Source organism: Lactuca sativa, chromosome 2 (assembly GCF_002870075.4).
Source record: "Lactuca sativa cultivar Salinas chromosome 2, Lsat_Salinas_v11, whole genome shotgun sequence".
NCBI classification, from domain to species: domain Eukaryota; kingdom Viridiplantae; phylum Streptophyta; class Magnoliopsida; order Asterales; family Asteraceae; genus Lactuca; species Lactuca sativa.
Window position 1 is genome coordinate 226,665,031 of NC_056624.2, and position 72,089 is coordinate 226,737,119.

Below are 72,089 nucleotides of genomic sequence, written 5' to 3' on the forward strand. Positions count from 1 at the left end.
AATTAAGTGATGTTTAACACTTTAAACTTCATTAGATTATCTAATTTATACTTACTATAATGTTAATATAAATTAGGATTCGGTTTTTATCGCGGGTTCTAACTTGTGGAATTAACGCGACTACACCTTATCTTCAACCGGAAACTCATAAAATGTGAGTTCATACCCCAGTGTTTTTACTATTTTTCACTGTTTTAGGGGGAATACAAGTCTAACACAAGAAGATTGTGTTTACAAGCAAATGATTTCTATATATTTTTATAACGACTTTAAATTAATGAAACTCTTTTAAATATTTTAAAAACTTTTTTAAACTTATATTTTGCCAAAATCATATATATATATATATATATATATATATATATATATATATATATATATATATATATTAAAATTGAAACGACATTCGGACAAATAATTTTACCATAAGCCCACATCCAAACAAGGAAAAAGAAATAAAGCGAATTATTAGTCATAAGCCCTTTAAATCTTATTTATATATATAAATAAGATTTAAAGGGTTTAGGACTAATAATTCGCTTTATTTCTTTTTTCTTGCTTGGATGTGGGCTTATGGTAGAATTATTTGTCCGAATGTCGTTTCAATTTTAATTGTTATTATTATTATTATTATTATTATTATTATTATTATTATTATTATTATTATTATTATTATATATATATATATATATATATATATATATATATAAGTTATTTCAATCAGATTCCTATTTCCTTTGTAACATGTCGAGCAAAGGGGATACTTTCATGAATATTACATATCAAACAAAACACAAATATAAATTATAATAGGTATCATTTATGGAACTCTCATACTATTTTCACTAATCAGTTATACAAAGTTTAACGGTATACTCTCGTACAAATACTTTACGTTCAAGTATACTAGAAAAAGGACATATTGTCAGTTCATTTATTTCAAAATGACTTTTCATCATTATTATATACGTAATCGTTAATATGGTTTTTGTGATACAATGTTCAGTTGATTATTCATTTAGGCAATACTATTAAAGTCATGATGTTATAACCAGAATCTTCCGACAGAGAGGGAGAAAAATGTGTATAGATCTATACGAGTTTGACAATCTCGCACTCAGATTGTTCGCTACAGTTGGGCTGGTATGCCTATGAGTGACAAATGTCATTACAGTTCTGGCACCTACAAAGCGTCGTATCAGGCCAACTAATCACAGCATGGTTATAATAACTCACAAAAAGATATGAACAAATACGATTAGTGTATAAATAATTAAAACAAAGAGTACGAATACAAAGTATTGGTTTTACAATAATACGATTTACAGTATTACATTATGATTTTCAATTACATAATTACAGCTGGTGGAGCCAGACATACTCACTTTTATAGGGTTTTCAGAGAGTACAATTACAGAACTTGGAAAATGTAAACATTACAGAAAACATTCTTTTTATAGTTTTATTGTGAATTAAAACTATGTTACACTACTTTATAATACAACAACACTTATACATAATGGTTTTATGTCATTAAAACTACCTTTAAGTTATATTAGAAAATATTGGATTTTCTGGAACAATAAACATGATTACTATTTCAAGAAATAAACAACAAACTTTTAAACATAAATACTTATGCACTTACCAACTTAAATGTTGATACTCTCTTTTTCAGAACACTTGTATTCTCAGGGAACCAGTAGACATATACATCCTTGAGATTTTGAGAAAACGGAGCAGTATAGAGTTATGTCTTCTATCTTTTGTTATATAACTTTTGATGTCATATATACAATGACTTGAATACATATGTATAACTTATACTTTATTAATGCAATGGTTGTTGTACTTTGATTACTATGATGCATGTGTTGTGATACTTAACATGAAGTCATCCACCCCCGGACGTTTTCGCCGCTCCGGTTTGGGGGTGTGACACAGTGGCCGAAATTGGGAGGTCATGGGACCTTTAAATACTTGTGGTTGCTAGGGTTTCTAGGTGGAAACCCTAATTCTTTACTTAGGCTCCAAGCAGTCCATGAACTCACTTTCTAGAAGGCCTTCGACGATTTCTATAGGGCCTCCAATAGATTTCGTCGAACCCTTTACAAAGGAGTCTAACAACCCAATACTGCAATTGTCAGTGATCTGCAATATCAGTCCTTGTACTTTTAATCAGTCTATTTTGATCACTAAATTAATTCCAAATTAATTTCTAATTAATACTAATTAAATAATATGATTTCTCAATTAATATATTATTCCTATAATATATTAATAAACCGTTTAAATAACCTCTTTCTCCAAAACTCATTATGTCCAGTTGCTATGGTGAAGACAACCCAAAAAGGACCATGCTACTATCGGGGTCAAGTACATACCAATTATAGTTGTGGGTTTAGACACCTAATCCAACAATATTTACATAAAAGCCCTCAGGTGACCGGCTACTTGTTCACAACCTGATAAAAAGTCCAAAATGACACAAAATTACCTAAATGCGAGACATTAATGAACACAAATTTGGACTTAGGATGTAATGCCTAGTTCCTGGTATTCACTTAAATCATTTATTTATTCATTTTGGAAGGGCTACTCGACGAGTTGGTGGCCCTAACTCATCGAGTAGAAGGCAGTATATGCGTGGGTTTTAAGTGAGCTACTCGACGAGTCGCAGCCCTGACTCGGCGAGTAGGACAGGCTAGATGAAACCCTAATCTTTAGGGTTTGCACCCTATTTAAGCATCATATATGGCCTCCATCCCAGCCTCTATCACCTCAAAACCCTAATCCACCTAGAGTGATCTTGAGCTATTTCTTGTCATTTTGAGTGTTATTTATGCCTTTTGAAGCTTCTAGGAGAAGAAGAAGTTAGAAGACTCAAGAGAGAAACAGTAGATCCAAAATTTTCATCCATTTAGCTGCATTTTCTGTTAAAAAAGCTTTAAACTTTATCATTCTCTTCTTAGATTTATTTATGACCTCTTTATATGGGTTTTGGTCCAAGATTTGCTAGCTTGTGGGTAAGGATCTACCCAAGAGTTACTCTTCCAGATCTAGTGCCTAGAGGGGATGTGAAGGCATAAAGGTGCAAACTATATGTCCTTAGAGCCCCCATGCAAGTGCTAAAGACGTATGTATGTCCTTTTGAGCTCAAAAAGGCCATTCATGGAAGCAAGCTTGAGAGTTTTCGTGGTTATCTCATAGTTAGGCCCTATATCTAGGTTTGCCTGCGTGGATTTGAGATTCTAAGGCTTTTTGGACAAGATTCGTGTCCTAAAGGAATTAGGGTTTTAGTTATCAACTGGTAAATTTGGATACTTTACCCTTAGAAAGGTCATTCCCAGTGAACAAGTGAAGTATGGACTATAGATCTAGAGAACAAGGGCTTAATCTGTTAAGATGGCCAATCAGACAGAAGGACTCGTCGAGTTGTGTTTTCCTGATTCCAGCTTATAGTAGAACTCGACGAGTCTGTAGAGGGACTCGACGAGTCTGTAGAGGGACTGGACGAGTGGATTAGCCAAGTCGCGACTGAGCAGCTCGATAGGACTCAGCGAGTTTAGTCGCGATTCCAGGATTTCTGAGTTATAGAACTCGGCGAGTGGAAGACTGGAAGGTTGACTCGGCGAGTTGGTCAACCCAAAATGTTGACTTTGACCAGAGTATGGACTTTGACCGAGGGTAAAATGGTCATTTTACCCTTAGATGGATTTTCAGTTTTCTAACTAAGTAATATTATATAGAGCTAGCTAGGGAGTCATGTGAGCAGCCAGCAGAGATTCCTCACGCACGAGTTCATCATCCAGTTTGATAGGTGAGTCCTCTTCCAGTAGGAACGGGTCTAAGGCCACAATGTCGACTCGTTTAGTTGTTAGTAGTTCTGGATTACGGTCCGATGTCGGGGCGGTCCCGAGAAGAGTATATGTATGTTTGACGTCTTTGTGATTCATGCATGTTATATGTTATGTGTTCTTGGGAAAGCCCGATGTATGTTAGTGTATCTGTTTGTTTTATGTGTTCCAGGGTAAGCCCGATGCATGTTAGCTTATATGTTAGTTGTTTTGTGTTCCGGGCTTCGGTCCGATGTCGGGGTAAGCTTGATGTATGTTATATGCTTATGTTATGTGTTTATGATATATTATATGTTGTGTATGTATCGGGGTAAGCCTGATGTCGGGGTGAGCCCGATGCCAGAAGTGGTCTGATGTCGGGGTGAACCCGATGTCGGGTTCGTCCCGATGCAGCTGGGCGGTGTCCCAACGTTTATGTTACATGTTATATGTTATGTGTATGGTATGTGGTAGTTTCAGGGAGCTCACTAAGCTTCGTTCTTACAGTTTCCAGGTTGGTTTCAGGTACTTCAGCTAGCAAAGGGAAAAGCTTGGGATGATCGCATGACACACACCACAGTTTTCTAGCATGGGAGACTTACTTTGATATTTGATATGAGATTTTGATATGTTGACAGATATTATTATATTTTTAGATACATGATTTATGATTTTATAATATGGCGATGATATTTATGGTTTTAATAATGATTTAAAAACGAAATTTTTGGAACGTGTTTTTGGGATGTTTCATAGGACATAACAATACATTTCATGTAAATATGATGACTTTTATGACAATAATCCTAAGAGATGCAATAGTTATAAAAACGCATATTAAAGACAATTAATATGATTTTTGTTGATTTATGGTAAGTAGTGCATTTGTAGGTCACATGTATCATGGAACTGTATTTATAATTGTATTTAGATGGTATCTTTATGATTGTAGTAATGATATTTATTTAAGAGAATCACAAAAAAAAATCCAAAAATGATATATAAATAATCATTATTGTGTTTTTGAATAAAAAAAATAAGTTTTTTTAGTGAAAGGAATATAGATGGTATCTTTATTTTATGTTTTTTAATGAATAAATATAAGTTTTTTGCAATTAACCTTAGTATATATAAGAAAGAAAATCTTCAGAAAAGTCCTGAAACTTTTGTTAACGAAAAAGTCGTATGGATTTGTTTTTTTTGTTTGTTTTGCATTTTAATCTTTAAAATCGACACTAACTGGTATCAGAATTCTTTTGCAAGTGTTTACCGATTTCAATGGTTAAATTACAAATAATAATAATAATAATAAATAAAATCGATGATGATATTTTATTTATAGAACCAAAATATATGGATTTTTTTTTGCAGATTTAAGTTTTGCTTTTAAAAAGTCAATAATGATTTTTTGTCAATAGAACCAAAATTATTTTTGAAGAGACAAGTGTGAAAAAAAAAAACTTATCTTCTTTATTTTTTAATAAAATGAACGGAAAAGAATAGAAATAAAGATTTTTTGTAATTTTTCTTCGGGAAAAATACTTATCAAGGTAATTATATTTTTCTTTTGTTTACATTTGGGTAACTTTGTTTTTTTTTATATACATCTAGATAACGAGCTTTTTGAAAATGTTCACATATGACTATTATGATCAGCTGTAGCAAGTTATAACCGAACATAATGGTCATATGTGAACACTTCCAACAACTTTGTTACTTAGATGAGTAAAAAAATTGAAGTTACTTATATGTGAACAAAACGAAAAAGTAATTATTCTGGTAAATCAGTTTCTCCTTTTATTAAGACAGTTGATCATAATACTTGGAATATTAATATATTCAATTAAATTTACTTAAAACAATATTTATGACCATTTATGAACATTTAAATTGACCACAACATGTTGGGAGCCATTTTTTGTAGCATAATTATCAAATACATACATATATATATATATATATATATATATATATATATATATATATATATATATATATATATATATATGACACAATAGCAATGTTATGGATATTGATAAAAGTTACTTATATTTTTGTATTTTAAATTTCTATAATATATGGTGCAAACTTCATTGAGAATTTGGTGTTCTATTTTATGTTACTTTTAGTCTCTAGTAACTGTAAGTTTTATATTTAATAGGGAGCCCATCCGTACACAATAATTTTTCTCTGTACACAACAATTGGTGCTTGAAAATGTTGTATTGTACAACTATATAATACATAAATTATTATGTATGGCAAAAAACTGTTGTATACAAATCACTTATCTATTTAATATCTTAAACAATAAGATTTTATAAAATAATGATACGTTTTTTCCTGTCAAATATGAAGGTTTTTTTTATCAAGATTGTGTATTTTAAAAAGATATTTACCAAAATGATGTGGTCTTAAAAACATTTACCATTTTAGGTTAAATTTAGAAGGTAAAAAAAAAAAATTAACTATCAAGATAATTATCTTTTTGTTTTGTTTACATTTAGGTAAATTCATTTTTTTATACACATAGGTAATATATTTGTTAGGAAATGTTCACTTCTAAATATAAGGCTCTAATTAATTACTGAATTTACCCTTCAATCTAATATAGAAAAAAGATCATATAGTCTTCATAATCTTTCACTGTCTTCGACGCCTCTAATGTGCCATTTTTCTTCAATCATTAGATAACTTCAAGTTTTACTATTTAAGTTGACTTTCATTTCTTTTCTTTAATTTTGGGAATACAATTACACGAACATACAATATATCTTTTCTTCCTTTCTTTTATCTTCTTATTTATATTTGTTTTATTTCAAAAAGATAAAATAACCATAATAGCCATTTTAAAATTTCATTATGTTATTTATTACAATGTTTTTTCATGGATATATTACACTTCAAGTTTGGATACCGGAAAATCATATTTTTTTAGGCTAGTTTGTGAAAAATATGAAAAAAAAAAAAAATCAACTTCAATCATTTATAAAATTTGCATACAAACTTCATTTAAGCTGGATTTTTTTCAATTGCGTTCCTTGTAAAAGGATTTTCCATAGATATATTTAGGGATGTTTGTTTAGATGGATCGGTTTGATCCGTTCCAATCAAGTAAATCGAAATTAATTTCGGTTTTCAAAACATGGATCCGAATAGTCTAAACTAAATTCATATCCGATCCGATCCGATCTAATTACAATTCGGTTGGATCAGTTTTTAGAATTCGGTTTTCAAAAACCGAATCATTTTAAAACGACATATAATTATAATATTAACCAACTTTACACAAGAAGCAAATACAAATTATTTAGTTGTGATTTGAAATTTATAAACAACAACTAAAAAAATATATTATAATTAAATATTTTACAGATAGAAATTTTTTGAGATAAAATGGATATTAATGTGTCTTTTATCGGGTGAAAGGTTTTGAACCTATTTGAAAAATAAATTACAAAATTAATAAATAATTATAAATATATTATACATAAATAAATAATAAATGTTTATTCGGTTATTTTGGACTATTCGGTTCTTATTTTATAAACCAAAACCAATCCGAAATCCAAAATATAATTCGGTTTTGTTGAAAACCAATCCAAAAATCCGAATATCCGAACCACCTAGTCCAATCCAAATTGTCTAATTGGATAATTCGGTTTTATCCAAATAGTGAACAACCCTAGATGTATTTACACTTTTAATTTGGATGTCAGGAAATTTGTTTTTTTAATTCCAATTAGGTTATTGGATGAAAACTATGAAATTTTTTTTATAGTTTTCGCATACAAACTTCATAACAATCATTATACCATTTGGATTCTTTCCACTATAAGGGTGTGCCACAAAAATCTTTAAAATAAATAAATAAACTATTTTGCTTCCGCATACAAACTTCATAACAATCATTATATCATTTGGGTTCTTAAAATCATAAAGGTGATTTACAAAAATTTGAATTAAAAAAAAACCTAAATGTTTGCGGGCGTACGAAGAAGAAATAAAAAAATAAATAAAAAAACATTTCCACAGTCAACTAGATTTTCGCAGATGTTTAACTGTGAAACTAGCTAGTGGCAACTTGGGTTATTCTTCACTAGGTGTGAAACTCGTGTATTATACGGGTTGAATTAAAAAAGATTAAACATTAAAGTTCAAACAAAAAATATTTTTTAATGTATAATTTTAAAATTAAAAAAAGAAACATATTTATTACAATTTAATATATATATATATATATATATATATATATATATATATATATATATATATATATATGATAGTTAATAGTACTTTACATATATAAGTATATGACTTTAATTTTAAAAATTAAAACAAATCAAAAATTGACTAATGGATAATATTAATTTTAAAAATAACATAAAATGACGTGTGTCAAAAAAATTTAATTTATTAAGGAGGATTTGTGTGGGGCTATTTGAAGAAAAAAGAATTAAAACATGTCTATTATGATCGTTTTCTATTAAAAACTAGAAAACACAAAGTAATTGTTGAATTTACTCCTTAAGCAATATACGAAGGAATGGTTGTTCCATCTTTATCATGGATCAGAAATATTCTGTATAATAAATTTTGCTGTATCATGGATATATAAAAATAGTATCCTATCAATATAATATATCTAATCGGTAATAAATCAATTATTGATGTAGGCAGTAGCGATCTAATTGGCTTTCTTATAACAAATATCATTTAATAATTCCACATAATATCAAACCTGGATTTGTTGAGGTGCTTTCCAACTGTAACATTTTGGTTTCTTTTCGCCTTCGATTATGAATATAATGTCCAATACAAAAACTATAATCAAAATAGATGAACTAAAAAAAAAGTAATCACCCTATGATTTGATCATTTCGCTTCATAATTAAGGTGAAATTTCGTTAAAAAATGAATCAATATTTAAAGGATATACACAAAAAATATTACGTTTCCATCTTTTCTAAACTAGTAAGTGTTGGAATTTTGCTCTATAAAATTACAATATGGGACTTATCCCACATTGGTGGAAGAGAAAACATTTTCCCACCTTATAAGGCTTGTCCCACTCATTTATTCAAATGGACCAAGTAATGGGTTAAGCAAATTGGGTTTGGGTTGTGGTGTTGGACTTAGTCTAATTGGGCTAGTAGTAGGCTTGAATTATTAAATATCCTACTTTGTCTTGAATCTTCTAAGTAAAACCTCAATCCCACTCAAAATCTAATTTTACCAGAAAATGACCATTCTACCCATGTCCCTAGATTAAGAAGAAGCAATAGAATTTCCATTCCACCATCTCATTTGAATGATTATGTTTGCACTCATTTAACATCAATAGAGTCTACATCTCTTTGCATGCATACTATCACCAATTTATGCATACAAGAGATTGTTCAACACAATCATATTGATAGTGAAGTATCTCAAGTTTCTTCCATGGAAACTATTCCTTTTGAACCTACTTTTTATTATTAAGACAAAGGAATACCACAATAAGAGATGGCTATCCAAAGTGAACTTAATGGCCATGCATACTATCACCAATTTATGCATACAAGAGATTGTTCAACACAATCATATTGATAGTGAAGTATCTCAAGTTTCTTCCATGGAAACTATTCCTTTTGAACCTACTTTTTATTATTAAGACAAAGGAATACCATAATAAGAGATGGCTATCCAAAGTGAACTTAATGGCCTTGCTGCTACAAAGTCATGGGACATTGTTAAACTTCCCAAAGACAAAATATCAATTGCTTACAGATGGGTCTATAAAGTCAAAATCAAATTAGATGGCTCAGTTGAACGTTTTAAAAGCAAGATTAGTAGCAAAAGATTTAATTCAAAAAGAAGGCATAAACTATCATGAGACATTTTCACAAGTTGTTAAACTTATAATTGTTAGAAGTCTCGTTGTTCTTGTAGTCAAAGAACATTGGGACATACATCAATTTGATGTAAACAATGATTTCTTACATAGGATTTGCATGAGGAGGTTTACATGAAGCTTCCTTTTGGTCATACTTTAACTTCCCCACCTCTGGTTATAAATTCAACAAGTCTTTATATTTAAAGTAAGCGTCTAGACAATGGTACTCAAAACTTTTTGTTGCTTTGAATGAACAAGGTTACTCACATTCACCTAATGATATTTCTCTATTCTTTAATAGAAAATTTCATTGTCATAGTAGCAATCTATATTGATGATGTTTTGGTGATTGGAAATAATACAACATAAATTATGAAACTAAAGAATTTTTTGCTTGAGAAATTTCATATTAAGATTTTGGGGCTTCTTAATTACTTTCTTGGTATTGAATTCAACAAAATTGAAGGTGGTATGGTTGTTCATCAAAGGAAATTCATTAAAGAATTATTACAAACTTATGATGTACAAGACACAAAATTTGCTCATCTACCTTCTCAAATCAAGTTATTACCAATCATGGACAATCCTTTACAAGATCCAACTATTTACAAACAATTGATTGGGAAACTTAACTTTCTTGTACATACTCGTCCATATTTGTCATTCTCAATTCAATATTTGAGTCAATTCAACAAATCACCTTCACAAGCTCATCACAAAGCAACCACTCATGTTCTTCATTACTTAAAAGGAACAATCAACCGATCATTATACTTCAATGATCAACAAAACTTCAAATTGGAAGCGTTCTGTGATTCTGATTGGGCTGCTTTTCCCATAACTAGACGATTAGTAAGTGGTTATTACATCACTTTTGGAGGAACACCAATTTCATAGAAGTCTAAGAAACAATAAATTGTTCCTTTTTCATCTACATAGGCAGAATACAAATCAATGCGTCGTGTTTGTGCAGAATTGGCTTCGTTAAGTAGAGTGTTTCAAGAATGTGAAGTACCAAATATTACACCAGTCTCTCTCAAATGTGACAATCAAGCCTCCATTTACATAACTTCTAATCCTATTTTTCATGAGCACACTAAACATATAAAACCCGATTCTCACTATGTTCGAGAACAAGTTCAAGTTGGATTAATTGATTTGTCCTATGTTTCTACTCATGAGCAACGAGCAAACATTTTGACCAAAAATCTCCAAGGATTAAAACATTCTGATGCAGTATCCAAGCTTGGTGTTTGTTCATGCCTAGCAACTTGAGGGGGGTGTTATCCACGTCACATTTCTCTGTATAAAGTTTGTTAGAGTTGGTTATGTGAAAGGGCATTTTAGTAATTTACCATATAGGGTAGTTAGTACAGTTAGTTCAATTATTTTCTTTGCTTCTGTAATCATGTATATATGTAGTTGATTTTGATTCATTTTCTGGTGATGAGAAATTGGTTGATTCATGTTCATTATTTTCTTTATCTCTTTGATTCATTCATCTTAACAATAAGATAAGGTGAAGTTTAATAAGTCATCCATAATCTCAGTTTTTATTGCTTCAGAGTCTTTAATATAATTTTGTCTTGAAAAAATATTTGTTAGGTCATCTAAAAAATTCGACAAAAATAAATGAGTTACAAACTTCTACAATACCAACAAAAGTGATTATCGTTGCACAGATGTAACGCCCGTAGATCAGGGCTAGTCAATTTAGAGACGATAAGCATCAAAAATGATTTTTTGATATAAGATTATTTAGAATGAATAATCTTAACTAAGTTGTAGTATATGTTACAAGGATTCCGTACATATAAAGAACGCCGAAATCCGAGTTATAATGAAAAAGTTATGACCTGTCGAAGTTTCGCGACGGAACCGGCACGACACAGCACGACGTAAAAAGTGAATTTACGTTAGAGCGATATTTAGCCTTAGCAATCTAAACGAAATTCGTAGAGTTCGTTAAACCATGAACGTACATAAAAAGAACGCCCAAATCTGACTTCGTATGAGGAAGTTATGATTTTTCGAAGTTTCGACTTAGCGGTATGCAGCCCGAATACTCGATTTGAGACCGAGTGGTTTTTAGCCGAAACAATCTAAATGAGAATCGAAGATCTCATTAATTCTAGTAAAACGATAAAAAGATAGGTGAAAACGGACATCGGGATGAAGAAGTTATGATTTTATAACGGAGTTTTCCTGTCCCGGCCTACTAAAAATAAATAATAAAAATAAAGTCAAAATTAGCCGAGTAGTCTAAACGAAAGTTGTAGAGCATAGTCTCACCTACGCGGGGATATAAAGAACGTCGAAAACGGAGTTCGTATGAGGAAGATATGAATTTTTGAAGTTTATTAAATATTTTCGATATTTAATTTAAATATAAATTTCGATATTATCCAGAGGGGGGAATCAGCGACCCTATCTTCATTACGCCCAGCGTAATTTAGAATTACGCCCAACGTAATTCGGGTTTCCAGCCCCCTATAAAAGGGTGTCGAGGGCAGCCGAGTTCTTTGCTTATTTCTTCCCTTTCTCTCGCGTTTTTGCATCGTTTTTCGTGCAAGAATTATCCCGAAGCCCCGGTATCATTCCCGAGCCCCGAAGCAAGTCCCAAGGTCCCGAAGATCCCGAGAAGTGCGATTCCCGAGCCAAATCTCTGCCCGCGAGAAGCCGATTTTTGTGAAGATCTTCCAGATCTACCGAAGAATACTACTTTTACAAGCCGTAGTGCTGTCCGATCATCTTCTGATCAAGTGAGTGTGTGGTTACTTTCTTCTAACGCATAAATACGAAGTATTTTATACGAAATACGTGTTATGTGTATATTTTGTTGTTATATGTGTGAATGTATATTCACTTTCTTCTACCGCATAGATATGAAGTATTTGCTATGAAGTACGTGCTAGGTGTTTATACAATGTTTATTTACTTGAGATAGGTGTTGAAATAATGTTTTATACATGTTTTAATAGATTTAAATTGTATATGTGTTTGCATCTACAAATATGTTGGGTAGAACATGGGTAGATGAAATAGTTGATGTGAGACGAAATAATAAGTATTTTTGAACTCAATGTGTTCATTAGGTATTTTTGAACTCTACGTGTTCACTTGGTGTTTGAACTCAATGTGTTCATTAGGTATTTTTGAACTCTATGTGTTCACTTGGTGTTTGAACTCAATGTGTTCATTAGGTATTTCCGAACTCTATGTGTTCACTTGGTATTTTTGGACTCAATGTGTTCGTTAAGTATTTTTGAACTAGATGTGTTCACTTGGTGTTGTTGAACTGAATGTGTTCACTAAGTGTTTTAGAACTAAGTATTCACCAGGTGTTTTGAATTAATTGTTCACTAGGAGTGTTAGAACTAGGTGTTTGTTAAGTGTGTTGAACTAAGTGTTTACCAATCGTAATTTGTGGACCTTGGCAGTGGTGGACTTTGTGTCAATTCCTTAGGAATAAATGGATAAAGGATAGTTGATTCTTAGGGTAAATCCTTAAGAAATAAAGAAGATAATGGGAATGGGTATTTGGGTTGATTGTTTAATAATTCAATATAATAAATGTATTATTGTGGGTTGAAAACCCTACATGCTCACCAGGCTCCCAAGCCTGACCTACTCAGTTTTCTTTGCATTATAGGTAATGGCACAAGAGTATAAATGGGTGGACTTGAGGAGAGATTTTGGATTATAGATCAGTAGTTATAAATAACTGTTGTAAGGTCTATTTTATACTGTTTATGCTTTTGGTCTGTATCAGAACATGACATCCCGAGGTTTTATTATTTAAGGAAAATACATTTTCTTTAATAGATGCTTTTGATAAATTCTTATTATATTTTATTTTGGGAACAAATTCCGCAACTCTTTTAATCAAAAGATTACTCTGATTTTATAAAACAAAGCATAAACAATTCGGTCTTTTCTGATCGTGATTTTGGGGATGTCACAAGAGACTATGAGGACTTTTATGGCGATGAAAAAACTCCACAAATGATGTCTATTATATAGTGGTTTCTATGAAAATCTATGAAAATATCAACAACGAGAAATGTAAAAGTACAATCTACAAAGAAACTATTGCATATAGATAAGATATCATAGAAGAAACAAAAAATGAAGAAAAGAATTACCAATATCAAAGAAGAAATTAATGTTGCGAAAAAATGGACACCCGATACCACTATCGACACTTCTCAAAGGGTTTCACGGTCTAGAAAAATAAATTCAAATTAGAAGTGGAAATTAAGCACTTGGGCGAGCTTAGTAATAATGTTAAAAATGATAAAAACAATGTTTAAAATCATATTTCATTTGTTTATAAATGGCTAATAAGCTTTGGACGAACATAGTAATAATGTAATGGGTTATTAGACAACCTCTGGATGATTGGGATCTTAATCATTTAGATGCACGAATGATTTAAAGGCTCTTAATGAATTTTACTATGAATAAAAGCATGTTGTTTGCTAATCTTGGTGAATTGTTGTGTTTAATGATAAAAATTTACCATTTTACTATTCTTTTAAATTACACAACAACATCAAACCCAATTTAAAAGGAGCAAATATGATACAAATTATAAATAATTAGAAAAATTAATTTTTTCCATTAGAATTGTATAACATCAAACCCAACTTCTTCAATAAACTTTCTACTAAACTAATACCATATAAGCACCAATGATTAAAAGAACTCAAACCAGTAAAATGATACCTAATAAATTCTTTCTTATATTTCGGGTATGCTTGGGTTAGCTTTTTTACGTAAAAAGTGATTTTTAAGAAAAGTGCTTATTAGCTTATTGCTTTTAGGAAAAGTTGGTTTTAAAAAGTGTTTGGATGTAAAAAACAGCTTTTTCATGAGTAAAATGGTTAAAAAGCTAAAAAGCTAGGATTTTCTAGCTTTTTGAAAGCTTTACTTTTTCCTATCTAAAAAGCTGTTTTAAAAAGCGCTTTTTAAATACACAAACACTTTTTTAGCTTATTAGTTTTTTGAAAAGCTGAAAAGCTAATAAACTTTTTTTAAAAGCTATCCCAAACAACCACTTCATTGGTTTCAAATGAAATACAACAATCCTCAATTACAAGGCATCTTAAACTACCATCTGACGAAGAATACATGAAACATGAAATTAATATTCAATTAACCATAAATACAAGAAACATTAAACTACAATCCTAAATTACAAGCCACGGTATAAATGAAGTTACACTTACTTTGGCCTTATCAACCATCTTCAAGTTCTAATATTTTTTGGTCTTTTTAAAAAAAAATGGATGTTGTGTGTGTGTGTATGAGAGAGAGAGAGAGATGTTGTTAGAACATGAAAAAATGATCCTTATGCAATTTGAGATGAAGTTGTCCGAGATCAAGATTGATTCCAAAGTGAAGACATGTCCGATATCTATCTTTGTTTAGAAGTATTTTGAGTATGTAATGCATTAATTGTATCAAGCACTATGTGTATTGTTCTTAATGTCTTTTAGTATAGTATAAGAGACAAGATCAATAGCAACGTCTGTGTCAGTCTGTTGATCTTCAGTCGTCTCTCAGTACATGCACAATTTATCTGATTTGTCTTTTAGTAACTCCTTGACTATTTAAGGAGTTGTCATCCTTTGTATCAAGAGAGAGAAGTGTTCACCTTTTTTCACTTCATAAAATCAAGAATCATTCAGTCGATTATTCTTACATTCTTCTTGTTCTTAATTTGCTTTACATTGTCGATACTTATTATTATTCCATATTGAGCACTTTGTTGAATATATCTATTCTAAGACAAGACTGGTTCACCAGACTTGACTAAATCTTCATTACAAGCAATCATTGGTCTTAAGTTAATTCAAGGTTTGAGTTCAGCGTATACGGCCCACTCCACCTGTTGCACCTGTTTCTCCAGTTCCGAACTACTTGTACGAAAAAAAAACTTTGATCCAGAAACCACTGATTCCGAACTTCGTTTCCAGCAAGAGTTTGCACTTTTGTCCATAAGTATAGACGACCTTGGAATCCTAATAAAAAACCTTCTCAAAATAGATTTCAAGTTCCTCACCAAAGCAATCCTCAACCTTAACCTAAACCAACCAAAAATTCACCAGCATATCGACCCAACATTCCTAATCGCTTCTCAGAACCTCGGGAAGTTCCAAACTCAGCCAAACCTAAGATTTTCTATCACAAACATGGTCTTGGAAACCAATTTGCAAAGGACTTTTTTGCTGATGTTCCTCAAAAACCTAAGGTGAAAGACTCTGCCTACTATGCTTGTCGAGCACAAGAACTTGCTGAAAGCGAAAAGGATTTTTTCACTACTGTTTCAAGGAATGTTGATGGGTATTGGTCATATGGTGATGAGGGTGAACAAATATCTAGAATAAACTTGTGGATTATGGATAGATAGTCAATTGAGTGTGATGAAGATTACCGGTCTTCCATTTTAGAAGTTGATGATAAAGATGTTGAGCCAAATTACTGTTACATGAGTTTTGCTCTTCCAACCAATGATTCAGACCAACTTGACTTACCAATCTCTCCTCATGGACACTTCTACATCAAATTCGCACCATTGCATCCATCCGATGATCCACAAACTATTATCCGAGCTGAGCATGAGATATTGAGAACCTTCTATTCCACAAATGCACGACCTCAAAAGGAAGTGTGGTCTCGGAAAAGAATTACCAAATTTATTGGTTATGGTAAAAAGGTTCAAATCAAGTTTGATCTCGATTGTGTTATTTACAGATACTTTGTATCTCAAAAGAGAAACACACAAATGAATCAAGAATTGGAGCATTCAACACATCCATCAGCTTCCTGAAGGATTACATGATGGGTTTTAGCCATAAGAACTTTCCTATGTGCGCATGCAAAACCCTAATGCTTGGATCTAGGCTTTCTAATCAAACATGCTTTGAATCCAAGACTTCTAATGACTATTTAGGTGTAATAACAATATTGAAACATATCTAGAATCATACCTTTGAATTCCTTGTTGATCTTGTTGTCTTGGAGCTTCTAGAGTCACAATTGTCACTCCTCTAATGGCTTACAAACACCAAATAGCAAGGAGGATGATTTGGGAGAGAGGAGAGGGGAGGAAATCGGCCAGGGTTTTCTTACTTTAGATAAAGTGTCGATTTCCTTATGCCATAGGGTCTATTTATACTTGTAGACTCCTTAAGGGTTACAACCTAAACCCTAATTGGATAATCTTCTCTTAAGGCTATCCAAATCCATTCCTTAGATAACTCTTTGGACAATTTGAAGCTATCCTTAGCTTCTAGAATCCGTCCAATGCATATCAATATGGATTTACAGTCTAAAGTTTAACTATCAAACAATTGACAGTTTATACCCTCTTATTTAATTAATCTCTTTAAGTCACCAAATTAATTCCAATTAATTTATGACTTATATTAATCAAATAACAATATATTATTCTTTATATTATTCTCATAATATACTAATAATATTTACTCTCTCTTAATAAATCATCCTATCAAGTTGCTATGGTGAAGGCAACCCAAAAGGACCATGCACAACCGGGTCAATTACTTGCCTAATATAGTTGTAGCCTTAAACACTATTCCAACAGTCTCCCACTTGGATAAGTCTAGTAACTATATGCACAAGTACAATTCGGTTTGCAATCGTAGCTCTCAAAGACGCTGTCAAACTCTGATCTAATCAATCTTGTCCTTTAGATAAGTGATCGTACAATCCTCTGTTAGATATCATGCTGACAATCCTATGGAATGGTTAGTCAAGCATTTAGTTCTCTCGATCTCTGATTTATTCGACATAGAACTTAATCGAACACATCAATTCAGTTCTGACCGGGCCCGACACATAAGTCAAATCAAATCATCAAGCGGCCGAGATATCGCTTTTACCTTCTTAGATAAAAGTTACAGATAAACTTCGACTTATATGCATTTACTTATTCAATAATCAACTATACACAACAATGCGTTTTATAACATTGAGTTACCAATGCGTTTTTGCATTATCAATGTACAATCAATTAACAAATAACAAACCATATATCTAGGTTTTAAGACTATATGATATTATCGTCTTGCGATCACCCTTTTATATCATATTCCATAAGGTGATTCCAGCAAGCGTGGGTTTGTTCCAATGCTCAAAACCAGTTCATAAGCACTCATGAATGTCGCAACAACCCTTTGCTATGTCTAATACCATTTAGACAATCTACGCACCGATTCATGACAATCTTCATTCATATATACTTCCAACATATGAACGATTGTGGACAATTTGAACTATTCGATTATTCCTAATAAACTCAATTATTCTGGAAGTCAAAACATGCAAAGTGAAACAATAGCTAAACAATTAACATAAGATAGTAACATTACTCATAAATAAAACTCCTTTATTTAATCATCAAATGTTAATTACATTTATCTATTACACGTTTCTAATACTATCTAATCTATGTTAATATCATCCTTCAGCCCAATACTCCTAGCATGCTGCAAGTGCTTAACCCTACTCAGTCCCATCGTAAGTAGATCTGCTGGGTTATCTTCTGATGATATCCTCTTTACTACGAGTTGTCCTTCTTCTACACGATGTCTAATGAAGTGATATTTTCTGTCGATATGTCGTGATCTACCATGATCCCTCGGTTCCTTGGTCAAGGCAACCGCTCCTTCGTTATCACAGAAAATCTCCATGGGCTCCTTTATGGCAGGTATAACTCCAAGATCACCGATGAAGTTCTTCAGCCATATTGCCTCCTTCGACGCTTCGCTCGCTGCAATGTACTCTGATTCGCACGTTGAATCAGCTACGGTTTCCTGCTTGGAACTTTTCCATGTCACTGCTCCACCATTTAGGGTAAAGACCCAGCCCGATTGCGAACGGCAGTTGTCCCTGTCGGTCTGAAAACTGGCGTCACTATACCCTCGCACCTTCAAGTCATCACTCCCTCCGAGGACTAAGAACCATTCCTTTGTCCTCCGAAGGTACTTAAGGATATTCTTCACCGCAATCCAATGTGCTCTGCCAGGATTCCCTTGATATCTGCTAACCATGCTCAAAGCGAAGGCTACATCAGGGCGAGTACAAGTCATAGCGTACATGATTGAGCCAACTGCAGAAGCGTATGGAACTCGTCTCATTTCTGCTATCTCAGCTTCGGTACTCGGACTTTGAGTCTTACTCAATTTGGCATTACTTTGTATCGGTAATTCTCCCTTCTTCGAGTTTTCCATACAAAAACGTTTTAGTACCTTCTCCAAGTAAGTGTTCTGACTAAGTCCAATTAGTCTCTTACTTCTTTCTCTTACTATCCTTATTCCTAAAATGTAAGAAGCCTCTCCGAGGTCCTTCATAGCGAAGCACTTCCCGAGCCAGGACTTAACCTCCTGCAGAGTCGGGATGTCGTTTCCTATGAGTAATATGTCATCGACATATAGAACGAGGAAGCTTACTATACTCCCACTGGCTTTGACATATACACAAGACTCATCTTCGCTTCGTACAAATCCAAACTCTTTGACTTTCTCATCGAAGCAAAGATTCCATCTGCGATACGCTTGCCTAAGTCCATAAATGGATTTCTCAAGCTTACACACTCTATTTGGATGCTTCGGATCCACAAACCCCTCTGGCCGAGCCATGTAAACATCCTCAGCCAACTTTTCGTTAAGGAAAGCGGTCTTGACATCCATTTGCCAAATCTCATAATCATGAAATGCGGCAATCGCTAGCATCACTCTAATAGATTTTATCTTCGCAACTGGTGAGAAGGTCTCATCATAGTCAACTCCGGGAGTTTGAGTAAAGCCCTTCACAACCAATTGCGCTTTATATGTGTGTACGTTTCCATCCACGTTGGTCTTCTTCTTGAAGATCCATTTGCACCCAACGGTCTTACGTCCGGGCACATAATCAACCAAATTCCAAACTTGGTTATCATACATGGATTGGATCTCGCTAACCATTGCCTCTTTCCATTTCGCAGACTCCGGGCCTGCCATGGATTCCTTATAGCTATTAGGTTCATCAAGATTTATTAGTGTACCATCACTAACATACGTGTCCCCTTCGGTAGTAATATGAAAACCATAAAACTGGGGCAGAACGCTAACTCTATCGGAACGTCTAAGAGGTAAGGATTCGTCAATCGGTTCAACCGGAGTTTCCTCCTCGGGTTGAGTGCCAGCGGTAGAGGTTCCTTCATCTATCGATTCTTGAATTTCTTCAAGCTCGATTTACCTCCCACTGTCTCCTTGGCCTATGAGTTCTCGCTCTCGGAAAACTCCTCTCCTCGCAACAAAGACAACATTGTCCTTCGGTCTATAGAAGAGATATCCAAAGGATGTCTGCGGGTAGCCGACGAAAATACATCGCTCACTTCGAGGTTCGAGCTTGTCGTGAGTATCTCGTCTTACGAAAGCCTCGCAACCCCAAACCTTGATATGTGCCAACGAGGGAGCTTTCCCTGTCCACATCTCGTGAGGTGTTTTGGCAACCTTCTTAGTAGGGACTCGGTTAAGGATATGGGCGGCAGTCTCTAAGGCATACCCCCAAAAAGAGATTGATAGTGAAGCATGACTCATCATAGAGCGAACCATATCCAATAAGGTTCGATTACGCCTTTCTGCCACACCATTCAACTGCGGTGTCCTAGGAGGCGTCAATTGCGAAACTATTCCACACTCCTTGAGATAATCGTGGAATTCAAGACTTAGGTACTCTCCTCCTCGATCGGATCGAAGCATCTTGATTTTCCTGCTCAATTGATTCTCCACTTCATTCTTGAACTCTTTGAACTTTTCAAAAGTTTCTGACTTTTGCTTGATTAAATAGATATACCCATATCTACTATAATCATCAGTAAAAGTCACGTAGAAGCGGTTCCCATCCTTCGTGGTTGATCTAAATGGTCCACATACATCAGTATGTATTAGGTCCAATAGGCCCTCACCCCTTTCACACGTACTTGTGAAGGGTGATTTAGTCATCTTTCCAGGTAAACAAGACTCGCACGTGTCATCTTCCCTAAGGTCGAATGACTCCAACACTCCACCCTTTTGGAGTTGGGCTATGCGTTTCTTGTTGACATGTCCAAGATGACAATGCCACAAGGATGCTTTATCCATACTAGTGGAAGAATCTATGTTCAAAACATCATTTCCTAAGTTATCAACAATCATAACAGTTTCATAAATTCCATTACATGGTATAGCTTCAAAGTAAAAGACACCATTTAGATAAGCCAAAATAGAACCATTCTCATTATTAAAAGAAAATCTAAAACCTTGTCTATATAAACCATGAAATGAAATGATGTTTCTAGCCATTTCTGGAGAATAGCAACAATTGTTCAAATCTAAACATAAATTATTCCTAAGCACTAAAGAATACACTCCAATCTTGGTCACAGGCGACGATCTTCTGTTCCCCATGATTAGATTGATTCTTCCTTGCTCCACATCCCTACTTCTTCTTAGTCCCTGCACATTAGAACAAATGTGGTAACCACAACCGGTATCAAGAACCCAAGAAATAGCATGATTAGAATCGTTAGATTTAATTGTATATATACCTGTGAAACATGGCTTGATCTTTCCTTCCTTGATGGCTTGCAGGTACTCTGGGCAGCTTCTCTTCCAATGTCCTATCTTGTGGCAGTGGTGGCACTCTGCCTCCTTCGGGTTAGGGCAGGGCTTATCGGGATCAACTTTGGTCCCACTAGAAGAGGCACCATCTCGGGCTTTAACCGTGCGATAGTTCTTAGACGAAGCCTTCCTCTTCTTTCCCTTTCCTTGACCAATAGCCAAGACAGGAGCAGCGGGTGGATTGGGAGTTGGTGCAACAGACTTGTCTTTGAAGTTGCTCTCAGCGACCCTCAAGAGACCTTGGAGTTTGCTTAGGGTGACCTCCTCTTTGTTCATGTGGTAGGTCATCCTAAATTGATTGTACATCGGAGGCAAAGAGTGAAGCACCATGTCGATCACCAAGTCTTCCCCAAAGTCAACATTTAACTTGCGAAGGCGGTCGACATACCTTTGCATCTTTTGCAGGTGCACGGTAAGAGACTCTCCATGACCCATCTTAGCGGAAATCATGTTAGTGAAAATCTCATAAAGCTCTTGTCTCGCGTTTTGGTGGTATCTCTCCAATAAGTCTTGATGCATCTCGTACGGGTACATGTCCTCGTAGGACTTTTGGAATTCGGAGTTCATGGTAATTTCAGCCGGAGTAGCAATTTTAAGGTTGATTGTCTCGAGCTTCTCATCGAGGACATATTCCTTATCCTCATAGCGAGCAATGGTGCGAATGTATCTTATCCATTCGCTAAAGTTCGTTCCATCGAAGGTGACCTTTTGGCAAAGGCTCATCAACGTGAAAGAACTAGCAGCAGCGTTGTTGGCGTTTGACATCTACAAATAGAAAGGACAAAGATAGATTAGAATATGAATCCCTAATTATCACCCAATAAGAAAAAATTAGGGCTAGGATCCAACAACAACATTTACATATTAGAAAAGGGTTGCCGTAATCTAACATGCAAATAAATTGAAGGTAAGTGAATGACGATTCACTAATTCTCCACCATAAAACCTAACTATTAGTCCTAAATGTATTGAGAATTCCTAGGATCGGATGAGATTCATTGAAACTATTCAATGGCATGTTTAAATCTCGATATGCCCCTCTAGTTTGTGACTGGGATACCGAGGATCACAAAGCGGGTGTGAATTACCATGCAAATTCACATGGTGCCTTCATTGTAACGATCACCTATTCGATGTACCGGTAAACCACACACGCTCCATCGAACTATGATAAACAATGAATCACCCTTTGCCACCTTTGCTTAGAACCAACTAGTGTGCCGGTAAACCACACACGCTCCACTAACTTCTTAGCAAGGGTGCAAAGTGTAATTTCATGGGATTGCATCAATTCACTTTTCCTAAAGTAACTAAGATTGGGAAATTTTAAAATATGTGTAGTTACTTTGTATTTCCTATTATACTTTTAATGAGAGGATGAGGTTGCCCTATCCTACCCGTTCGGCTAACGACCCTCCACCGATCAAGCAAGCGGTGGGTGTGAGTGTACACCCATTAAGCGCCATTTTATAGGCCGCAACCTTATACCCACCTTATAGATCGGCTTCGTGAATGAGGCCTACTAACGGTAAGACTAACATTTTAGTTATACATAAATATATATTAATCTTGTAATATTATATTAGTATAGGGTTGTATTTTAAACATTTTAAAATCTAGGGTTTGAAATTTAAATTGTCTAAATTAAAACTTTTAATCACAAAATATAAATTTCAAAACTTGAGGACAAGTTTTAAATATTTAAAACATGGAGGATCAAATAACAAATAATTTCAATTAGCAATTAATTTCCTAATTATCTATATTTGATTTATTCAAGATTTCTTTCAAGATAATTACCAAAATAATCAAAATAATTAATTAATTATCATATAAGGAAATTAAATATTTTATTAATTGATAAATATCTTTAATTAGATCAAGATAATAGTCATATATATCAAAAAATCGGATTAGGGTTGATCTAATATGATTAAGGTAAGTTTCCATAAGATAATCATGAAGAAATCCCAAATCTGGCCATTGCTGACGCTTGGACTCGCCGAGTGCACCAAGTGACTCGCCGAGTCAGGCCAACTCGCCGAGTCCACTATGGAACTCGCCGATTCCATGACTCAGAAACACAAAAATCGAATTTTGCAGTTTAGTTTCAGACAGTTAAGCAACAATTTAATGAAAACCAAGCTAGGCTCTGATACCACTGATGGGTTTTAGCCATAAGAACTTTCTTATGTGCGCATGCAAAACCCTAATGCTTGGATCTAGGCTTTCTAATCAAACATGCTTTGAATCCAAGACTTCTAATGACTATTTAGGTGTAATAACAATATTGAAACAGATCTAGAATCATACCTTTGAATTCCTTGTTGATCTTGTTATCTTGGAGCTTCTAGAGTCACAATTGTCACTCCTCTAATGGCTTACAAACACCAAATAGCAAGGTGGATGATTTGGGAGAGAGGAGAGGGGAGGAAATCGGCCAGGGTTTTCTTACTTTAGATAAAGTGCCGATTTCCTTATGCCATAGGGTCTATTTATACTTGTAGACTCCTTAAGGGTTACAACCTAAACCCTAATTGGATAATCTTCTCTTAAGGCTATCCAAATCCATTCCTTAGATAACTCTTTGGACAATTTGAAGCTATCCTTAGCTTCTAGAATCCGTCCAATGCATATCAATATGGATTTACAGTCTAAAGTTTAACTATCAAACAATTGACAGTTTATACCCTCTTATTTAATTAATCTCTTTAAGTCACCAAATTAATTCCAATTAATTTATGACTTATATTAATCAAATAACAATATATTATTCTTTATATTATTCTCATAATATACTAATAATATTTACTCTCTCTTAATAAATCATCCTATCAAGTTGCTATGGTGAAGGCAACCCAAAAGGACCATGCACAACCGGGTCAATTACTTGCCTAATATAGTTGCAACCTTAGACACAATTCCAACATTACATAGCTGAATTATGTCGATCCGATATGGAATTTGCTCATCTTTTCGAAAGAGAGAATTTGCTGGCAAAGATTAGCTTTGAGCTTCCTGAAGTACATCCTCTAGCCAAAGGCCCTATTGAAGAACCTGAACTTGGATTTGTCTATCTCAAGAAAAAGACAAATCGAAAAGAATTTTTTTGATTTCTTGACAAGCATCTTGTTCCAACCAAGATTCTTCAAAAGTTCATCTCTAATGCTGCTAAAAGTGATTCTCCTGAACACATCAAGAAGAAATTCATTGAGCATCTTTAGTGGTAGATCGAGGTCTGAAGCTAGCTTTAAAAGGCTTATTTGTTTGTCTTTGAAGAAGCTAAGTAAAAGGTGAAATATTGCTAGGGTCACTTAGAGGGGGATTGTTGGAACATGAAAAAGTGATCCTTATGCAGTTCGAGATGAAGCTGGTCGAGATCAAGATTGATTATGAAGTGAAGCAATTCTGAAGTGAAGACATGTTTGAGATCTATCTTTGTTTAGAAGTATTTTGAGTCTGTAATGCATTAATTGTATCAAGTACTATTTTGTATTATTCTTAATGTCTTTTAGTATAGTAAAAGAGACAAGATCAACAACAATGATTGTGTCAGTATGTTGATCTTCAGTCGTCTCTCAGTCTATGCGCACTTTATCTGATTTGTCTTTTAGTAACTCCTTGAATATTTAAGGAGTTGTCATCCTTTGTATCAAGATAGAGAAGTGTGCGCCTTTTTCACTCCATCAAATCAAGAATCATCCTATCAATCATTCTCTAACATTCTTCTTGTTCTTAACTTGCTTTACATTGCTCATACTTACTATTGTTCCATATTGAGCACTTTGTTGAATATATGTATTATGAGACAAGTTTGGTTCACCGGGCTTGACTGAATCTTCATTACAAGCAATCATTGATTTTAAGTTAATTCAAGGTATGAGTTCTCAAACCTTGTCCACGCGAATCCTTGCATTCATAGATGCTAATTGATGGAGTGTCTATTTTAGGGGAGTCGATGGTTCAGAGTGGTCGATTTTTGTAAGGCGGTGATGAGAGCTTGGGAGAGGATGTCAATCAACAATGGGCAAGACGTCGATGGAAAAACAAATGTTGTTTTCTTTTCTTGTTAGTTCAGACTCCTTTTTATACTGAATGGTTAAAAACTTCCAACCCCACCATCTTACTCTATCAGACATGATTGTTTTCCATATTAAACAATCTAAATGTCTTTCAATGAGACTTTATAGATTATAATTCTTTTTTATATCAAACAATTTAAATGGTTTAGAATCTGTTCACTTAACTGAACGGTTAAGAGGCTTACATTGAGTCCCAAACTTTTTTTTTAGAACGGATGGAAACATATCATATTGGCCTATTGGGTTGATCCATGAATAATTTTTATCTTATTTATTAAAATTTTATAAATAAATAATTAGTTAATTGTACAAGACTTATAAATAATAATTTAATTGATTTTTATCTGACCATTAATGAGACTGTACCAATTTGAATACATTTAGAACAACTTTTATACGTCTTTTTACAAACATTTTAGTTCTAATTTTAACACAGAAAGGGTTAAAAAAAACCACTACGACAAGGAAATTATGCCTAACGAAGTTGGTAAAGGACAAAAAAAGGCACCGCAGGAACAAGAAGAAGATATCATATCACTTGCAAATTTATTTAGCTTTTTCCTTTCTTTTATATTTTTCTTCCCTTTCCTTTCCCCCCAATTTTCTCTCTCTAATCTGCGTGTGTGTGCGCACCAGGCTCGGCCAAGATCGGATAATTTTTCGCCCAATACTTCACATCTTCGTCTTGGATCAAGACAGGTTCGGTATTTCTTTTTATTGACCTGATTTCCTCATCATTTCATATCGTGGTATCTAGATGCAATCAGCTTATCAATATACGCATACCTGTTTTCTGGTTACCTGTTTCTTCTTCTCTACTTGCAGGATTTTTGTATGTATGTAAGGACTTGGTTTTATGATTTTAATTTCTTCTTTTTGGTGGTTTTTGTTTGATATTTTATTATAACTAGAAGGAATTCTAGGGTTTCACGGTTACTGTTTGACTTTTCTAATCGGATCCACAATCACATTTCTACTAGATGTTATGTTGTTCGACTGCTTTCCAAACATTTTATTCTCAGTCCCCGATTAAATTTTGAATTCCATTCAATTAGTTCGACCACTTGGAAATTGATCCAAAGAGGGTAGCAAGTGCTGAACTTCGCTTCCATTTTTCTTTCTGATCGAAAAGGGGGAGGTGTTTCCTTGAATATCTGTCTATCAATTTACAAAGAAGAAAATGAATTGCTCAATTTATATTAATCACAAGTATCATCACTGAATCTCTCCACATTGGATTTGATTAGATTTGGTATAGCATCTAGTAATGTGATAAGAGCATCAGAAGATAAAATCGGTTAGAAAATCATATTGTCTGCTAAAACTTAAAACTTAAAAGTATGCTATGGTTCCTTCTTGATGTATGAGTTTCCTATTCTTTAATATTCTGATGCAGGTGACTTACATTGAGATCAGACCTTGGGGAGGTGTACAAACTAAGTTATAGTTTGTGGGCTTCTCCATAATCCTGCATAGTGAGCAGTTGAGTGGGCAAGGGAGATCATGTATATTTTTATCTCATGAAATCCTGGAACTTTTGTTGCCCTGATGAAATTTACATTGTATCCTATGGGTGTGGGGTATTTATCAATATCAGCAGTGTGTACAGTGTTGAGCTTTATAGGCCTCCAATATTGGACAGAAGTTTCTTATGTGAAACTAAAGTCAGATGGTTTGATGGGTGAAAACCTTCTCCACCCTGGTGTTGCCAACCGTGTATTGGAACTGTTGTTGAGTTCTTATACCACAGTTGCATTGGTGGTCAATTTTGTCCTCAACATTTTTATACTCATCATCCTCTCTCTTAAGGTATTCAACTTTTTTCTAAATCTTTACACTGTATTCTTGATACTTTTTTGATGATATATTTGTTCATGCAGACAATATTTTTTGATGAGCTGCATGCAACTGAATCTCGGAAAATGGTGGAGAGACTAGTTAATTATGTTATCTACAAGGGAACATTTCTTCCATTGGTGGTACCACCAACATTAGTTAGAGCAGGATTGTGGTCAACATGGTTGACTGTATTATGCTCTTTGAAGGTACTATTACTATTACCTCACATGGTTTTGGAGTAAAGATTTGGAGATTTTTTTTTTTTTTTAAACTTTTTCATTTTGTGCAGATGTTTCAAGCTCTAGCTCGGGATCGGCTTGAACGGTTGAATGCATCTCCTTCTGCCACTCCATGGACTTACTTTCGTGTATATTGTGTTTTATTGCTGGTTGTCATTGTTGATGCAGTCTGGTATTTGCTCTACAGTTCTACTATTTCATAAATCTCAAGGTCTTTTCCTTATTCATGCTTACTTCTCCCTCTCCCTCTCTCCTATATTATTTGCAGGATAAGGACATGTCTACTGATCTACCAAACAATACCATCATCTATGTTTTTGTTATTATTCTTTGAGCCTCTTAGTATTGCTTTCGAAACACTACAGGTACACACACACACATGCTGACCTATGTATTTATATACTTTTAGGTTTTGATAATGTTTTTGGTTTTAGGCGATTTTGGTTCATGGGTTTCAACTGGTTGATATATGGGTTCACCACTCGGCAGGCAACACCACAAATTCCAAAATATCAAAGCTTTTAGATATGTCCGCAGCAGGCAAGAGCAAGAGTCTCTGATGTTTATCATTCTGTTGTGCTGATTCACATTGACTTGTTAACTAAATCATGGGAATGGATGTTTGCAGGTTCACTGTGGGAGTGGAAGAGTGTTATATTAAGGAATGTAGGGTTTTCCCTAGATATTATGACTTTGTTAATGGCTCTGGGTCATTATGTACAAATATGGCGCCTTCATGGCATGACATTCCATCTTGTTGATGCAATGCTTTTCTTAAATATACGTGTAAGTTTTTTTTTTTTTATACAAATGAAAAAATAGCATGATGCTACTTTTCCTTACAAGAATCTATTTTCAATTATCATATATGCACTATGCAGGCATTGGTAAGTGCAGTTGCAAAGCGTACAAGAGGTTTTATTAAGTTAAGAATCGCTTTGGGAACCCTTCATGGGGCTCTCCCTGATGCAACATCTGAAGAGATACAAGCTTATGATGATGAATGTGCCATTTGCCGGGTAATTAAATTTTTTTTTTTTTTTTTTTTTTTTAAAAATATATATATTTTGTAAGTTTTCGTATGTATAAAATTATATATTCTCAGGAACCAATGGCCAAGGCTAAGAAGCTCTCCTGTAACCATCTTTTCCATCTTTCCTGCCTTAGATCTTGGTACAATTCCATATCATATTTTTTATTTTTATTTCCGTTAAAGTCTATATATGATTGGTGATGTGGCATGTGTGACGGACGACAGGTTGGACCAAGGGCTAAGCGACAACTATTCATGCCCCACGTGTCGAAAACCCCTGTTTGTTGGGCGTGGCACATCTGAAGGAGGAAACAATAACAGTAACAGTAACAGTAACAACAGTGTAGGTGTAGGGAATAATTCTGTGGATGTTTCAGGAGATGAACAGCTTGCACGTCAGTTAAGCCGTCAGCAAAGTGTTCCTGGTCCCACACTAGTTCCAAATCAAATTCAGACCCCTTTAGATCATCATGATGATTGGAGGTGGGTGCTTTGTCTCTCTTTTTCTTTTTCATCTACAGTTTTGGAAGAATAACCTTTTTGCTTTTTTTTTTTTTTTTTGGTGGGGAATAGGAGGTTAGAGGCGGATTCAGGTTGGTTGGGGTTTGATGGGGGGGCGGGTCCATCGAGATCAGTGGGTTTAGGAAGAGTCCAGATGATGATGAGACACCTGGCAGCTGTTGGTGAAACGTATGCCCAAACTGCCCTTGAAGATGCTGCTTGGAACCTGTGGCCTGTAAATCCCTCTCAGGCCAGCACATCTACTTCTTCTTCAAACAATCCAAATCCTTCCACAAGTACTGTAAGACACCGAGGAGGACACTCTACTGGGGCTGGGGGTGGGTCCCTCATCAGAACCACACCACCTCCACCTGTCCCGGATGTTGACCTGTCAAACATAATCGCCATGGCTGAAACCGTTCGTGAAGTCCTTCCCCATGTCCCCGATGAATTAATATTACGGGTACCTATCCTCTCTCTCTCAATTCCTTTTTATTTATTTATTTATTTGAATTTTCACATGGACACGAACACGAGCTGTGTACAACATATGTTATATGAATTTATTGTTTTAAATTTGTGCAGGATTTGCAGCGAACAAATTCAGTGTCTGTTACTGTGAATAATCTTCTTCAAATGTGAATCCTTTTATTTTATTTTATTTAATTTTATGAAAGAAGACATATATATATATATATATATATATATATATATATATATATATATATATATATATATATATATATATATATTGTGTACCAATAATATGATAAAAAGAAAGGCAAGGGTGGTGGTCTGGTCAGTGGTCATTGGAGGGAGGTTGTGTGCTGACGTCACCCCACCCAACCACACACAGTGTTCTGTAAGAGAGAGCTATAGTTTTTTTGTATATAGGAAAAAATAAGTTAGACAAAAATGTTGATTAAACTATAGCCCCCCCCCCCTCCCTCCACCTGATTGGGCTTTTAGGGAAAAACGAAAAAGAAATTTGTTGTATGTATTATTGATTGGGATTATGTATGTGACTAATTAACTGGTTTGCGTTCCTTGTTTTGAAGTAATAATTAATTTAATGAAAGGGTTGTATTACGTGGGACAGGGATAGGGACAGTGTAGGTGGTCAAGTGAGATCCCGTTGCTTTTATTGGAGGGGTCTAGTGTTTATATTTTGGGATTTGATAACAAGTAGGAAAATGGAGTGAAGGGAAAGGACAGGAGATTTAAAAGCAAGGGAAAGTTGTTTATTTGTGGATATTGATATTGATGAGTATATATATATATATATATATATATATATATATATATATATATATATATATATATATATATATATATATATACACATGGGTGAAATCGATATGCGGGTCATTGTCACAGTGTTAAGAACAGTGTCCAGTCCAAAATATTATTTTGGAATGTTGTTGGTGTTGGAACTTGGAAGGAAGAGGTGTTGTCCCACGTAACGTAATTCCAGGCTCTGATTGATTGATTTAGCTCTTCTACCGTATGAAACCGGGTACGGGTACGGTACCATATCACCTGGCCTCCACTACCCGACAAAACATCACCACTTAAACAAGGGTCTCTGTCTACTCCTTTTCTTTTAATGTATTTCTGAATAGGAGATTATATACACTTAATTTATATTTTGTATTCGATTTACTATTTAACTTTTTGAAATTGTTTAAAATCGTTTGAAAGGGATAAACACATTCCTAAAATTGAATTCGCTTTTTCAAAATCGTTTGAGGGTTTCCAGAAATCTGAAATCGTTCTTCAACCTAGAACAAGAACGATTTTTGACTTGTGTTTACATCATATTTCAAGTTTAAGTTTGACAAACTCTAGGATTGTTTTGCATCAGGTTTTGAATATGAAAATCCTAAACCCACGGAGAGCAGACAAAGAACATGGAAACTGAAATCAACTCTAAAATATGATGCAAAATGGCTCGAATTTTAACCTGCAAATGGGCTCTAAAATTGGATTTTGAGTTCGAGTTTGAACCTGCAAATCTCTCTAAAATCATATTTTAAATTTGAGCTTGAACCTACAAATCAACTCTAAAATTTAGGGTTTGTTGAAAGCCCTTGAGTGCTTGTTCTTGACATCTTTGTTCTGAATAACTGAAACCACACTCCATTCATCGATTCATTTGTAGATTTGTGTGTAGCCTGTTAAAATGACGAACATGGATTGGTTTTAGTCGTGCATGTATTTACTTTCACAACCCCCAACTTTTAAACTAAATTACAAGTTGTGTGTATGATGATGGATCGATTTCCAAGTTGGGTCAAAAGATGAAGGTGTGGCTCGTCGGAAAATTCAAAGTTGGCCGGAGAAGATAACTGGAAAATTCAAAGATGACTGAAAAACTCATGTTTGGCTGAAAAAGGATGTCAGAAACCGACAAAAAACCACTATTACCAATCATATTATTATTTTTCGGACAAATTTTAATAACTTCAATGGTATATCGAACACAAAATAAATTTAATGACTAAACATGTACAAAACATAAAATTGGTTACAATTACAAGTAGAGCTGAAAATGGATTGATCTGGGTTGGCTTCGGGTTCAACCAATTTATTAAATGAGTTGAATATTTCAATCCAACACAACCTCTTTATTTAAATGAATTAAAATATTTCCAATCTAACCTAACCTTTCAGATAAATGAGTTGTCATCGGGTTGATCTGTTAACGTAGTTTTCAATCTAACCTATTAAACAAATAGATTAAACCTGGGTTAACCCTTATAAAATTAAAAAAAAAAGTAAATAAATTAACTAAAGATTACACCACTTAATTTAGGTGTTGTTTGTTTTTTCGAAACAAAAATTTATGAAGTTTGTAGACCATCTCTGCAACCCTCTGCAACAGAAGATGTGGACCAAACGACTGCAGACTATAATTAGAAACATGTTTGTTTTTTAACATCTGCAGACTGTTGTAGTAAACTGTATTTAAATAACTAATTTTATAAACTGAAAATAGTCATCAATACCGAAATTTTAATAATTATAGTCTTAAAACATTGAATGAATACTAAAAAACATGTAAAAAAACAAAAATATAAAGTTTCTAAAAAAAACCTAAAAATAATAAAAAATAAGAAAATATTGCAAACGATGTCTACAAAATTCGTAAAAAAATTACACATGTTAAAAAAGATACAACCGAAATTGAAAATATTATTAACAAAAACGGTAAAAAAATTAAAAAAAAAATCAAAGTTTTTTTTTTAAAAAAGGTAAAAAAATCAAATTGTTGAAAAATAAAGTTTAAAAAATGAAAATAAATAAAATATATATAAAAAAGAAAATAAAAAATGTATATATATTTACCAAAAAACCCGAAAATATACAAAATATACAAAAAACGAAAAATAATGTTAAAATAACCATGTGGTGTAATTTTTTGCAAACCTCAGGGACCAAATTTAAACTTTTTAGAACTGATTTTGTAAAAAAATTAACCAAGTTAACCATGAAACTCGTTAAGTGGGCTAGAACAATAATTGTACGAGAAAGTTGTGGTCATAGTAATAATAAAAAAAATATTAGGGCTTTTTCCAATTACGCGTTAAAAATTTAGGGCTTTTATAATATTAGTCCTTTCAAATAACCAACTAGTTTGGATTGCAGTCCGGTTCGGTTCAGTTCAGATTTCGAACACTTTCTTAGATAGTACATTTCTTAGTAGAATTGGTTGGAACCGATAGCGGTATTCAATCTGGTTTTCGGTTTTTAGTTTATGGTTTATTCGATTTTCGGTTCTAATTTGATTCGATCCGGTTTCAAATCGGTTTACATGCCTATTATGATTTTATTACGAAACAAAGATTGAAAGTTTATATAGAATTTTAAAATACCCATAAATGTTAGTTGGTTAACATGTGGTCAAAGTGGGAGTTATAAAATTGAGTCCTTGAATTGCGAGAGTAATATTTAAGTTTGTGTTTTCATCTTCTCGTTGGGTTTCGTTGCTCGTGAATGGTGATGGTAAAACCGGCAACAAAACACGGAACCACCGTAATTTCTTGAAACAACTCTTTCACTGTGTCACCTAAATTAATAATATTTACTTACTTTATTTTTAAAAAAGGACAAGAGAAATATGCATTTGTTAAGATACAGTAATTTAAATCACCTTATGTTGGCTGTTATACAACGTTATTTTTGGTCCACATAATAGAAAGATCAATAGTATATTGCTAAAGATGTTTAATTTTGTTTTTTTGGTGGTCACAACTTCAACCTAACCCAAAAATGTATACACATCATAAGAATAATATTATACAAAGGGATAATGTACTAAAACATAATAGGTCCAACGGGCCTTACGTATATTAGTTTAAATGGTTCGTTCTGATTATTATTATTATTATTTTTTTGCCTTTGAGGGTACAGACTTTTGTTTTTAGGTTTTAAAATGTTATTATGAAAAGTTTAAAAGAAGCACCCGGTGGCCCTCATCCTAATCACTAGTTTACATATGCCACCTAGTTGCCAACCAATCCATCTCATTTGACAGAGCTTACGACCAAATTAGAAAAATCTCCTGCTCCCAACTTGTTCATGAGCAATGATAGAGAAAAAACAAGGGTTTGCTTTAATTATTTTCCCTCAAAATCGAAAGCTTAACCATAAAATCATTGTCAGTTGGTTGGATTTGAGTGGAGGTTATTAAATTGCATGGGGATACGAAGGATTTTTAGAGATAAATTGCAACTAAGTTCATTATCAACCGTATCTGTTCGTAAATCCAATGCTTTTTCCCGGTGTTCAATTCCTCCACGTTCGGCGACACCGGTGTTGACAACATCACACCTTCACCTTCACCATTCATAATCATTGTGCCCTAAAGTGTCATAGAATTAGTTTGATTGGATTGAGCATGAGCTTTTGCAGACAATGCAATTGAAACTGCACAAGGTACAAAACGAAAACCTTCGAGAATAGTTGTGATTGCACCAGTGACTCACCCACACTGGCTCCATGAACTAACCCCGTTTCCATCATTTGCCCTTTGATTGCGCCAGTGATTATCCCGATTAGTGCTCCACCCTCATCGCATACTTAATTTTGTTAGGGAAATTTTTTATTCGAATCGTGAAATTGGATTGAGGAAGAATGAAGAATAGATAATGAAGAATGAAGAATGAAGAAACGAACCTAAAGTGAAGGTGCAAGTGAGAAACTCTAAGAAGATTCTATTGATGAGATTTAGAAGAGTCTCGATTTGGAAATCATACATGGTGTTCATCGACAGAAGTAATATGCCGAAGGAAATGAGGGGGTCTGTGACATCCCCAAAATCTCGGCCAGAAAAGACCGATTTTCATTTATAATCAAAACTCGGGGTGTCATGTTCCGATACAGACCAATAAGCATAAACGAATACATTACAAGTCATATAACAAATATAAACATATGCAGACTTGTAAACAAAACAACTTGATGGATCATCCATCTCATGCCCTTCCGCCACTACCTGTAATACAATTTAAAACTGAGTGGGTCAGGCTTGGGAGCCTGGTGAGCATATAGGGTTTTCAACCCACAATAAATATCATATTTAATTTTCACCAACCAACAATAACCCAATTACCCATTCCCGTTATTCTCACTTTAATATCCCTAAAACAACTAACATAAGGGAACTAGTCTAAGAATATTTCATCGGGGCGACAACACATGCTTCGGGGGTACCTCAGCAATATAAGTCAAATAAGGCAACCATGAGGGGGATGGAGTACAGCGAATGAACACCCAAGTTCATTAACACCTACAGGTGGTGAACCTGCTAATGTTTCCACAAGACTGTCTAGAATAGCCAGTGGTCGTCATCTAAACTCCGCTAGATGACTCAATCAAACAACAACGAGGCCTCTCATCTATTTATTACACACCAACTGTCTACCCATGTTCTACCCAACATATTAGTAGATAAAAATATACATTTGTATACATAGTTTAAAGAAAACCTGTATAGCATGCTTTAATCAACACATATATCACATAACAGATGAGGCACACACACACATAACACATATCTCATAAAGAAATAAGCAGATCTATAAGATAGAAGAGAGTGAATACTCATTCACACATAACACAACCAAATATATACACATAGCACGTATTTTTATATAAAATACTTCGTATTATTGTATTAGAAGAAATAACTACACACTCACACTTATAAACAACAATATACTTAATACACTCGAACCAAACTTGTATTATTATTGTGTTTATGAAAGGTAGTATACACTCACTTGATCAGAAGATGATCGGACAGCACTTACGGCTTAAAGGAGTAGTATTCCTCAGCAGATCTGGAAGATCTCCTCGAAAATCGAACTTCTCGCGGGCAGAGCTTCGACTCGGGAACCGCACTTCTCGGGATCTTCGGGGTCTCGGGACTTGCCTCGGGGCTAGAGTATGATACCGGGACTTCGGGGTATTTCTGGCACGCAAAACGATGCAAAAGACTAGAGAGAAGAGAAGAAATGAATAAGAATTATGGCTGCCTTCGGATCCCCTTTTATAGAGGCTGGAGCCTCGGAGTACGCGGGGCGTACTGCGTTACGCGGGGCGTACTGCCCAAAACGTCATTGCTTACGTATCCGAAGTGCTCGAGTGCGAGTGTCGACATCCCTCGGAGTACGCGGGGCGTACCTCGGATCAGATCGGTGACTCCTTCGGATAATGCTTCCGAATTTTGATTTAAATTTAAATACAAAATGATTAATAAACTTCGGAAATTCATAACTTCTTCATACGAACTCCGTTTTCGACGTTCTTTATATCCACGGAAAGGTGAGACCATGCTCTACGACTTTCGTTTAGACTTCGTCGGCTAATTTTGACTTTATTTTTATTAATTATTTTTAATAGGCCGCGACAGAAACTTTCGTTATAAATTCATAACTTCTTCGTTTGACGTCCGTTCTCGCCTAACTTTTTATCGCTTCGATACCAAAAATGAGATCTTCGATTCTCATTTAGATTGCTTCGGCTAACAACCGCTCGATCTCAAATCGAGTAAAACAGGCTGTATACCGCTAAGCCGGAACTTCGATAAATCATAACTTCCTCATATGAAGTCAGATTTGGGCGTTCTATATATATTCGGAAACCTCGTTTCAACTACTACAACATTATTCAAAGATATTAAGTTTATTTTACACTTAAATTTTGACGCTTATTTTTATTCTTAATTATTCAAACCACATAATTAAGCAATTAAGCACAAAACACACAATACTCAAATAATACAATCTTATTACTTCAAAATGGGTTACAAAGGTTAACCTAGACTATTACAGGGTCAGTGGAGGTCGGAATAACGTAGATGAATGGGAGTGGATTGGCATTGAAAAGGAGAAGGGAATGCATTTAGGGTGGAAGAGCTATAGAAAATAGAGGAAGTGTTTCCAAGGGTTCGGGTGTTCTTGATATTGAAAATTTTTCTTGCATTTGTAAGTCAATTTCGCGTTAACTTTGTTTGGGTGTTTATGATTTTGTGCCTTGCTTTTCTCTCTGATGAAGAACACAAAGGAACCAAAGGTTTGGGTATTCTTGATTTTGATTATCCGAAGTTCGATGAGTCGACTCACCACCGAGTCATTGTTGACTCATCTGCTTAGCTGACAGTTGACAAGACAATGTAACCTTAAAAATGGATAAAGATACGAAATTAACCGGTAAAACACAATTTCGTACCCATTAAAGGCAAAAAAATAATGAGGCACCATTTAAACCAATATATGAAACATTGTTGGGTTACGATGACAATAACCCCAAATCATAAGGTATCTCTAAATACTAACATCACCTTGTAGTTCTATTGGGATGAATAGCACGGATGTTTAAACTGGACTGAAGCTCATGAAAGAGAGATGATGGAAGCTCTTTAGTGAAGATATCGACATATTGATAGCTAGAAAGAACATGGAGAACCTAGATTCATTACAAAGCAACCAGATCACGAACAAAGTGAATGTTTATCTCAATTTGTTTTGGGAGTTAATAGTGCCCTAGATACATGTACATGTCACTCATATTGTCACAATAAACGATAATGACTTTGGTTGGTGAAGAATGAAGGTCTATAAGAACATTACGAAGCCAAGAGGTCTCCACAACAACCTTGACACTGAACGAACGATGACTGCCCATTTCTTAAAAGATCAATATAGAAGATTAATTCCTAGAAAAACATAATAATTTGATATGGATCATCTATGATTGGGCATCCGCTTCAATCGACATCCGATTTGGAAATAACTCTCATGGCGGTGGAGGTATAATTTTGGAGGTCACCGTTAATAAATCACGGGCCATAATGTAACAACTCAAATTTTCAAACAAATTTTTTTTTTCGTTTTAAAAATATATTTATTTCCATTCATAACAAGGCATAAATAGTTAAGTGTTCTGTCAAATACAAATATCAAAATCCCAAGATCATAAAAGCAGTCTTCAGTGTGTATCGATCATGCCGACGCCTTCCCACGGTCCTCGCTAGTACCTGAAATACATACACAACAACTGTAAGCATAAATGCTTAGTGAGTTCCCCAATATACACTTACACACATACGCCTTTCCAGGCCCTGACCTTCCGGTCCTCAACACAACGCCTTCTGGCCCATAACATATTCGCCTTCCGGCCCATAACATATTGCCTTCCGGCCCACATAACATACATAGCTCACAGATAACACATAACTTACCACATATAGCATACATATCACATATCATATCTGACCTTCCGGTCATATAGTCAAACCCTTCCGGGTACAGTATAGTGAGAAGACTCACCTCGTAAAAGCTGAAAGCTAGCAAATCCCGAAATGACTCGTGCACAACCGACGAGCTACAACCTCCCTATAACATCACATATCTCATTAACACTTATATCTTCTAAGTGTGACTATCCCTAAGAAGTCAGACTTAGGTCAACTCTGGTCAACGGTCAACGGTCAACTCGACCGGACTCGGCGAGTGCCATGGCGACTCGGCGAGTCTAGACGTTCTCCAACTCTCTGAGAGTCCCTACCTACTCGTCGAGTATCCTCCTCGACCCGACGAGTTACTCCTGGAAGAATCGCGGGGCCACCCCGACTCCACTCGCCGAGTCTGAAGAACAGCTCGACGAGTTTCAGTAATCTCCAAGCTACTCGCCGAGTCTGTTCATCGGACTCGGCGAGTCCACGCCATGCAGTCGATCAAACTGCTTCCTGAGATAAGTCTCGTCCCGAAATACACAAGCATGGGACCCTCTGGACCCCTAAGGTCCTAATGCAAGGTTATAGTCGTTGGGTAACAAGGCACTAATTCAACTAATCACCAAATGGGTTCCATAAACCCTAAATCCATGCACACATCAACATAACAGAAAGGAATCCGAAATATTACCTGGAATATGCCCTCTCTGTGTCTCCAAACCGCAGAACTCGAAACCCTTGCTGTTCCTTTAGCCAAAACCCTTCTCCTCCTTGCACAACAATTTCTTCAAGCCCAAATATCCTCCAATCTTGCTCTAGATGCCCACAGCCGTTTAGGGTTCTTCTCAATCGACCAAAAGACGGAAAATGACGGCCTAAGAGGCGTTATATACGATCCAAAACCGAACGGTTAGGGTTTCTGCTGAACAGCGTCGACTCGCCGAGTCCATATCTAGACTCGTCGAGTCCAGTCGCGAACCCGCGACCAAGTCTGCGATCCTACTCGGCGAGTCTAGGCTCCAACTCGCCGAGTCCCCTCTTAAATCACCCCCAAAAACATAATTTAGCAATACCTGAGATTCCGGGCTGTTACAACTCTCCCCTGCTAGGATTAGACTTCGCCCTCGAAGTCTCGTTCTGAAAATAGTTCCGGATGCTGCTCCCTCATCTCACGTTCCGGCTCCCAAGTCATTTCCGATCCCTTACGGTGTTGCCATTGAACCAATACCAGAGGTACCTCCTTGTTCCTCAGAACCTTGATCTTCCGATCCCTGATAGCCACTGGTCTCTCCGCGTAATTCAGGCTCGCATCCACCTGAATATCCTCCAATGGAACCACTGCCGACTCATCAGCTATGCACTTCCTCAACCGCGACACATGAAAAGTGTCGTGGATCTGTCCCAACTCCGCTGGCAACTCCAACCGATAGGCTACCCGGCCTACCCTTGCGATCACCCGAAATGGCCCAATATACCGGGGCCCCAACTTGCCCCTCTTCCTGAATCGAATCACTCCTTTCCAAGGAGAGACCTTCAGGAGAACGAAGTCGCCGACCTGAAATTCAAGCTCGGATCGACGCCTGTCTGCATAACTCTTCTGTCAGCTCTGGGCAGTCAATAACCTTTGCCTCACTTGCTGAATCTGCTCTGTCGTCTGGAGCACGATCTCCGTGCTGCCCATCACTCTCTGTCCCACCTCTCCCCAGCAAATGGGGGTCCGACACCTCCTACCATACAACAGCTCAAAAGGTGGCATACCAATGCTCGAATGATGGCTGTTGTTGTAGGAAAACTCTGCCAATGGTAAATACGCATCCCAACTACCCCCGAAATCTAACACACACGCTCGGAGCATGTCTTCCAGCGTCTGAATCGTCCGCTCGCTCTGACCGTCTGTCTGGGGATGGTATGCGGTACTAAAATGCAATTTAGTACCCAGCTCCTCATGGAATTTCTTCCAGAACCTGGAAGTGAAGCGCACATCTCGGTCTGACACAATCGAGATCGGCACCCCATGCCGAGATACCACTTCTCTCACATATATCTCTGCCAACTTCTCCGCTGAAGAACTCTCGCTGATGGCAAGGAAGTGTGCACTCTTCGTCAACCTATCCACAATCACCCAAATTGCATCAACTCCCCTGGCAGTTCTCGGCAATTTGGTGATGAAATCCATAGTGATATGTTCCCACTTCCACTCGGGGATCTCCAATGGCTGTAACTTGCCATGCGGTCTCTGGTGCTCAGCCTTAACCCTACGGCAGGTCAAGCACCTCTCGACGAACCATGCAACGTCCCTCTTCATACAGGGCCACCAATACTCTTTCCTCAGATCCAAATACATCTTCGTAGCACCGGGATGGATCGAGAATTTCGATCTATGAGCCTCTTCCATCAAGGTAATACGCGTACCGCCCACAAACGGTACCCAAATCCGACCCTGAAACGTCATAAGCCCTCGCCCATCCTTAACGAACTCTGAAATTAACCCCACGACCCGCTCTTTCTTCTGCATTTCTGGTCGCACCGCTTCGGCCTGTGCCCCACGAATAGCATCCAATACAGGAGTCATCACAGTCAGTCTCAAGCATACATCTCGCAATGGAGTGCTCTCCGCCTTGCGGCTCAACGCGTCGGCTACCACATTAGCCTTACTTGGGTGGTACAGGATCTCACAATCATAATCCTTGACCACATCCAACCACCTCCTCTGACGCATATTTAGGTTGGGCTGATCCATCAGATACTTCAAGCTCTTATGGTTCGTATATATCGTACATCGGACCCCATACAGGTAGTGACGCCAAATCTTGAGAGCGAACACTACTGCCCCCAACTCTAAATCATGCGTGGGATATCTCGCCTCATGAGGCTTCAGCTGCCTCGACGCATACGCTATCACATGACCCCTTTGCATCAACACTGCACCCAGTCCCGAAATCGATGCATCGCAATACACCACAAAATCCTCCATCCCTTCTGGGAGAGCTAATACCGGGGCTTCGCACAACCTCTGGCGAAGTGTCTCAAAGGAGGTCTGCTGCTCGGGCCCCCATGAGAATGCAACACCCTTCCGGGTCAATCTGGTGAGTGGCACTGCGATCTTGGAGAAATCCTTGATGAATCTCCGATAATACCCTGCCAACCCAAGGAAGCTCCTGATCTCAGAAGGTGACTTCGGCACCTCCCAACTCATCACCGCCTCAACCTTGGCCGGATCGACCAATATCCCTTTCTGATTGACAACATGTCCTAGAAATTGGACCTCTCGCAACCAGAAGTCACATTTGGAGAACTTTGCATAAAGCTTCTCCGGCCTCAATACCTCAAGGACCTCCATCAAATGCTCCTCATGCTGCTCTCTAGATCTCGAATACACCAGAATGTCGTCGATGAATACAATCACTGACCGATCCAACATCGGTCTGCATACCCTGTTCATGAGATCCATGAACACAGCCGGGGCATTGGTGAGTCCGAAAGGCATCACCACAAACTCATAATGCCCATATCGCGTCCTAAATGCTGTCTTCTGGACATCCTCACCCCGCACTCTCACCTGATGGTACCCTGACCTCAGATCGATCTTGGAAAACCAAGATGCTCCCTGCAACTGATCGAATAAATCATCGATCCTCGGCAACGGGTAACGGTTCTTGACCGTCAACTTGTTCAACTCCCGGTAATCAATGCACATCCGGTGTGAACCATCCTTCTTCTTGACGAACAGAATAGGTGCTCCCCACGGCGAGCTGCTCGGCCGAATGAATCCCTTCCCCAACAACTCCTGGAGCTGCGAGGACAACTCTTGCATCTCTGGAGGTGCAAGACGATAAGGCACTTTAGCAATAGGCGCGGCCCCCGGAACCAGATCGATACCAAACTCTACTTGCCTCTCAGGAGGTACTCCCGGCAGCTCCTCGGGGAAAACATCCGGAAACTCACGCACCACCGGGACCTCCTCAACTGACTTCGGTCTCTCGGAAACCACCCGCGTATCCATCACATACGCCACAAAACCCTTACAGCCCTGCTGTAGACACTGTCTCGCCCTGGCGGCCGAACAAAAAGCTGATCCCGAACGGGTACCCTCGCCGTACACCGAAAGAACTCCCCCACTATGGTCTCGTATGGTCACCAACTGACGCTCACAGTCGATGACAGCGCCAATCGGCTCAACCAGTCCATGCCTACGATAACACAGACATCACCCATCGCGATAGGAATCAGGTCAATCGGGAATTCAACCCCGAAAATCTCCAGTACACATTCCCGAAGAACCTCCGTGGCACAAATCACTTTCTCGTCAGCTATAGAAACCCTCAAGGGTCGACTCAACGACTCACAACTAGCGCTGATATGCTGACTAAAGGCTAAGGACACAAAGGACCTACTCGCACCCGAGTCAAATAACACTAAGGCAGGCACAGAGTTCACAAGGAAAGTACCTACGCATACGATAACATAAGCATAACATTTCGACATTAAAGTAAATACATGAATTACAACATACTTGCCACGACATCTGGCGCAGCGCGGACCTCTTCCGCAGTCAGCTGAAAGGCTCTCCCACGAGCCCTCGAGGCCTCGACCTTCACCGGTCGAGTCTCAGTAGTCCTGGCAATAGGTGCAGATCCCTGACGAAGCTGTGGACACTCGACCTTTCGATGGCCGGTCTGGTTGCAATGAAAGCAAACCATAAACCCCTTGGGGCACTCCCTAGCAATGTGCCCCTCCTTGCCGCACTTGTAGCAAGCACCGGCTCGACACACCCCATCGTGACCCTTGCCGCACTTTCCGCAAGTGCGGCTCTTCGAACCTCCCGTCCTCGAATCGGCGGACTTGATCCGCTTGGCTGCCGGCTGAGACTGAGCCGGCCGCCGATCTGCCTGCTGAGACTCGGCCTCCTCCCTGGCCTGAGTCTCCAACTCGATCTCGCGCTTCCTGGCATTCGCCTGAAGCTCAGTAAAAGTATGATAGGTGGAGTTCGCCACAAACTCCCGGATATCCCTCCTCAAGACACCCAAGTACCGGCTCATCCGAGCCTGCTCTGTGGACACCAGCTCGGGGCAAAACATTGCCCTCTCATGAAACTTCCGCGTGATCGCCGCCACCGAATCAGTACCCTGCTTGAGGGTCAAGAATTCCTGAACCAATCGTTCCCGTTCCACCGGGGGAACGTACTCATCCCTGAACATGGTAGTAAACCCCTCCCATGTCACCGCTGTAGTCTCTGCCATAGTGAAGTTCGCTGTCACGAACTTCCACCAGTCCTTCGCTCCCAGACGGAGCTGGTTCAAAGCGAACTGTACCCTCAGGTGCTCCGGGCATGAACAAGTGTAGAAGCACCCCTCTATGTCCGCGATCCACCTCATCGCAGCAATCGGATCCTGCGTCCCATCGAACTCCGGTGGCTTCGTGTTGCTGAACTCTCGGAACAGCAACGAGTCACCTCCTTGTGGCCTAGCAGCGGCCACAGCTGCGGTAGCTGCAGCGGTTGCAGCCTCAGTCAACGCGGCGTACCGCTCATCGAACGTCTCCATCAGGGTGGTCTTAATAGACCCAAACATCTCCGGGATCTCAGCCCGGATCGCTGCCGCCACCTCCTCGTGAATCATCTGACGAATATCCTCGTCACTCACACCGCTCGTACTCGCTCCGTGGCGTGGTCTAACCATGATGTCTCTGAAATACAACATAAAACTATCAGAGACTCCACCGAGTATAATCGTACTCGATACGCAACCCTACTCAGTCCCCGATATCCAGGGATTCTTACTTGGGTCTCCCACTGACCCGGTGTCTTCGGTAGTACGGGCCCAATACTACCGACCACACCGCATCAGCATTCATCCCAAGTCTTCCTCCCCATACCCCGGATAGTGAGTACTCTACTTCTGATATGCCCTATCTACCCGCATACTAGCAAGCATCTCATATCGGCAAACTTCCCTAGACTAAGGCATCACAAATCGGGCCACTCTAGTCCTATCATGAATACCTAGTCTTCTAGCATGCATAACGATTTATATCATATAACATTGTAAGGTATTTTGGGGATCTTTACCGTTCGGGCGCTGACTGATCGTACACACTGCTTCTTTCTTGCTTACCACGAAACCATTTACAAAAGTTTATGCCTTTATTAAAAATTTTCCTCAAATCCTCGGTTTGAGTTCAGTTACTCCCGAAGGTGCACCCGAATCCCTCAAACCAAGGCTCTGATACCAATTGTAACAACTCAAATTTTCAAACAAAATTTTTTTTTTTCGTTTTAAAAATATATTTATTTCCATTCATAACAAGGCATAAATAGTTAAGTGTTCTGTCAAATACAAATATCAAAATCCCAAGATCATAAAAGCAGTCTTTAGTGTGTATCGATCATGCCGGCGCCTTCCCACGGTCCTCGCTAGTACCTGAAATACATACACAACAACTGTAAGCATAAATGCTTAGTGAGTTCCCCAATATACACTTACACACATACGCCTTTCCAGGCCCTGACCTTCCGGTCCTCAACACAACGCCTTCCGGCCCATAACATATTCGCCTTCCGGCCCATAACATATTGCCTTCCGGCCCACATAACATACATAGCTCACAGATAACACATAACTTACCACATATAGCATACATATCACATATCATATCTGACCTTCCGGTCATATAGTCAAACCCTTCCGGGTACAGTATAGTGAGAAGACTCACCTCGTAAAAGCTGAAAGCTAGTAAATCCCGAAATGACTCGTGCACAACCGACGAGCTACAACCTCCCTATAACATCACATATCTCATTAACACTTATATCTTCTAAGTGTGACTATCCCTAAGAAGTCAGACTTAGGTCAACTCTGGTCAACGGTCAACGGTCAACTCGACCGGACTCGGCGAGTGCCATGGCGACTCGGCGAGTCTAGACGTTCTCCAACTCTCTGAGAGTCCCTACCTACTCGTCGAGTATCCTCCTCGACCCGACGAGTTACTCCTGAAAGAATCGCGGGGCCACCCCGACTCCACTCGCCGAGTCTGAAGAACAGCTCGACGAGTTTCAGTAATCTCCAAGCTACTCGCCGAGTCTGTTCATCGGACTCGGCGAGTCCACGCCATGCAGTCAATCAAACTGCTTCCTGAGATAAGTCTCGTCCCGAAATACACAAGCATGGGACCCTCTGGACCCCTAAGGTCCTAATGCAAGGTTATAGTCGTTGGGTAACAAGGCACTAATTCAACTAATCACCAAATGGGTTCCATAAACCCTAAATCCATGCACACATCAACATAACAGAAAGGAATCCGAAATATTACCTGGAATATGCCCTCTCTGTGTCTCCAAACCGCAGAACTCGAAACCCTTGCTGTTCCTTTAGCCAAAACCCTTCTCCTCCTTGCACAACAATTTCTTCAAGCCCAAATATCCTCCAATCTTGCTCTAGATGCCCACAGCCGTTTAGGGTTCTTCTCAATCGACCAAAAGACGGAAAATGACGGCCTAAGAGGCGTTATATACGATCCAAAACCGAACGGTTAGGGTTTCTGCTGAACAGCGTCGACTCGCCGAGTCCATATCTGGACTCGTCGAGTCCAGTCGCGAACCCGCGACCAAGTCTGCGATCCTACTCGGCGAGTCTAGGCTCCAACTCGCCGAGTCCCCTCTTAAATCACCCCCAAAAACATAATTTAGCAATACCTGAGATTCCGGGCTGTTACACATAACAGAGAGAATTGGAAGTTGTGCTATCTTTTCTAATCACCAAGCCAGAAGATCCATAATTTAAAATTGTGGTGCACTCATGAATTTTGGGAAGTTTGACCCTATATAAATTTCAAGCTCACTAATAAGGGTTAATATGCGTGCTCTTTTGTTTTGTTCCTCTAGAAGATAGTTATAAAGGTCGATAAGAAAATTCGGTCGACCTCCACTACTACCCGATGTGTCACTAGTACCATCGGTTACACCACCAAAAGTGTTTGGCATTCGCCATAATTATAGCATAAATGTCAGACAAACTATTAAAAGTACAAGTGAAAGAGTTGATTTGGTTAAGAATGTAGTGAAGGTATGTTTTGTGCAAAGAAAAGATGTGGAAATTTTATTGAGTAAAGTCTCTAGACTTGTAACATTGATACAACGGTTTAAAAATTTTCAAATATTACCGTTTTTAACTGGCATAAAAAGAACCGTTTTTTAATAGCTAACCATATATTAAAAAAAAGGAAAAAATATTAAGAAGGAGATAGACTGAACCAAAATACACATAGTATGGGGTTTTGTAACCAATTAATCCAAGAAAATGAACACTTCCTATTCCTATTAGAAAACCAAAGAAATGAAAATTCTCTAATTGAATCAACAATTTCACTTTGTCTTATTTTTCCATAAGCAACAACCTTATCGTTTCTGAACCTCCATAAATACCAAATACTAGTACATACAGTTACATCAAACACATTCTTCTTTGTGAAACAACTCATGCACCGAATCAAAACGATCTAATTAATTAGGGATGTCAAAAACTCCCGTGGGGGCCCTGTCCTGTGTGAGGGTATTTATTAAAAAAAATTGGAGGCAGAGACGGGGGCGGGGTTGGACAATCTCGTCCCGAAACTCTCATGGGGAGCCCGTTAATAAATTATTCATATATTTACATATATTAATTATATAAATATAATAAACAATAACATGATTTTAAGCTTCTAAAATTCAACAAAAAAAAATGTTTTTAAGTTGTTAATATAATGTTTTTAAGATGTCATAACTTTTTATTTTTAACATGTAAAATTCTGCTATAAATAATTATTTGTTACTTAAAACATAGTTTCTTTTAGCCAAACAACAACTTCTTTTAGCCTAAAAAATGGCAGCCCAAAATCAATCGGGGGTGGGGGCGGGGGTAAAAAGGGGGATTCGGGGGGTGGGGGTGGGGATATGAAGGATGAATATTTCGGGAGCAGGGGCGGGGGATGGACTTTCGGTCCCGTTTTCCCCCGTTAACATCCCTATAATTAATCTCAAACCATTTAAATATCAATTTCTAAGTTTTAGCTGTCAATTAACATTTCACAAACAAATGATGAAGTTGTTCCACCTCTAACACACAAATAGGGATAAAAATCTGATCCACTAGATTAGATCTAATAGGAATCCTATCCAACAATACTTTCCAGATCATGATATTAACTTTTCAAGGCAATAAAGTATTTCACTAGTTTCTCGATATGAAGTAGGAGAATCACCTCATCAATCCATCTTTTAGTATCACTGACTGTAAATGAACCATCATCCCCAACATCTGACCACTTATCTTTTTGTATATATAAATCCATATCATCCAAACAAGCCAACAGACCTGTGAGTTGCTTGATCTTTTCACATCCTCGGATTTGATGTCTCCAACTCTAACACCATACAACATTTCTTTTCCTATTAGCCATCAGATAATCTTTAACGCCTTGTTCCCGATTTTTTTGTAAATTCATTAAAAGAAAGGAAAGGAAAATTTTGACAGAAAGGAAGGAGGTGAAGTAATATTTTTATTATTTTGTGTTCCTGAGTTCGAAGGAAATGAAAGAAAAATTTTAAGATTTTGTGTTCCCGAGTTAGGAGGAAAAAAAACTTAAAATTTTTCTTCCCTCACTTTCTTCCCAAATCCGCCCAATTTGGAAGGAAAATATGGCTCCAAAATCTTTTCCCTCCCTTCACTTTTCCTTCCATTAATAAAACTCGGAAACATGATTTTCTTTCGACGCCCCTCACTTTCCTTGTGTATCCTCCCATTTCTCTTCTTAAGCAGATCTTGTGTTCAGTACGAGTCTCTGAACCAAATAGCCTTGGAAACCGAGAAGATAATTATTGTTCACCCACTGAGATATGAAGCCAAAAGTTAGTATCCATTCCATTACTATATCTTCTTTTTAAAAATGAGTCCATCTCCACACCCTAATTATGAAACTGATAATTAGAATACACAACCCGAGCCCACAGACTTGAACTCGTAACTATGTTCTAGATTTAGTCAAGGTCACCAGGAACTCCATCCAACTCTTTCATAACTTTAACCCAAAACAAATTTTCATTATTCAAGAACCTCCATCTCCATTTCAGGAGAAGATAAAAAATGAAAGCCACCAAACTTTCAATATCAAGACCTCCACGAATTTTAGCAGATGAAATCTCCTTTTCCCAACTGAACTTCAGAAAAAAAATATATGAGTAGACTTAGCATCTTCAATGACAACATGAATCTCTTCCATAACAAGCAAGAAAAGGAACGAAGATAAAGGGTATACACGTCGAAGGCCCCTATGTAATGTAACTGGAACTCTTCTGTAGGAATCCCGTTTATAGGAATAGAAGCCCTAGCCAAAATCAGACAAGCTCTAATCCAAGATCACCATTTCCCACCAAAATTCATAAATTGCATCATACTATCAATACAATCTAAACTTACCGAATCATAAAGTCTTTTCAAAATCAATATTCAATAACATCAATTTTTTTTTTTTTTTATTTGTTTCTTCTTATACCACTCCGTTACTTCTTTTACCATGAGCGGCCTATCTAGAATATGTCATCCTTTCACAAAGGCAGACTGCTTGCAACTAACAACACAATCAATCAGAATAGCAAGACGCATAGCTAACACTTTGTCAATGATCTTCTATTGAATGTCGATGAGACTAATAGGATGGAAATCCTTGACAACAATCAGATTATTAATCTTTGGAATCAATGATCTTATAAACATAACTAGTTTAAGATCCAGTTTTTTTAGAATTCGGTTTAAGATCCTGGGTTAAATCCGATTTGCAATCTAAAATGTCGAACCGGTTTGGATCCGCTCTACTGGATTATTCAGTCCAGTTTGGTCAATAACCGGTTTTCGGATCGGATCAAATCGGTTTCAAATCAGGGATCCGGTTTGGTTGTGCATCCCTCATCGACCCCTCATCTTTGCATTTAAACCACATACAAATTCCTATAACCCTACTCATTTATCTCCATTGGTGATTTATAAGATAAGCCTGAATTTCAATTTCACTTGAACCACACATATAGTTGTCCCACTGGCCTTACAAATGGCTAAAAAATTTCTAAAGATTATAAAGTTAAATCTCACAAGCGTGCAAAACATTGTTAATGGCATGTGTGGGTCCATGATAGCAAATTAATATAATGAGTTGTATTACTGTCTTACAAAACCCCCATGTTTTAAATGCAAAAATAGTAGCGTAGTTTCAGTGATATGTTAATCAAAGCGTTCTACCATCATTTATTCCTATTATAACATTGTGTTATAAAATATCTACCTTATAATGCAAATGCAAACTAAATTAACTGCTATATTTGGTCGATATTGGCATAATATCGTAATAAGAGGAAACTGAAAGTACATTGCATTAATAAGAAAATTGAAATAAAAATACATGTAATAAAATGAAAACAAGATAATATAAATATATAGATAGATAAGTACACATTGTTCTTTTGCATTTGATCCTTAAAACATCAGCAAAGTATATATTACGATCAGTTATCGTTTGGTTACAATCAATAACTATATCACGTTATATTGTTGATTAATCATATATATATATATATATATATATATATATATATATATATATATATATATATATATCATTAATTTCTTAAGAAATATGATTAATTTATTAATTAGATAGTAGTATAAGTTAATATAGCATGAAGCATGAGCAGAGAATGATAGAGTGAGTATCGATGGCCAAAATGTTGAAAGTGAAGGATGAGGGGGAAATGGGGGACAAGGAGGGCACAAACCTTTCTTGAACGTGTGAATATTTGGTATCGGAGTTCACAAGTCTTGTCAAAACCCTTCATTTGCATGTGTGTGTCTTTTCAACCCAATTTTTAATTTTTAAACATGACAAGAACCCCTTACTATTTCATAAAATAATGGAAATTTACCTTTTTATTCGTGGAGTCATTCAAAAGTTTTTGTATTAGAAACTTAAACGGTTTTTTTTTTATTATTATTTAATAGACTTACCGACTTAATTATTTTACATGTAGATTTATTTTTGAGTTGACCCGAATATAAGGATGTAATGTGTTAAGCCAAAAAATATGGCTCAATATATTAGCATACTAACATTTTATTTATTTATTTTTTCTAAATTTCTCTCAACCCTTTCATATTAAAATTGATAAATATTATAAAATCTTGAATGTCGGGTAAACTGTTCATCTAAATTTATTCAAACCGGTTTATTCACTTTAGAAAAAAACTTTGTATACACTCATACATTATGATGATAATGACTTAAAAATGTAATGTATTTTTCGATTTTTATATAAATCGTCACTAAGTATTTTTTGTCTACATTTACCTCTTCAACTTCTTAAACTGTACACATTCAGTCCTTATGACCGGCTATTACGGGTTAGCCGGTAAAAACGACTTAAGAAGGTAATATATTTTTATCACTTTGTACGCATTTAGTCCTTAATATTTTTTACATATTTATTCTTAATATTTTTTTTTGTTGCAAAATAAGTCATTTTTGTTTTTTGTACTAATTCAGTACTTATGAATGATTTATTTAGGTTTTCTCACGACATCTTACGTGAGACAATCATTAATGAGGTGTTTTGGGGCTTTTGATGTTTATGTCCATCGTGATCTCGACTACTTGGTTGCTTAGATCATGTGTTCTGAACGTCATAACTTCTTCATACAATCTCATATTTTAACGATCTTTATATCTATGCGTTCGTATTTTAGCCTATTACAACTTCGTATAGATTACTCTCGTTAAAAAGTAATATATTTTTAATTACGATTTTTAAATCCAAAAGGTTTTTATGAATGCATGTATGGATGTTTTTTTTATAAAATCGTAAGTAAAAATATATTACATTTTAACGGGAGTAATCTTAATGAAAGTTGTAGTAGATTCAAAAACCGAACATGTGGATATAAAGATCATTAAAATATGATATTGTATGAAGAAGTTACGACGTTTAGAACAGAAGATCTAATCCAAACCACAAGATCTACGCATCCAAACAGTCGAGATTGCGATGGACATAAGCATCAATAGCCCCAAACACGTCATCAATGATTGTCCTACATAAGATGTCATGAAAAAAACCTAAAGTAATCATTCATAAATACTGAATGAGTACAAAAACAAAAATGACTTATTTTGAAACAAAAAAATATTAAGGACGAAATGTGAACAAAAAATATTAAGGACTAAATATGTACAAAATGTGAAATATATTACCCTATTAAGTTATTTTTCCCGGCTAACCTGGAGTAACCGGTTATTATGACTAAATGTGTACAGTTTAACAAATTGAAGGGTTAAATGCGGACGAAAAAAAAATCAGTGACCAAATATATACATAATCGAAAAATATATTACATTTTTAAGTCATTATCCCCCATACATTATTACCCATTAAGTCATTTACCTAAAACACGTGAATAATTAGAATCACCAATTTTTCAGAAAACGAAAATGGTAGATTATGGAGTTTGGGCCCGACAACTTGGGCAAACCATCGTTTTCCATACATTGGCCCGTGGGTCACAGAGCCCTTTTATGGTGCGTTGGTTGTGAGCTCTCTCCTGTTTGAAATTGGAACTTTTTTGCCCATATTTGTCGTTGTTTTATACTTTCTTTGATTTATGAACTTATAAACCAGTTTCTCAATCTCCTCACGTAAAAACCTTTTAGTTATTTTGAATATTTTTTTTAAACATTTGATGTGAGAGGTGGTTCCTCCTCTATTTATTGCCAAGTGCCGACCTTGCTTGGTTTACAATGGCTTCTCTAGTTTTATTTACCTCCTTTTTTCTAGTTATTTGCATGCATTCCTCCAACGCTCGTCTTCTTCTTACCGTCGTTAAACATAGATCTTCTACAAGATCACATCATCTTCAGGTTTCTCTCTCCATCTTTCTCTTTCTCTCTACAACCTCTTATAAGTTTAGGGTTTTATCGTATTCATGTAAACATGATAAAAGGAAGAAGATGCTAATATTTACATGTTCAATTTGTAAACAGATCGCGGAAAAGATTAATGGTGGCGATGAGATGGTTGAAAGAACACGGGCTCCAGTTATAAGACCTCCTGCAACTCCATTTTCAAAGGCTGAATTTGGAGAATCGCTGACAGGAAATGAACAAAACGGTAAGAAGATTCATGGGGTACTTGTTAAAGACGAAGGTGATGTGGATCTAATTCCACACACCAAATCTTTTGTTTCACTTTCATCTCACAAAGAACATCTTGGTGTGCTTTATTCGGATTATTCAAGACCAAGAACGCGCCCACCCTCCCACAATTAATTGGTTAATCGTTTTTGAGATTTATATTTTATAGAAATTTATAGATCATGAGACATATAAAGATGGTGATTTTTTTACAAAATTTTATTGATTTTGGTCATGCTTATAAATCTGTTAGTTTGTAAATGAGTTTTGTATGATTGGTGATTTATAATGATATTTGGGTTGTTTAATGGAATTTGGTCCGATAGTTAAATGATTATTTCAAAAACTATATCTAGTTTTCTATAATTGTCTTTTTTAAACTAATTAAGCAAGAATGATTGGCATGCAGATGCAGGAAGTGATATTGTTGAATCTTCTTCCTTCCATCATGTGGCTTTGCTAAAGGGAAAACATGTAGAGGTATTAGTTAATTAATTTGATATATATGTTTTTTTAATAAACACGGTACCCACAAACCTGGAGGATCCTACCTATAAATTTTCAGAATTTTGATTATATATAAGAAGTTTTATAATTTGGTCGGGAATTATTTTTAATGCAATTATATATATATATATATATATATATATATATATATATATATATATATATATATATATATATATATATATATATATATATATATATATATATATATATATATATATATATATATATATATAATGGTCTTTTAACACTTACGATCATAGTAATTTCATAACAAACTAGTTGTTAAAGTTAAAAATGTATTAAAATATGTCACACCGAAACAACATACATTAGTTTTGTTCAAAATTAGCTACAAATAATTGTTTTAAAAAAAAAAGTATTCAGGTATACTTATATTTTGATGTAAATTATATATGATTTTTTTATTGCTTGGAATTTCGAATCAACCAAACATTGGCTCCACTTTTCCGAATAAAATGTTGGTTAGAAGGTAAAAGACTTCCATAATGTAAGGAGGCTTTTGACCTTGACCTTTGACCATGTGACTTTAGCATCCTTCGATATTTAAATAAATAAATTTAGAATGTATGCAATCAAAGTAGAAAACTTATTTAAGAATTAAGATGACTAAAAGTCTAAAACCGGTTTTTAAAATGATATGAACACACAAAATAAAATATTTATGTGTCTTTGATGTATTTGTAGGATTCAAAAAAACCAATTGTATCTCGTTACCCTGGAAAAGAAGAAGTTAAGCATTCAGAAAATGACGACATTGTAGTAACAGACTATCAACCACCTCACCGGAAAGCACCAATACATAACAAATGAGCTTTTTAATATATATATATATATATATATATATATATATATATATATATATATATATATATATATATATATATATATATATATATATATATATATATATATATATATATATATATATATATATATATGTGCACGCTTCCATAGTCTTAGATGAATTCTTGATAAGTATTGATAGACGTACCCTTAGAAATTATGTACAAATGTAGAGCGTTTGGAAGTCGAATGTTTCAAGAATGAAATGCTTGATATTATATTTTTATTATTTTATATTAGTCAAAGTATTCGATGAGATAGAGAAAAAGCAGAAGAAGCTATTGTCATTGTTGTTGCTTAATGTCTAGCATGAATTCTATTGTTTATAGAGAGTGATACATATACTTTGTTATAAAAGACAAATTTAGTCTAATTTATTGAATGTTTGCCAAAAACTTTTAAAAAAAATTAAGAAATTATCCAAATAGTCACTGAAAATGCAGGGGCTCCTTATTGGCCTGCGATTTTTTCATGCGCCGAGCCGATAAGCTCATACTATTCAAGGTTGAAAAAAAAAATTATCTTCATCTTTACATTTTCAAATGAGTTAGAGTAAATCTCATATGAGTTACAGAGTTATTGGAAATCTCAAATGAGCGAGAGATACCCTAGACGAGTTACAGGAAATCCCATATTAATTAAAAGAAATTAAAGTTGTGTTTGACACGTATGAAATCCCATATTATTTGTTAGTTTTTACCAATAGCTACTTGTTTATGAACTAGCTTATAAGCCAAAAGTTATATTTTCAGCTAAAAACTATCTCATATGAGTTATAGAGTTGGAGTATCTTTTAAAAGAAAAGAAAAGCAACCAAGTAAGCATCTATCAATTGTTGGTTACAAGATTCAACAATATTAGACTAGCCAAACCTTACAAAATAATACGTGCTTCCCATAAAATGGAAGCATAAGACACACACAACACAACACAACACAACAACACACAAAGATGAAACTACAGTTGTCCCTTACAACCTCAGCATGTCTTACATTAACACAGTAACTCAGCATCAGCATGTCTTTCATTACCATGACATCATCGAAGGACATGGACTTCCATAGAAGCTTCATAGGTTTCAAAACCAATCAATCACTCTTCTTCTTGTCCGAGCATTCGTACAACCTCAGCCACACCTTGTGCTATTTCCTTCTGGATCACACCATCTGGCATGTCGAATGTCCTCCTCTTCATGGACAGTGATCGCCCACCACCACCACCTCCTGGCTGCGGATCCACCACATCCAGCATTGCTTCCAGCTCATCCACCATCGACCTTTTTGCAGCCCTAACCATGATATCAGCCCCCTACCACAATCAAACCCATTTCCTCAAAAACTACACATTACAAGACTCATCATGTCAATGGTAGAAAATTTGCAAAATTTACCTCAATGGCGTCAACAGTAAGAAGCAGCACAATGACCTTCTCAGAGAACTTCTGCCTCTCCTCTGCATCGACAGCCACCCGGCGACGGTATGAGAAATTGTTGAACAGAGTCCTGAGTTCCTTAAGCTTTCCCTTTGCAACAGCTAACTCACGTAGAGCACGGAGAGTCTGGGATCTCTTTATCAGATATGCTCGGAAAGTCATCTGAATAAACATGGCGGCATCTTGAGGTGATAACTCCTTCTTCTTCCCTTTGTTCCTCTCCAATGCTCTGCCAAATGCCTATCACAATATTCAAATTGTTATCCACAGAGACAGATCTTGATCTCTATAGCAACTAAATGATGATCAATTAAGGTTTAAATGAATTATCGATGTGAAGGATTGGTAAGGAAACATAATTGAAGGATCAGGGTAGAAACCTTTTTCATGAGAAGAGCGCCATGATCAGGTGAACCTTGGATTTCTACGATACGAGGTCCTTTCTCTTTCTTCTTATCTTTCTTCTTGTTCTTGTTCTTGTCTTTCTCTTTCTTCTCTGATCCACTATCATCTTCAATGGCAGCATTGGCAGTTGACGCGGTGAAAGTGTACTTGCGTGCATCTTCTCCCTTCCTTTTAATCTCAGCCGTCCATTTACTGGTCTTCTCCTTTTTCTTCCCACCTTTGATCTCTGTTGTCAACTTGAACTTCCGATCTAAACCGTCCTTCTCGGAATTGATCTCCGCCGTCCAAGTGTACTTCCGATCGGACTTCGCCTTCTCGTCGTTCGCCAGATCAAACCCTTGCTCGAGAGCAGAGACGCGGTCGGAAAGTGACTTAAGGTACAATTCCGCTGTTGTGGATCGGCGCCTGGTGATGATCTTCCGAGCTGTAGAGGTGCCGAATGGCGTCCTCCTCTCGACGTGAATCAGATCGGTGATGGTGTCGATGTCATCAAATGGAGACATGAGATCAAGTGAGGGGAGAGTAGGGTTTAAGAGTTCAAGTGCTAGATCAAGCTCAGTGGTGGCTTCAAAGGGGAAAGTAGGGTTTAGGAGCGCAAAGGGTTTTGGAAATGGGGGGAAAATAGTGGATGATTCAGATAAGTAGTAATCAATGATATCAAATTTGCTGGATCGACTCATGGTTGGATTTCAATGGCGGATGTTCTGAAAATGATTGAGAGAGACGCGGATGGAGAAGATAAGGAAAACCGAGGGTTGTGCTGGTGTCAGGGCTAAAAATGGAAATTAACCATTATTAATCACATAAAGTTATTAAAAAATGTAAATTAAAAAATCTACCGTAGTTGTGAATTGTTGTGGTTAAACTAAACAAACGTTATTGGGAAAAGATTTGTGGATGAGATTTGGTGTGAAGAGCGCACAAGCGAAAGGAGAAAGTTGAAGGGTAAAGTTTACATAGAAAAAGGAATCTTTATGTACGGCGATAATTTAGTAATGGGGCGCATGTGGAGATTTTTGTCTTTTTTGTACTATCAGATTTCCTTCACCAACTCCACATCTATCCACCAAAACTTCTAAGCATATGTCTCTTTTACAAGTTTGCCCTTTCTATGGTAAATACATATTCTAGAGTACCTCCGATCATCATTAAGCTGTAATGATGTATGAGTATTGTGTACGTCGCATGTGTATAACGTTCAAGAATCACCCCCACCTTGTGTGTGGTGTTGAGTCGTGGCCATTGTCACGGGATGTAAGGAAGAAGAGAGTCATAGTGGAATGGGAAAGAGGTCCGAGTTGTAATTCCTTCGCTAGCAGGTCATGACTGGTGGGTCGGGTTAAGCAACCCGTTAACCATTTAATCTCTATGCTTGATTACTTGTACTTCTTTCTTTAATACTTGTATCATAATAATTTTGTATTTTTAATTAGTTTGTATATTTTTAATATATTGCAAATTAGTTTTATATAATTTTTTGTTAGTTTGTGTTTATTTTAAAATTCAAAAGTTAGTGGGTTGGAAAATAGAAAGTTTTCATGTGTTATGGGTTGGAAAAGATAGAAGATAAATGAAAGAAAAAAACTGATGTAACAATGGATTGAAAGGAAATGACTCCCTACACCCTAAGGCTAGTGGATGTAGTTGTGTCGGGGACACGGTACTTCTAATAGTTTTATGTCAATAAATTTTCGTTTGGATACACCACAAACTTTTGATCCAGAAATTGAAAGAAATGCAATGAAACTAAAGAAAGAAGCAGCAAAGAAAAAATAATCGGTTAGCTTCTTTGGTTAATCCTCTTCAATACCTCTAGAAATCACCACACCACAAGGCAGTCCCTTGTGGAACGAACCAGATCCGACTTTTCTATTTTTCTGAAAGTACCCAATCTTCACCTTTTGATAGCCCTTTTAAAACTTACTCCACATTATCCTCAGTTAAATCCGAGTGATAGCTTATTTTATTTCCTTATTTTTATTAGTTTATTTTACTATTTTTAGCTCTTTTTATTAATATTGCATTGTATTTTATTTATTTTCTTTATCATGGATCGTACCGGGGACTTTTTATTTTGCATGAGGTATTTTGTAGGGTTTTGGAGCTTGTTGCGGTTGTGGATTAGCTTGGAATGGGCTTTGTGGGCTTCCGATGCATTATTAGGCTTTACAGATCCATTAAATGATATTTGGGCTTAAAAAGCTAAAGACTTTGATGAAGTGGACTTGTAAAGATGGATCATGGATTGTTATTTTGGGCTTGGAGTATCCATATTAGAAGCTAAAAGACGATTGGTTAATTTGAATCATGTGGGATATGGAGGGGACCAAGGGAATCCTGAGTAGTGGAGGAAAAATGAGCCAATAGCATTCCAACAATATTTGTGTGGGTAGATTCTCACGTGCGCTGGTACCCGCGCAACTGCCCAGTTTTGGGAATTTTGGTCATTTGGCTTACCGTTTACCTTGAGGGTTGGATCTTTTAGCTATCAATTCGACTTTCCACCATTTGAGACCAGAGGAGGCGATTTTAGGAGCTTGAATACACATCTTATCTTCCAAAGTAATTGTTAGTTTCTTGATGCAATTAGACTTTTGTGATTGTTATTTTATTGCCATGAGTGACTAATTTTTTTTTTATTTTGGTAGACCTTGGCTAAACCTTAGAATGTTTGTGGGTTTTTGAAGGATTTATCCTCGTTTATCATTTATCTTATGTCTATGATTCTAGTTCATATTTCTTATGCTTGTTTAATGCTTTGATCATGAGTTTGGTACTTGAATAAACAATTGTTGGTTTATTTCTTTGGTTTGGCATTGAATCATTGAATTTACTTAGAACAAGGGCTTTATGATGGTAGAAATCATCTCTAGTTTATGAATCATAACTCCTTTATGGATGTGTAAGCATTGACATCCTCTAGGAATTGGGGATTCCTTCATTTTTAAGGCTAATCAACTTCTTGGGTTCAATTGCTTCAATTGGATCCTTGATTTTGATTAAGAAGGTGTGTTGTGGGCTTCCCCAACCTCCATACTACCTATGAGGAATCTTGGCATATGATGCTTCAAGATTGCTATAATCTATTTGGGATGAATGATAAGCTTCATATTTAATCCTAATGATAAACACACAAAGGTTCATTGTGTTGAATTGCCTTGGTTTACCAATTCTCTTCAATATTTGAGCATCTCATCACCTTGCTTAATTGCGAGTTTTCTAGTTATTCAAGTCTTTTAGTTTTCAAGCAATCATAACACCCCCTTTTAGTTCAATTGTAGTTAGTTAGTTTATTTACAATAGTTCTTTTGGATTGCATTGGTGATTGAATACAACCATTTCTCCGAGGATCAATACCCCTTTTTACCGTTATATTACGTTTTATTTGCAAACAAATGGTGTAATTTGCTTGGTGGTCTTGACATCCCATCACCGAGCACACAAGCTCTTCTGAAATCCATTCTGAAAAATCTAAAACACTAGAAACTTCAGAATCTGAAAAATCAACCATGAGTGACGCAAGAGAAGAAGTAGAAAAGACTCTCAGAGAGTGGGCCACATAAGAAGTTAATCAACAGCCTCTCTGCATTACTTTTCTAGAAGCCTAAGTCTTCGAACTCAAATCTGATGGGTTTTATACATAACAAAAACATATTTTTGGGCGGAAAAATAAAACCCTATGTTTGCATACACCCTAAGGATCTAAGTTTTCACTATTGAATGCAAAAAATATTTTCCTTTTTATTTTTCTGCATTCAAACAAGAAAAAAAATCCAAAAAGATTTATTTCTAGTTATTTTAGTTTTTTATTTTCTGCTTAAAACAAATTTTGAAGAAAAAAACGAAAAAAAATTGAAATATTTTACATTAGATGAGGATATTATTTACATCCGACAACTTTGTAAAGATGAAGTGCGATATGAATTGAAAATAACAGTCTCATTACAATCAATTCCAAAAATTATCTTTCCATATCAGAAAGCGCTTTAAATATTTTTGAAATATGAACCAACAGATAATTTTTACAATGGAAGTGTGTGATGGAAAAACGAACAATGTTTTAGGAGTAATGTCCTTAAATGACATAGACCTAGATTGAATAACCATTTTCTTTCCTTGAAGTAATGAACCTTATAGTTTTTGTGCCTTTTGAGGTTGGGAGGGAACTCTTGTTATATCCATACAATTTATTATTATTTTTGAAGTATTGGAGATATGGTGGGCCTCAAAATAAAATTCGTGTCCAGTCAATATATATGTTAGAAATTGTACATCAAGCAACTTGAAGAAATCTGAAATTCAAAGTCAAATCCAAGTGAAGTTCAAGTCGAAATCAAGAACCAAGAAAAATTAAATATGAAGAGTTGATCAAGGTAAAAAAGATGTGTGGTATAATGAGATATATCACTCGATAGTGGAAAATAGGGGTGAGCATGTTTATTGGACGAGTTCGGAAAAAAGGAGGGGTCAGTTAAACTAGGTTTTTATAAACGAATTTTCGTAAAATTATTTTTAAAAATACATTGTATTCACAAATTTAATTCGGCGTAAAAATTATTTACTCAAGCTTGGTTTTATTTATTAAGTATGAATTCTAAATATGCAAAAAAAGGTGTAACACCCGTGTTCCAGTATGGTTTATCCTTTGTTCTCTAGGGCTAAAGATGAAGTTTTGGGAAAAACTTTGTGCCACGGCGTGGAACAAGGATGCCCACGACGTGGCATTGAATATATGGCACACATATTTTATTGAGTCTTCACGGAGTGACCAAGAGTTGCCACGACGTGGCAACTGTTCTAGCCCAAGCTTATCATTCTTTTAGAGTTGCCTTCATATCTAAAGCTCTCCAAACCCATTTTAGAGTTCTTTATCAACTTCCAATCCCTCTTGTACCTCATAAAACCCTAGCCTCCATCCCTTGTTTGATTTTTGAGCTTTTTGGAGCTTTCTTAGCTTGGGGATGAAGAGAAGAAGGCGCTCTATTGTTGGTTTTTGCAAGGAAGCAACACCATCAACATCTCTCATTGTTTCTAGACCTTTGTAAGTATCAAAGGCCCAAACTTTATGACTTTTGGTGGTTGGATCCTGAATATTGTCCCATGTTCCTAATGTTTGAGCAAGTTTGGAGGGGAAAGAACTCATAAAGTTGGCAACTTTATGTCTCTCTTGAGTCCCAAGAGTATTATATGTTATGGATCTAGTCTTTGATGGAAGATCTTGTCATTTGCTTAAGTTTTGGCCTTTAGAGTTCATATTTTGACCTAAGATGGATCTTAGAAATGTATTGGACACACAAGTCTATAAAGCTTCTACCTTTATGATAGATCTGGTATTAGAAACCTTTCTGGAGGAGTTGGGTTGAGTACTTTTTTGGATTAACGAATTAATTATTAAGACATCATGGACTTAGGCTTTATTTGGACTTAGGGTTTGAGATCTTGATCTCTTTGGGTGTCTTAATGGATAAAGTTAGAAACTTTATCCATATAGACAATAGTATGGACCAAATCTAAACTTTGGAGCCCTTAGGATCGAGGGAGGCAACTTAATCCATTAAGCGGATGAAGACTCAGTACCCACAGCATGACACCAGGTTGCCACAGCGTGGCGATAAGGAATATCGCCATGGACTATTGTTGGAGGGCCACGGTGTGCCCATAGGTGGCCACGACGTGGCGGTTGACTAAAGTCACATTGGCCATTGACTTTAACCGTTGACGTTTGGCATGCATTGACTTTTTGGTCAATCTATATTTTTAGAAGGTAGACTTAGGGTTTACCTTGTGTGGATTGTTAGGAGGTGTTTTGCACCCATATTTTGGTGGATAGAGCTATTGGTTGTGATCGTAGTGGTGTTGTGCGGGGCTTTAGTCAGCATCGTGATTCAGGTGAGTCTCATTACTGTACTCGGGGGTCGAAGACACTAATACTGACCCATTGGCTTGTGTTATATAGGAAGACTAGGAGTGGCCCTTGGCATTTATATGAAAGACCGGGTGGTGGCTCCAAACAAATTGTATGCAAGACCTGATGGGTTTTAGTATACTACAACATCCTATGGTGCACTTACAACCCTAAATGCTTTGGATCTATGTTTTCTCTAATTATACATGTAATATTGTTTCCAAAGCATTAAGCCTACAACTAGCATGGAAATGACATAATCAACATAAAAGAGTGTTATATAATTACCTCTTTGTTGTAGCGTGTAGAACTTCTTAAGTTTGGCCTTTAAGAACTTAGTGCCCCCAGTGTTGCAACTCAAATGGAATCACAACACACCTAGAACAAAGGAGACTTTTAAGAGGGTATTTCTTGCACCAAAATCGACTCAATGATCTCCAAGAACACTAGGGTATCTAGTAGCCAATTTTGGATGCGAAGGAGCTTCTTATATAGTGTGGCAAGATTAGGGTTACACAATGTAAACACTAATGTGCACGATCTTCCATATTCCTTAGGCTCCATGGGTTTAAACCTCCATGGATCATCCATCGGTTGTCACATGGGTTTAGCCCAACCTAAAGAATCATGGACCATTGGCTCACACCATAAGGATAATGATTTACCAAATCAATCCCCATAAATTTAATTAGTCTCTTTTGATCACAAAATTAATTCCAAATTAATTATTGATCAATACTAATTAAATCATGTGATTTCATATTAATATATTAGACCTTATAATATATTAACTAATCATAAATAACCTCTTCTCAAAAGTCCATCCTATCAAACTGTCCTGGTGATATGCAACCCAAATGGACCATGCTACTCTCAGGTCAAGTACATACCAATTATAGTTATGGGCTTAGACACCTAATCCAACAGTCTCCCACTTGGATAAGTCTAATAACTATTATTGCAAGTATGACTCCATAACCCGACTAGCAATCATAGCTCTTAAAAGCCGTTGTCGAACTCTGACCTAGTCAATGATGCGCTCATTAGATAAGGGATCATATATTCCTCCATTATAGATATCATATGGACTGAGACATGGATTATAATCATTCTCTTTGTCCATATGTTGTTTCCTAATTTTCGATTTATGTAAACTGACTAATTGAACAAATCAAATCAGTTTAGGCTTGGCCAAGCACTTAGGGGTGTCATCACTAAATCATCGAGGGGCCCACAGATATCGTTTTTATCCACATGGGGTAAAAGGAACGGATAAACTTCGACCCAAATGTGTGTTTGTACTTACTCATCAAATTACACACAACAATATGTTTTATAACATCCAAGTTACTGGTGCGTTTACATATGTCAATGTGCAATCAACTTGAAACTACAACTCACATGTCTTTGTTTGAAGAATATAAGATGTTATCGTCTCACAATCACCTGTGATAAAATCCATGAAGTGATTCAAATGAGCATGGTTTGAATCCAATACTCGAATCTTATTCCAGGAGTACTCACGAACACTACAACAAACTTGTGCTATGACTAATACACCTCTACAGACCCATTCATGACAGTCTTGCCACAATACCTACTTCAAAAGTATGATCGTTTGTGGATGGTTTGAATAACCTAGTTATTCAGGAAGTCAAAACATGCAAAGTGAAACACAAGAATAATACTAATCCTATATTGCTCCAAAACTTTTGAGTGCCATATTGATTACTAATTATTCATTGTATAATGTTTCGAATAATCAACTTAATACTTGAATTAAAACAATAGTTGTCCCATGCTCCAAGCATGCACACTATGTTTGTCTATGGTCCTTACTTTTTTAAATAGATCAATTGACAACATTTCAATGATGCTCATTTCACAATTCCAAATCCTTATTGCAAGTGTAAGAATTCCAAATTCTTGTCAGTGCTAGAAAGTGTTAGATTCTAAACTATCATGCATCTTTTAGGGTAGTTTTATTATCATTTAGCGTCATATTTTGTATATTTTCATGTCATTAGTTTAAATAATGTTAATATCATGTTTTATATCAGAATTCACTGCTAGCATTTTTATGTCACTTTCAGATAATTCAAGTGGAGTAGTATTTTGGGAAAAATGTGACCTGAATTTTGACTTCTACGATCACATAAATGAGTCGAAGTTTTGTAGGGTCGAAAAAAGTCATCTTAAAGCAATCCGGAGAAAAATATTGAAATCTGCGATTGTCTTTTTATATCTGCAATCGTATTTTTGTGACACAACTCCTAAAACTTCAGAAATAGCATCGTACTTCATCTAAGGGCTATTCTGGACAAAAACCTCTAAATTTGCGACTGCATATCCTGATTCTTCAATCACATTTTTTGATATTTTGCTCTGGAAGCTTCATTCTTGAGTATAAATACGACTCTCATAATCATCTTCGAAGGTTAGACGGTTTCAGGCGACGAAAAACATTTCTAAAGGCGATTTCTGATACCTTTAAGTGATTTCTAAATATCTGAAGGCTGTGAATCATCTCATACACTTAGTTTAGAAGATTAATCAATTAATGTTTCTTTTTATTAGTTTAGATTCGTTTTCACCCCCCCCCCCCCCTTTATAATTTATGTTTTATTGACTAGAATGTTCCTGATGAAAAAAGACATTGACCGTTAGGCTATGTCCCTGAGGATTTGACATGCTTCCTTGTGCATATTATTAGTGCAACCAATAGTGAAATTTTGTTTGTTTGATAAACTCGCGACAACGTGCTAATAGACCCATGGGGGAGAATTAATTAATTATAAATTAACTAAAAGGGGGACACACATAGAGGGGGTAAAGGGTAGAAACTTAAAACTTAGGTGCGTACCCTATCTGGAAATAATGGTGGCCTGTTATGTTGTAACATTACCAACATATGAAGTACTTAAGCCAAAAACGGTGTCAAATGATTTTCTAAGTAACTATTCGGATGCATGATCCCAACATACGGGGGATGGAGTGATGTTGGCTACACGGAGACGCCAGATCAAGCTTCATGTTTAGGTGGGGGTATATACGGTGGAAATACCAATTATACCACTCTCAAATAACAATGCCTTGCGTAACATAAGAGTAGTGAATGCGAAGAACCAAAGACAATGTTATGGATGAGAGTCACACCTCATTTAGCGCACTGGATTGTCAGGTTATGTCAGTAGTGAACGAGGTCATTCTTACGGGGGATTAGCAGTGTTTTAGACCATTTATACATCAACCATTAAATGTAATAATAGAAAAGATAAATAATAAATAATTACTACATTGAAATTTCAATGATTAATATATACCTTATATGTAACATCCCAAAATCAAGGTAAAATTTTCATTTTTATATTCCAACCAAAAAACATAATTGTTTTTCAAACATAGTTCCCTAAAGTAATAATCACAAGCTAAAGTATCCAAAAAATCAAATATCATAAAATCAGAAGGATGTGCATGATCACACCTTTGCTTTCCCCCAATGATCTGAAGTACATGAAACATAAAACTTAAACGGTAAGCCAAAGCTTAATGAGTTCCCTAAAGTACCATACACAACCAATACAGATAACAACATGCATATATGACCCTTCAGCCTGACTGGACCACCTCACAGGGCCTACAACATATATGTACCTCTCTGGGCCTTCGACCTGACTGGACCGCCTCACAGGCCTTCTATCTATCCGGACCTCCCAAGTATCTTGGCCTTTAGCACAAAGCAGAACCACATCAACCCAACAATCCATAACATGTTGACATATACAATAATAATCAATAACCTGCAACACATGTAATCATACATATCTACCAATATAACACATACTCGTTGAACACAAGTAATCATACATATCTACCAGTCTAACACATACTTAGAATAACATCAATCCAATATACCAGGTTACATAATCCAATGGTCCGTAGTTGGTGCCTTCGACCCACAAGTACAGTGAGGAAAACTCACCTCATAGTCTAAAAAGTTAGTTGAACAGATCACATCTCCAACTCTTGACTCTACAGGTCACCTATACAACAAACAATGATCTTTTTTGGTCAAAATCCTGGTCAAAGTCAAGGTCAAAAAGTGAAAGATCTCTTTTTAGTTGCGTACGAACAATGTACTCCCCTCTACATTGGGTGTAGAGGGTGCCTTCTCAATCATGGGCACGAACCCTGGTAGGCGCAGCGGACTACCAGGTACGCCCAACATACCCGAGTTGAACCTCAACTTTTCCATTAAGCTATTATTTCATTAAGCCAAGGCACCAAACTTCAGATCCAGGTAAAAGGGACATCTTAATGGATAAAGTCTTTGACTTTATCCATTTTCATGCATTTAAGAGGGTAAAAACTCAAACCATTGGTCTAAAAGTCATTCAAAGCCCCAAAAGTCATGCATGGCTTAATGAGAGTGTCAAAGCTCTCACTTTTATGAATCTAAAAGCTTAAAACTACAAGAAACTACATTTCAAGAACCTAGCGTAGTTCATATTCCATTAGACTAAACTATGGGACCAAAAATGCATAAAACTTCTAGACTAACAAGATCTAAGCAAATAACACATCAAGATCCAAGCTTTATACCTTCAAATGAAGTCTGAGGGCAAGATACTTTTGGATCCAAGCTGCCTTGAGATTCCAAGTTGATTCCACTTCTTTCTTCTTCCTTCAAGATCACTAAAAACAAACTTTCAAGCTCAAAATGCACACGCAAAGGATTAAGGTTTGAGAGGGACGATTTGGGTGATGGACGCTGATGAGGGAAAGGGTCTTCAGATAACGAGGCTTAAATAGTGCTCAAACCCTAAAAATTAGGGTTTGGGTTTTTGCCACGTATGCCCAATGTACGCACAAGACACGCATTTGATACTTATGGAGCCATGGGACCATTTTTGAAATTAAATTTCACACTTAGGGTCAAGAATGTAAATTACTTGGATAATGAATGTTACATTATATATTAATAATAGTAAACAGTGTAAGATGATTAGTGTGAAACAGGTTGCATGGTTGTATGTGTAACTACTTGGATTATATGAAATATGCATGTTTCCATACTTATTGTACTTGAGATTGACTCATTGTGTTGATGCTAACACTTAATCTTATTTGTTTTGCCATGCTTGCCTTATTTTGGTACAAGTAGTTAAAGAGTAACGATTAGTGAGGATGGGTTGCTTGGGATAGTTTATTTTTTGTTTGGTATATCAGTAGTATATGATGCTATCTTGAAACTTGGTTGTTGAGTTTTCACTTTTGGATGTTTTTGGAATACTTGAACTATTTTTAGATGATTTATAAGTAACGCTGGTGATGTTTTCAAATAAATTTTAAGTAAGACTTTCATTGCATTATTTTGTTAAATGGTGTTTTTAAAAATAAAAAAAAGTGAAGAGAAAAATCACGGACTTACCAGTTGGTATAAAAGTCATGCTGTGAGTGAACTGAATATAAAGGCCAATGTTCAGACTCAAGTGTAGACTAGATGAATCAGATGCTTTAGACTCTTAAGATAGAGGAGGGGAGGGTGTGTGCTGAGTGATATAGGTTAGTTGCCTATTAGTTTTAAGAACTTTCCATTCCAAAAATTCCATGTAAATCTAAAATTCTTCATCATTTAGGAAAATTTGAAACGCCAAGGAGAATGTTGATGCTGGAGGTGCAAGAGGAAACCAGAACAACCACATCCAGAGGATGCTGATGTTTATCTTTCAGACCCCACAAGTTGTGTAATGACCCGAATTTTCCTACTTCGCCTTTGAGGTTAGTGTCGTTACATTCTTGAGTTAAGTTACGTTTCTTTGATTAAAGTTAACTTACGGGGGCTAAAGTGTAGAAAATGACTTTTTGATCATGCATATGGGTCATATGGCCATTTTTACACACTTTAAGGGGCCTACATGAAAAATAGACTCATATTTATACCTCACTTAACCATATTCTGGGATTAATCTCTCATTTGTGGCCAAGAAACCCTACTTTAAGCCTCCATCTTCTTCCTTAGCATCTTCTTGGTGATTTATTTTTGGATTTCCAGAAGGTAAGAATGTCTATTCATTGTTCAATTTTGTTGTCCTTCAAATCACATACAAGAAAAGACCATGAATGATGTAAAAATTTTGGTCTTGGTGTGTTAGATTGTCCCACTCTTGTCTTATCTTTGTAGTCACTTAGAAATGGTCTTGAGGGGTTAAGATCACCCCAATAGAGGTTTTGATCGGACCCAAACTGATCAGATTAAGATCATCAATCGATGATCAAGCATCAGTAACCACCCAGTTTTCATGACGTGCACATCACCTTGTCACGTTGTAAAGTCGAGACTTGGAACGATTTGAATCACATTTGTTTCTTAACCATGACGTGAGCATTCCCTTTTCCACGTCGTAATGACGTTGAGTTGACTGGTCCGTCCCTAATTGTCACCTTGTGTCACGACATCGACATCCTAGTGCCACGACATGATGACGGAACTGACTGGGCTAGAATCGTGATGGACCTTGAGCTTACGATGTGACAACTCCTTGGTTACGATGTGAGACTCTCCTGGACATAATCATTTTTATTTTATGATCTATTTTTGATAAGTTCTTTGGGTATTATTTTAAGGGCGTTAGAGTACTTGTGAGAAGGTAGTTTTCCTCTATTAATATCTCCACATATCTTAGAGTAGTGGTGAGTCATTTCTTGTGTGTTTTAAGCACTAGTTTGGAAGGATAACATGCACCTATACTTGTGTTCTTGTCTATATGATGTTATGTGATGTTATAAACTATATGTCAAGGGTAAAATATAACTTGGACATGTAGTGTTATATATGATGCAACTGAATTTACGAACCTCTTGTATGTTAGAGTTCTCAAATCAATCAGTTGGTGCAATATAAGGGGGTTAGGTCCATGCTAGAAGTAAGGACTTTTGTGTGATTATATGATACACATATTATATTTTATTTTTTTGTCACCTTTTAATGAAACTAGGATATGCATGTTAGAATGTATCTCATTATTTGCTACCACATGATGCTATGTATATTTATGTTGATATATCCTTGATATGTGTTTGGAAGATGTAGTATGCCATGGACTAATTATAATAATAATTCACTAACATGATTACATAATAATATTGATGAGGAAACATGTTTTGCCCATGTAAGAGGAATTAATTAATTAAATAAAAAGGGAAATAAACATAGTGGGGTTAAAGGGTAGTAACCTAACTTAGGTGTGTGCCCTTATAGGATATCATGGCGGAAGGATATCGTTGAAGGAAAGACCTTAAGCCAAGTATACATGGAGTGGTTTTCTAGTTGGCCATTTCGAGACATGGTCTTGGTGTATGTTAGTATTATTGGGACTTGAGTGATGTCGGTGATCGTGGATGCCACGTACACACGTCACATTTGGGTGTAGGTATGCTTGTGGAGGTGCCCAAAACCACCCTCGAATGACAACACATTGTGCTCGTACATGAAAACTCGGAGTAGCGAAGGCGGAGAACCAAAGAAAATGTTACAGGTGGGAGTTGCACCCTATTTGGCACATTGTCCCCAGGTCATGTTAGTAGTGAACGAGGTCTTCATTTGGGGCGTGTTAGCGATGCAATAGACCGTAGGTAGCGAGGGACATTTAAAATAATTAAATTGAAGCAAATATATTAATAATTACTGCGATGAAAGAATGTACGGATTAATGTATACACACACACACACACATATATATATATATATATATATATATATATATATATATGTGTGTGTGTGTGTGTGTGTGCGCGCGCTTTGTTTTCATGCTTATGTGCTTGAGATTGACTCATTGTACTAATGCTGACACTTGTTTATTGCCTATTGTTGTGGCTTTTGCATTGGTGCAGGTAGCTTGATATTGATGGCCTAGTGAGGTTGGGAATTTATGGATAGATAGGATAGTTGTATTTCTTTAGTTAGTAATGATGATACCAGTTTGAGACTTCATGTGATGTTTCATTTTTACTTGGTCTGGTATTTGTTTTGGTTGGATTTCTACAACTTTGGATTTTTATGGGTTGTTTTTGAAAGATTTTCTAATTATCATTGATGATGTTTTTATAAGACCCCCGCTAACGTTTTTCTGATTAAAATTGATTAAAATAAAAGAAAAATTTTTGGTGAAAAATCACGGTGTTTTAGGTTGGTCGCTAGCTGCGAGCCCAGCTGTCGTAGGGTACACACAACACCACGAGTTCCGCAGCCATTGTTGATTTTGGGAGCAACTCCATGATCATGATTTTTAGCTGATGAGGCGTGATCGGGCGTTGGCTCGTATGCAGTGGGCCATGTGCATTGCAGGTTTACTTACACCTGAGGACGAGGACGAGGAGGGGCCACTAGAGGATGGAGCCGGAAGCCACTCGGTGTCAACGTACTCGAGTAGGAGCGTGACAGACGTTAGGGTATTTCATTCAAGATATTTCTGGCATGCAAGCCATCTGTCTTTCGGGGAAGAGTGGATCTATAGGTGTGTCTATATTGGCTGCGTAAGATGAATCAGACCTTACACTCAGAAGATTTTACCGAGTCATAAAAGGTCAATTATGCAATTTGAATGATAGAGAGCGATGCCCTGAATTGGCGGGATGTATTGGATCAAGTTATCACTGAGGCTGCACGGTGTGCTATGACTTGAGATATCTTCAACTAGAAGGTTCGTGAGCGCTTTTGTGCTCCGGTACAGATTCATAGAGTTGATTATGAGTTCCTGTCACTAGAAAAGGAATTTGTGTCTGTTGCAAAGTATAATTCCACTTTTTCTGATAAGATGTAATTTACTGGGAACTACTGTACCACCGATGCAAAACAGGTGGATCATTATTATGAGGGATTAGTATTTGAGTACCAGGAGACGGTGAGTCAACAAAAGACTCTTGTAGCTGCCATGGATGAGGCTCTTAGGATGGAGGACGATTTTTCTGTGCAAGGGTAATTATACCAAAGATCTAAAAAAATTAATAAAATCTAAACATTTTACATTATTGATCAAAACATAAATTACTCAAATGATAAAAATCTAATTTTTGGATTGATGATTAATATTTAAAAATGTCACTCATGGATGTATGTTATTGAACCAAAATGCTATGTATATTGAAGAGTTGACATTCCCTAAAAGATTGAAGGTTCAAATCAAATTATGGACAAAATGTAAAGGTTTATAAGTAAAATTAAAGATAATGATTTAGCCATATTAAAGAAAACATATGTCTTATTCACGTTTTTTTTAAAAGGTGCTATTATGTTGTGGGGTATGGGTCAAAAACGTCGTGGTGGAGCCTAATTGGCTCCTCCACAACGACGTTACGCTAAAATGAACACCACCATTTGCTTCTTGTGGTACATCTCGTTGGAGTTATAACATATTAAAACGGAAATATGTACCAATCACTTTTTTCTTCTTCTTCTTTTCTCTCTCTCTCTCTCCCTCTCTCTCTCTCTATATATATACATATATATATATATATATATATATATATATATATATATATATATATATATATATATATATACTAGGTGAGTTACCCATGTATTACATGAGTTTATTTAAAAAAAAACTAAATATAAAATTCTAAACATTTGAAAAGTATGAATTTATAAGAAAAGTGAGAAAATATTGAATTATAAAAATTAAAGTGTTTTTTTTTTCTTTTTTAAATTTAAACAAATAATTTAGATAAATAAATAAAGAAAATTAATGAATCTTTAATTTCGTAATTTTGAAATTAGAAGGAAAAAATTCATTAATGAAATTGATATGCATTTATTATTGAATATAAATATTATCTACAATTTAATAAAATGAAAAAATCATAAAATGACATGTGGAATAAAAATTAATTTAAAATAACCACAAAATTACATGTGGTAAAATAAATGAGAATGTGACATGTGACAAAAAGATCTTTATTTATTAGGAACTAGGTGTGAGACCCGTGTATTACATGAGTTTATAAAAAAAAATTAATATAAAATTATAAGCATTACATATTTTTTAAAGTAATAATTTTACATAAATACAAAGAATATAATAAATAAAATAAATAATAAAGGTTGTAGAGCATTTATTAGGAAATTTAATAGAATGATCTATTTTACATATATAAATCTCATTAAAATGTGGATTTTAAATTTAAGAAAAATGAAATATTTAAGAAAATGACAAGTGGAAAAGAAATAATTCAAAAACTCTTAGAAAATGACATGTGTCAAATTTAATGAGAACATGACATTTGGCAAAATTGATTTTCATTTATTAGGTGATATATATATATATATATATATATATATATATATATATATATATATATATATATATATATATATATATATATAACACCTCGAGTTCTAGTTAAGATATAATGTTATGTTAAAGATAATGTGGCCTATGAGATGATGATTTTTTGTTGTTATAACATTGACCTGTATGTTATTGGTCACCAAACGACTTTTAGCCTAGCGGTATCAGGTGTTATATTCTCTCATTGGAGTCAAGCTTTCAAGTTTCGTTGTAAATATATATATGGAATTATATAGTAGTGTAGGAATAGATTAAATTTGTAGTTTCAGTGAAATAAATAATAATAAATTATATAGTAGTTTAGGAATAGATTAATCATTTTATTATTTCTTTTTAGTTCAATAAATTTCATTTATAAATTATATAATATTTCATATTTTGCATCTATTAGTATTTTAAATCACATTTTATTACTTTTGAAAATTATTTTAAATGATTATACTATTAATTTTAAAGTCTTGAAATTTTAATTAATCGCTATTTACTTAATTTATATAATTTTAGTTTTTTTAATATATCATGGCTTTATTTACATTAATATATTAAATTTATAGACGTCAATCGGTTTTACAATACCAGAACACCCTATATTCACATTAACCA

The 72,089-nt window shown here is 36.0% G+C and overlaps 3 protein-coding genes across 4 annotated transcripts; 2 read left to right on the plus strand and 1 right to left on the minus strand.

Moving 5' to 3' along the window:
• The first annotated feature begins 26,006 nt into the window (after window positions 1-26,006).
• LOC111910862 (E3 ubiquitin protein ligase RIN2) lies at window positions 26,007-30,122 on the plus strand. Of its 2 annotated transcripts, XM_023906670.3 has the most exons (13): window positions 26,016-26,163; window positions 26,712-26,761; window positions 26,861-27,273; window positions 27,345-27,509; window positions 27,593-27,714; window positions 27,811-27,907; window positions 27,977-28,082; window positions 28,171-28,328; window positions 28,424-28,561; window positions 28,648-28,715; window positions 28,801-29,058; window positions 29,149-29,539; window positions 29,662-30,122. In XM_023906670.3, the coding sequence occupies exons 3-13, from the start codon at window positions 27,013-27,015 to the stop codon at window positions 29,716-29,718; spliced, it is 1,821 nt and encodes a 606-aa protein (XP_023762438.1). In that variant the 5' UTR covers window positions 26,016-26,163; window positions 26,712-26,761; window positions 26,861-27,012; the 3' UTR covers window positions 29,719-30,122. The 2 variants fall into 2 exon arrangements, with proteins under 2 accessions (XP_023762436.1, XP_023762438.1); XM_023906668.3 differs by lacking the exon at window positions 26,712-26,761 and having other exon boundaries at window positions 26,007-26,163.
• Window positions 30,123-51,475: 21,353 nt separating this feature from the next.
• Window positions 51,476-53,369, plus strand: LOC111910841 (uncharacterized). Its single transcript, XM_023906653.3, has 4 exons — window positions 51,476-51,748; window positions 51,872-51,998; window positions 52,431-52,501; window positions 53,237-53,369. Exons 1-4 carry the CDS (start codon window positions 51,629-51,631, stop codon window positions 53,360-53,362), a joined length of 444 nt encoding a protein of 147 aa, XP_023762421.1. The 5' UTR covers window positions 51,476-51,628; the 3' UTR covers window positions 53,363-53,369.
• Window positions 53,370-54,186: 817 nt separating this feature from the next.
• LOC111910861 (BAG family molecular chaperone regulator 7) lies at window positions 54,187-56,146 on the minus strand. Its single transcript, XM_023906667.3, has 3 exons — window positions 55,208-56,146; window positions 54,786-55,067; window positions 54,187-54,703 (listed from the first exon to the last, which is right to left on the minus strand). The coding sequence occupies exons 1-3, from the start codon at window positions 55,910-55,912 to the stop codon at window positions 54,488-54,490; spliced, it is 1,203 nt and encodes a 400-aa protein (XP_023762435.1). The 5' UTR covers window positions 55,913-56,146; the 3' UTR covers window positions 54,187-54,487.
• Window positions 56,147-72,089: the final 15,943 nt, after the last annotated feature.

What these genes read in the sequence shown, in the direction of transcription:
- LOC111910862 (XM_023906668.3), top strand. Translation starts at nt 27,013, where the DNA reads ATGAAATTTACATTGTATCCTATGGGTGTGGGGTATTTATCAATATCA. An exon ending in ATGAATGTGCCATTTGCCGG is followed by an intron (nt 28,562 to 28,647) that starts GTAATTAAATTT and finishes ATATATTCTCAG; the next exon opens with GAACCAATGGCCAAGGCTAA. An exon ending in CCGATGAATTAATATTACGG is followed by an intron (nt 29,540 to 29,661) that starts GTACCTATCCTC and finishes AAATTTGTGCAG; the next exon opens with GATTTGCAGCGAACAAATTC.
- LOC111910861 (XM_023906667.3), bottom strand. Translation starts at nt 55,912, where the DNA reads ATGAGTCGATCCAGCAAATTTGATATCATTGATTACTACTTATCTGAA. An exon ending in GCGCTCTTCTCATGAAAAAG is followed by an intron (nt 55,068 to 55,207) that starts GTTTCTACCCTG and finishes ATATTGTGATAG; the next exon opens with GCATTTGGCAGAGCATTGGA. An exon ending in TTACTGTTGACGCCATTGAG is followed by an intron (nt 54,704 to 54,785) that starts GTAAATTTTGCA and finishes TGATTGTGGTAG; the next exon opens with GGGGCTGATATCATGGTTAG.
- LOC111910841 (XM_023906653.3), top strand. Translation starts at nt 51,629, where the DNA reads ATGGCTTCTCTAGTTTTATTTACCTCCTTTTTTCTAGTTATTTGCATG. An exon ending in CAAGATCACATCATCTTCAG is followed by an intron (nt 51,749 to 51,871) that starts GTTTCTCTCTCC and finishes ATTTGTAAACAG; the next exon opens with ATCGCGGAAAAGATTAATGG. An exon ending in GACAGGAAATGAACAAAACG is followed by an intron (nt 51,999 to 52,430) that starts GTAAGAAGATTC and finishes ATTGGCATGCAG; the next exon opens with ATGCAGGAAGTGATATTGTT.